At 38.0% G+C, this 72,089-nt stretch overlaps 3 protein-coding genes, 3 long non-coding RNA genes and 1 pseudogene across 10 annotated transcripts in view; 3 read left to right on the forward strand and 4 right to left on the reverse strand.

Annotated features, from left to right (window-relative positions):
* Positions 1-10,844: 10,844 nt before the first annotated feature.
* On the forward strand, positions 10,845-39,039 carry LOC143898848 (uncharacterized). 4 transcript variants are annotated; one of them, XM_077408631.1, is made up of 9 exons: positions 10,846-11,828; positions 13,170-13,317; positions 14,036-14,167; positions 15,185-15,268; positions 15,528-15,755; positions 16,835-17,038; positions 26,766-26,957; positions 32,322-33,724; positions 34,892-39,039. In XM_077408631.1, exons 2-9 carry the CDS (start codon positions 13,297-13,299, stop codon positions 35,553-35,555), a joined length of 2,928 nt encoding a protein of 975 aa, XP_077264757.1. In that variant the 5' UTR covers positions 10,846-11,828; positions 13,170-13,296; the 3' UTR covers positions 35,556-39,039. The 4 variants fall into 4 exon arrangements, with proteins under 4 accessions (XP_077264760.1, XP_077264757.1, XP_077264759.1 ...); XM_077408633.1 differs by having other exon boundaries at positions 34,910-39,039; XM_077408632.1 differs by having other exon boundaries at positions 14,039-14,167.
* LOC143898850 (uncharacterized) lies at positions 17,443-24,157 on the reverse strand (annotated as a pseudogene). The gene is made up of 5 exons (XR_013257310.1): positions 23,732-24,157; positions 22,303-22,444; positions 21,893-22,183; positions 20,916-21,166; positions 17,443-17,684 (listed from the first exon to the last, which is right to left on the reverse strand). The product of XR_013257310.1 is annotated as an uncharacterized LOC143898850 (transcript).
* LOC143898851 (uncharacterized) lies at positions 38,162-39,039 on the forward strand. The gene is made up of 2 exons (XM_077408636.1): positions 38,162-38,356; positions 38,436-39,039. Exons 1-2 carry the CDS (start codon positions 38,162-38,164, stop codon positions 38,556-38,558), a joined length of 318 nt encoding a protein of 105 aa, XP_077264762.1. The 3' UTR covers positions 38,559-39,039.
* A 9,385-nt stretch (positions 39,040-48,424) lies between these two features.
* LOC143898849 (Golgi resident protein GCP60) lies at positions 48,425-52,523 on the reverse strand. Its single transcript, XM_077408635.1, has 4 exons — positions 51,370-52,523; positions 49,554-50,653; positions 49,388-49,447; positions 48,425-49,283 (listed from the first exon to the last, which is right to left on the reverse strand). Exons 1-4 carry the CDS (start codon positions 51,569-51,571, stop codon positions 49,176-49,178), a joined length of 1,470 nt encoding a protein of 489 aa, XP_077264761.1. The 5' UTR covers positions 51,572-52,523; the 3' UTR covers positions 48,425-49,175.
* Positions 52,524-53,030: 507 nt separating this feature from the next.
* Positions 53,031-53,662, reverse strand: LOC143898852 (uncharacterized). The gene is made up of 2 exons (XR_013257311.1): positions 53,508-53,662; positions 53,031-53,440 (listed from the first exon to the last, which is right to left on the reverse strand). It is a non-coding gene; the product is annotated as an uncharacterized LOC143898852 (long non-coding RNA).
* An 85-nt stretch (positions 53,663-53,747) lies between these two features.
* Positions 53,748-56,410, forward strand: LOC143898853 (uncharacterized). The gene is made up of 3 exons (XR_013257312.1): positions 53,748-53,911; positions 55,196-55,440; positions 56,050-56,410. It is a non-coding gene; the product is annotated as an uncharacterized LOC143898853 (long non-coding RNA).
* A 14,505-nt stretch (positions 56,411-70,915) lies between these two features.
* LOC143898702 (uncharacterized) overlaps positions 70,916-72,089 on the reverse strand; it is a 1,349-nt gene continuing 175 nt past the window's right edge. The window contains exons 1-3 of the long non-coding RNA XR_013257276.1: positions 71,840-72,089; positions 71,403-71,681; positions 70,916-71,008 (exon numbers count right to left, since the gene is read on the reverse strand). The exon at positions 71,840-72,089 is cut by the window's right edge and continues 175 nt beyond it. This is a non-coding gene — a long non-coding RNA (uncharacterized LOC143898702). The remainder of the gene's footprint in view (positions 71,009-71,402; positions 71,682-71,839) is intronic.

Below are 72,089 nucleotides of genomic sequence, written 5' to 3' on the forward strand. Positions count from 1 at the left end.
TTTACTCCGCGTAAACGAGTAATATTACTACAGAAGTAACGCTCGCGTAAACGTAGTAACAGACAGCTTTAGGATCACTTTAAATCCTCAAACAATTTGGCGAAATTTCATTTCTGAACGGTTAAAAACTACGGCTTACGTGTACAATCCATCGCGCAATGTGAAATTAGAAGCGGGTGTACGCAAATGTCAAAATATTAACGGGTTTACACGATGGAACTGAACGCGGATATTCAGGATATTGATATCATTGAGACATCACGGGAATATATCAATAATGAAATTCTAATTTCTCTTGTGAGAGAAAGTTCAGTGCTATATATGAAAACACAAAAAGATAACAAGAATAAGGAACGGAAACTTGATATATGGAAAAGTATTGGGGAGACGCTTGGCTGCACAGGTTAGTTTTAAAAATAATAAATTAATTAATTTAAAAAATTAAAAATGATTAAAAATTAAAAAAAGCAAAGTAGTAGAAGTTGTTAATAGCAAACTTTTATTTTAAAATTGGTGACATTAGGTATAAGCAAGCAGAAGGGCGTTGGAATACTCTTCGCAATACATTCACCAAGAAGCTACGGAAAAAAAGACAGGTCAACCCAGTGGTTCAGGATCTAAAATGACAAAAATTTGGATTTACTTTAAGCAAATGTCTTTCCTGACACCGTACATTGCACATAGAATGCAAGTACATAGGTATCTTTGGAAAATACTTTATTGCTTTGATAAAATATCAATATTTTTGCTGCAATCAGATCGCGCAGCTCTATAGCAGATTCCCAGCAAGAAAAAAGTATGACATCACAAAATATTATGGGGTCGTCGCTAGTCACCAAAGACATTACAGTGAAGACAATGTCAAGTTCATCAAATAATGTATTGAGTTTAATGAATGTGCCGACATGCTCTGATGATAGCATTAGCAGTTCTTCATGTAATGAGTCCTTATCAGCAAATATTGCTACCTTAGACCAGCAATCTCCTGCTGTTACCTCGAAAGATTGTGTGGACAATGTAACTGATTTGAATAATAGAGTGCAAAAGGAGACAGCTGCTGACGTTATTGTTACTGAGGCCATGGACATTATTGCAATCCAGAAGAAGAAAGTGGTGCCAGCTCCAGATCAATTTGCAGCAAAAAAGCAAAAGACAACGGAAACAGTCGAGAATGTATTATGCCAGCCTTCTCATGCCTTTGATGTAATGGCAACGGCATATTTGCAGCGTTCTACTGCTCAGCAGCAGCAGCAGCCGTAGCAGCAGCAGCAGCATTCGTATATCACAGCAATAGCTGAAGCAATGAAACAAGTACCAGATGAAAAGCAATTGACTTGTTTCATGTCGATCATGCAAGTAATTTCAATTTGCTTACATGATAAGTAATTGCCAGGCAACTGAGATATCTCAGGTATTAATAAATTGTTTAATTGATAATTGATTAAATGTTTTATTTTTTATTTTTTATTTTATTTCATATAAGTGCTGTAAAACTCTTTTAGCTTTTGACTGATTAAATAACATGCCAAAGATTGTTAGATATACTTAACATTTATTTACGTTAAACACTGAAATGTATAAATATGTCTTGTACAATAAAATTAATGTGAGTAAAATTCAATTTATTTTACCGTAATGTAGTAAATGTAAAATTAAATTCTTTACACAAACTTAGCACAATACGATTTAACAATTAGGGAACATTTATTATGCGCCCCCGTTTACATTTTTTCATTACCAAGAAACTTGTCCTTGATTTGAGATGAGATATTCTTGTTGTTTCATTGCAATTGTGGCAGCACGATTATATCCCACTCGATAGTCTACGATAGTTTCGATAGTCCCAAATAGTCTACGTAACCAGGTGGACAGTATGATTGGAATCCAACACGATGTTCTTCTCTTTTCATGATAAAGTTGTGTAATAATAGACTATATCACTAATTATAGCCTCTACATTATCTGGATATAGAGCCAATAATGTGGTTCGTAGCACTCTCTATCTAATATAAAAATATCTGCCGTTACATACATTGATTTCATTACCCTGTACTCACAAAGTAATGATGGGTTACTAATGTTGATCGAGTTTTGCAATGCCTTTGGTTGTGGCAGAGATCTAATTCATCACGTTCCAGAGCTTGTCCAAATGCTGATGCACTGAGGATACTTGTGTCTAACAGTGATCCTGAAGTAAACATGATATATCATATTCATTGTGTATGCATATTTAAAAATTTGTTATTATTGATCTCAAATTGTACACAGTATTAAATGATAAGTCCTCATCATAATCTCCAATATCTACAAAGGTAAATGCATAATTTGCATCACATGTGGCTAGCAATACCATACTGTAATATCTTTTGTAGTTATAATATGCTGAACCGGAGTTGAGTTGACACTGCACACGGATGTGCTTTCCATCAAAAGCCCCGACACAGTTGGGGAAATTCCATCGATCACAAAAGTCTTGTTCAATATATTTCTACTTCTCTTGAGAAGAATGTTTTAAATATATTCTTCGAAGGCATTGCCAGATAACATTACACGTTTCTGTCACCACGTTATAAGATGTTGATCTGCCTATGCGCCAGAACCTGGCCATTGAGGCAAAACTGTCTCCTGATGCTAGAAAGCTGTGAAAAGTGCAAACATGCAATTTAATGTAAGATAGATAGAATGTATGTAAGTACTTGAAAGATACATCTAAACGTACCACACTGTAAATGCTAGAAATCTGCTTTTTGCCTCGCAGGGGGTCTGCTTATATACGCGGCTGGATGTATTTTAAATGCGAGAAAGATGCGCCACCTAGCGGCATTGTTAGAAGAACGTTTGCTGAACGGAAGAAAAACGCTTGTGTTACGGAGTCGGGAAAAGCGTTTCTTGGGTGTCTCCAAGCCGTTTGCGTTAACGCCTTACAAAACGTTCACTGCGCCTCTACAATTTGCCACATCGGAAAAGCATTTGCTGAACGGAGTGAAAACGCTTGTCTTAAGGCGTTGGGAAAACCGTTTGCTAAACGTTTGAAAAGTCTGACAGCAAACTCTCTGCACGAATGCGTTTCAGCGTCTACTGAGCGTTATCTGAAAAGCGTTGCCTCAGCATTCCAAAACTTTTATAAAACGTTATATACAGCGTTTTATAAGCGTTCTGGAAGCGTTCAAAACTCAACGGCGTTGTGTAAGCGTTCTTATAAAGTTTGAAAGCGTATAAACTCTCAAAAAACCTTCATTGAACGGTTGTCAACGCTTTATAAAGCTTCTTATTTTCACCAGGAAAACTTCCTCATAGAAGAGCTTTAATTGTGAGCGAAATAAAATAGGAGCAATGCCTTGGTAGCAATCTGTAATGATGAGGCAGCAATGTGCAAGTTTCTAATTTTTAATTCTATTCTGCAAAAGAATCACACCTCAACGATAACCATTCTATAGTCAAGGATATCAGATATCCGCTTAAAAAAAGTCATGTAAAATGAAAGAAAACGTCAAAAATATTTTGTAGTATTTTTGTGCAACATTATTTTTGTTAATAATACTTAGCAAAAAAAATGAAAAAAAATGTATTCAAAAAACGGAATAAAAAAAATCATATGTATGATGCCATAAAAAGAAGTAAAATTAAAATGTTATTCCAATGTATATTTATTAGAATAATATCTTGTAAAATATATTCCAATCCAAATAGTAGCTTTAATTCTTCTTAATAAAATTATAATATTACAAAGAATCATTTTAATTACAAAAAATTTAAGAGGTAACAGTACAAAAAATAAATATATTTAATTGAAATAAAATAAATAAATTTTTCTTTTAAAAAAACTTGGCGCTGTTTTTTTATTCTCATCGCATTCTTCCCTAAATTATTTTTGTTTTTTATTAAAAAATTTGAGTACTTTATTTCTAAAATAAAAATTTATTTATTTTATTTTAATTAAATATTTTTATTTTGTACTGTTACCTTTTAAATTCTTTGTGATTAAAATGATTCTTTGTAATATTATAATTTTGTTAAGGAGAATTAAAGCTACTACTTGGATTGGAATAGGAAGACCCTTGAATGGGAGCACAAAGATATGTACCACTTGGGTTTTATTTGTTAAAAGTAGTTGCATAAAAATTATTTCTCAAAGCCATATATATATTTTCTTTGCAATTGGGCCAATTGGCGCAATTTAAAGATTTCATATATTTTTTTGAAATAACATATCACTTTATTAGATTGAGTTAGGTAACGCAATTAATTTTGTTAAGGAGAAATAAAACTAGATATATATTACCACTAGGTTAGATTTTTGGATTTACAAAATACATTGCGTGTACTTGACGCCTTTTTTTATCTTTTTTAAAAAAGTAATTTTGTACTGATATCACGCATTTTGTAGTGTTAAGCAGGGAAACAAATTAAATTTTTATTAAATTAGCAAATTAGTAATTAGTTATAAAAAATTACTAATTACGTAAAACAATAACGAAATAACATAATAACGATTGTGTGTATAAAAAAATTACCTAAAACCTTTTTCGTAGAAAATTTTCTCATCTTTATTTTTCAAATAGACATTATATAGTCGTAAAATTAATAGGAACTTAGATATTAGCAAAAAAACCAATTTTTATAACACCTTTTACGCGCTGTAAAATGTGCGTACGATCAAATGCTGGAGGAGTTTTGATATGTTATTTATCAAGGGAACGGTCGGAAGTGTCCGTCACAGATTTGGATGGGCTTTGGATAATAAATTTATTTTGCCAGTGAATAAAATAACAATTAAAGTAATTTAAATCGACCGTAACTGGCAATATATAACGTCTTTTACCGATATGAACATTGAAAAACTGTGAGCCAACTTGGTTTGTCGGATTCACACAGCACATTTTCAGATCATCATCGAGACATTATTAATTTCGACCATAGGTTTTGGTCAGTTGATGTAATTTCTAAATTAAATAGTTTAAATTTTTATTGCAAAAAAAGCCGCAAAAAAATACGTGTCTAATATTTTTTGATGCTCAACAACATATCCAAAGCCCATCCAAATCGGTGACGGACACTTCCGACCGTTCTCTCGTAAGTGAAAGTGCGTGCAAAAATTCAGCTCACTTGGAATTTTTCCGAAGATTGGTCAAATTTTTGCCTAAAGTTACTGGACTATTATGGGTATATGTACTTCTAAGAATTCAAATGATAATCTCTATAAAAACCTCCCGCTTTGTTCGCTTTATTTGAAAACATCAAAGAACACAAAAGGATCTAACTCTCACCGTACGCATACGCCCTATCATTGTGATCCTCGTGATAAATATCCTCGTGATCAATTGGTATACTTACATTGATATACACATGCGCGCGTAGACGTATACACATATATATATAGGCATTGTGTATATATGTATATAGGTATGTGTATACGGCATTGAAGGGGGCGATCTATAGACAGAATGCGGGTCTGGCTAGATTCCAAAAAAATCATTCCTTAGGCAAAAGAGCATGTTAAAAAAGGACCGATTTTCGCCCAAAAAGGTGTAAGTAAAAAGAATAGTGTTTTTTGTAGATTTTGATCTCCTGAATACGATAAAGCTATTAAAAAGTTCGTAGCGCTTGGGGAACACCTTGAAAATTAAGCATAAAATGGCGTACAGAAATTCGAATGATAATGATGATATATATGCTACGTTATATCGCATGCTAGTCGTCGAAAAACTGACAAACAACTTCGATGATGCTTCGTTTTAGAGATCGGGGAAATAGTGTGGAGATCGGCAGTCACAGTCAGTCGAATCCGTCGAATCGAGTTACAGCGAGCACTTGCGACATAACGTATCATCACTCTTATTTGTACTGTACTAAATATACGTTTACAACATACGTATTCTACAATATATTAAACACATTTTACAAATTTTTTTATTTTTATAAACATAAATTCATCTTTTATGCGATATAACGTAGCATATATCATCCAAATTTCTGGTAAATATACCACGTTTATGCTCAATTTTCAAGGTGTTCTCCAAGCGCCACGAACTTTTTAATAGCTTTATCGTATTCAGGAGATAAAAATCTACAAAAACACTATTCTTTTTACTTAAACCTTTTTGGGCGAAAATCGGCCCTTTTTCTGTACCGTTCCTTTTCATAGTTACAATTACTTATTTTATTCACCTACATCTACAATAAAAATAGAACATTTTTTTGTGGAAGTTAAGAAAAAAAATTTGCGTATAAGCAAAATTCGCAGAATTATGCACTCGCATGTCTGACAAATATGTATATTGTTACGCCCGTGCTGGACACTGAGTAGAGAAGTCGCGGAAAGCTGTGAAGCGCGCTCCTTGACAACGGGAGTTTGTTGATGGATTTATTGATTTTCTGTCTGGCGGATTTTTGGAATCCGCACGCGTTCTGTTTTACGAGCTTGAAATAAACGCATTTCTTAAGTTCTTTTGAGTTCTCTTTCCTTTTGCGAGTTCCGCGAAATACGTGCGCGAGTGTGGAGTGCGCGATAGTGTTACGGCGGCGAGCTTACTCGACGAGCGTAACAATATATACTGTGTATATGTATATATATTTCATAGTAAATTTATTCAGACGATACTTTGTTGATCTTGCTTCTTATCGATCTGGCTAAGTATTTATTAGTAGAACCCTCGCCTATATTGATTGCCCTGAAAAAATAAGGTCAAATTGTTTAAAGGGTGTTAGAGCAGCTTCCTAGATCCCATGAGATTCTCATAAATAATATTAAAGAGGATCTGCTTGTTTAAACCGTACGTCATTATTTTTCACCATTAATAAAATCCTGCATGCAAGTCCATTGCAAGAGAATTTTGCAATCGGATAATGGAAGTAAAGATTTCCCTGTAAAATGTGTGAATAAATAAAAATATAATTTTAAAAAGTATTGTTTCTGCGAATATAAACATTTGACTTCCGGATTGATTAAGACTCTAATTTAATATTCTCAGAATATAACTTGTCGTTTATCTCTTTTCTTTCTATTCTTTCTCGATGTAGCAATTCGAGATGTCGCGCGATTAAACACTGAATGTAAAATAGAAAGAAAGGTATTTTGACACTCTGTCTTAGTTGCAAATAAACAATATGTTTTAGTTTTAATTCTTTAACTTTGTAGAGAATCAAACGTCAATAAAACAAAAACAGTTGTTTCAGGATTCTCATAAAGGCAGATAAGTAGAGAGATATACAAAATTTCTTTAATAAACATAATTCCTTCTTACACTTAATAAATAATATAATAATCAATACAAATATTAATAATTTTAATAAAATAATAATTAACGATTAGGTTAACATACATTCCGTTGCCAGTGAATTCAACTAGTTTCTGCGCCACATTCTTCCCTATTGTGTCCCTATTGTACTTTGAGATACATGCGCGTTTATTCTTTTGGCCTATATCATCTCAAATTGCAATCGATAGATATAGCCGTCGTCAAGATGACGCCAAAACGCGCGCTTTCATTCCGCGTAGCCATAGTTGGTAGCTGCCTTAGTAAAACAAAATGAAATAACTCGAGCAATATTAACGGTTTTAATGCCATATCATTTAACGAATTAGTAAGAACCCCAGCACGCGTAGCTCTCGTTCTCCGGAAAACTAGAGATCGAAACATATCTTTTTCAAATCGTTCACGACACGTTCCTGAAGTTTCGTAAATAAACTTTTGGTGAAATAGAATCGAAATGGAAGCAGCTTACCCCCCTCAAGATGATTAAAAACTTGAAAGTCTGCGAGCAAAAGTGTTGTAATTTTGATTGATTAATGATTGAATCTCTCTCGAGTTTCGGATATATGTGATTGTCATTGAATATTTGATTTTGTTAGAATTGATTAAAGATGATTTTACAGAGACATATATATTTCATAGAACTAAAACTTTTAATAATAATAAGAAATATTAATTAATTTAACATCATCGCACAATAACTCTCTCTAAGGAACTAAATTACAACACTCTGATAATTATTAAAAATTAATTATGTATATCTTTTAAAGTTGTCAGTCAAAGTAAGAATATTAAGGCGATATTATAAAATATCGCCTTAATGGAACATTAATGTAGTATTGTTGCATTTCTCTAAAATATGACGGATATGTGGATATAGATTAACGAAAAAGTAAATAAATTGTAATTATTAATATTATTTAAACGAGGTATTTACTTGGAAATAATACGAAAATTCATGTTTGAGTTAGCAAACGTGGCTGATCCCACTTCAGCAGTTTAATTTAAGCAAATGTATGCAATTTATTAATCTATATATGGATATAGATATTATAGCATCTACATGATTATATGAATGAATACAGTGTCACTAACAACGGTCGTGTCGCAAGCCTGGCCGTGACGGTTAATTTGTCTGATCGAATTATATTCAAGGAAAAATATTTCTCCTTAAAAAACCACTTGTTAACGAAATTTTTTGTCTGTATAAATTAAAGATACCAAAATAAAATTTAAAATTTACGATTTGAAACTATATACCATCATCATTACAGAAACATTATTATATGCTATGCACAAGCCGAATTTGACTTCTTATACTTTTGTGAAAATAGATTTAACAATTGCAACAAATTTTCTAAATCAATACCTGATGTTAAGGATTAAAAGTGCACCAAACATTATTTTTATTATCTTTATCAATAAAAATATAAAAAATTATAATAAGAAATTTTTAAACAGCATTATTTTTTTAAACATTTGGAAGAATTAAAATAAAAGGTTGGATGGAGTTCCGATTTCGATGAAACTTTGTGAAAAGCTTCGTTTTGGATTAAAATGAGAGCCCTTAAAAGGAATTTTAGCGACTCCTAAAACCTCGGTTCGCGTGGAAAGTTGAAAATCCGAACTATATACTATACACCCACCCCCGCCTGCGGGGGAGAATAAAAACATAAAATTATTCAATAAAAACAGTATATATTCAATTTATAACATCCTGTAGATTTATGAAGATCTCCCTATATTTTTATCATTTTCCTCCTCTTCTAAAAAGGGCATGTTGTAGGTATTGTTGTCACTTTTCGGCGATGCCGATTGGTTCTCTTGCTGCGCTTACTTCATTTGCAGCTGTCATTGTATATTTTGACAGTTGTGTGTATCAAGAGTTAATAGTGTAATAGTAATAGCATAATGTTAAAGCTAAATAGCGCGTCTGTAGTGTCTAGTATCTTAAAAAATGGCTTTGTCATAGGAGTCGCCAAAATTCCTTTTAAGGGCTTTTATTTTAACCCAAAACGAAGCATTTCACAAAGTTTCATCGAAATCGGAGGTGGGCCGTTTTCGGAACTTTATCCAAAAGGTTTTTTCAGCAATGTTTTAAAAATTATAAACATTAATTTGAGAAAAACAAAAGGGACAATAAAATTTTAAATGTAGTTTCTTTATATACATATTTTATAAAATAAATTTGTTTTTATTTCTAAAAAAAACCATTGATTATAATTTTAACATTTTATTATCATGTCAGTTTTGTGATTTTTTATTTATACATGTATTATATAATATATTAATGTAACATTTAATATATTTTATTTTATATATAAGAGATTACATTATATACAAGATAATTAACTCAAGTGTTTAACACACCTTATATTATCTCTTGAACCATTTAAAATATTGAGATACGGTTTTCATCGAGATAAACTAGAAAGATTAGTAATGTGCTGAATTGCAGTTTTTTATAGAATTCTTATTTGCAGGAATTCTGGCTGTCATTTTGATTTTTTAAATGGACCTATGTGTTTTTTTATGCAGTACATCAAAATTGGATGAAAGACAAATACAAAGATATAACAAGCGTTATATTTATTCAAATACAAAGATATAACGCTTGACGTCGCTTGTTATATTTTATAGCGTTTTTTCTTGGCTGCACTATCGCCCTGCACTGCCCTGCACTACCCAATAGCGTTGCACTAATGTTGCACTAGTGTTGCACTAGTGGGCAATAGTGCAGCCAAGAAAAAACGCTATAATTGTATTTGAATAAATATAATTGACTACATTTGAATAAATAATTGTTGCAAAAACAGCGTTGGTAAGTTTGGAATGTCACCACGTGCCTGCTGCCGCTCAGGGGGTCAAACGCGCCACAACCTGCTCGCGCAAATGGAAAGTCTCAGATCGTCAAGGTAAATTGCTTCGTCAATGTGTCTACATGTTTGCAAGCTCAATTATTTCCTTTGTAAGCACACAGGAATAAAACGCTGTTAGACCAAGTAAACTGTTAATATTAAAAGATAAAATTGAAATTAATATCAAAGATAAATAACATTGTTATTTTTAACTATCGCGTATATCAAAATTTATTATTTTAACACAGTATTATTTTAACTCCATTAGTTTAGTTAAATTAACATTGTTTTCATTAAATTAATGACATATTGAGTAGAAACAGTGATCTATAGGAATGGTTACAAATGACGCAAATTGAGTATAATTTGACACTACAAACAGTGTACGACCAAAATAAAAGAGTAAATATGATGAGCTGTACGTATGTTATACATACATATATCATAATTATAATTGTGCTTAATTAAATTGTGCTTAATTAAATGTTATAAAATGAAGAAATAGAATTCAAAGATTTAAATAGTTTGTTTTCATAATCAGATATGTTCTATATCTTCTTACTTCTTATTAACTTTTCAATTATTTAAATATCTTTTATATTATCTTGGTGGATTTTTAAATATTTTATTTTTAAAACGTTTATTATACTTTCTCTTTTTGTTTGGCGCAATTTTTTTTATTTCAACACTTTTTAAAAAAATATTAACATTTTTAAAATTATGAAATGTTAAACAATATTATTCACTTATCTAAACATTATTTTTACGCAAATCAACACTATTTATGTTGCAATGCATAATTATTTTATATTTTTAATTAGCATATAGTAATATATACGCAAGATAATTGGGTAACCATATCTCCAAAAGACAGAAAACTTAAAGTTGACGTCGCTTGCATAATTGTATAAGCTCCGTCCGGTCCGGAAGAATACCTCGGCATTCGATATTCCTCGTTCAGCGTTGTTATCGATGACCTTCCTAAACACTCTCATTAAATGTTATCGGGGTGAGAGTCGGCCACTCAAGGTTTATGGCGTCATTTGTTCATGCGCGCAGCACTGCCGATCACCAGCAAGCAAGGATCGCGATGAAGGGAGCAAACGACGCGCGGGCATTGAGGTGACGCATCGCGACGCCAGGCGGGCAGAGACAGCAGCCTCTGTCGACGCCACGCCGACGCCGACGCGGATGCGGACGCGGACGCGGACGTCGATGCCAACGCCGACGCCGAGGTCGAGCCGAGCGTCGACTACCCCCGTCCGTCAGTCGGAGCGCCGTCGCGGGGAATGCTCCATACGGTGGACGGAGCTGGCGGCAGTGATCGCACGCAGCACGTTCCTTGGGAGTAGATCCACACCCATGTCTCACGGTGACGCGCTGCTACGGAGTGTTGGGAGCGCATGATATAATGTGCGAGATGTATCGCCGTACTTTCCATTCTGCCATCACCGCTTTCTCGTTAATTCCATCGCGTCCGGCACGGGGGTTCCTCGCGTGAATTTCCTCCTTTTTCCCCAATGTATAGATAAATCCTGAATCCGCGAGCGTGCGACGACGGAATTGTGATCTTCGCGTGAATAAATCGCGTGAAACGCGACGCAAGGATGTAGCGGGTGTCGTTAGTGGTCGTTAGTGTCGTTCAGATGTCCACCAAAGTGGCGGTAAAGTACAATAATCACCTATGGAGGATGCATCTACAAAACAAGCAGGACTCGTATGCTAATTGCGTGACATATCCTTTTTCCTTTTTTTTTCTTTTGGTACAAGTATTTTTTTCTCAACTAATCTCAGCTTTATAAAATGAGACTTTTGAACTTTGCAAAATATTTATTATTATTTATTAAACGGTCGACAGATAGCTATGCGTTTGAAGTAAAAGTATTCGTTCGATAAGAATTTTGTTCGCCTAAGTATAAAGATCATTCACGAAGTTCAATATTCAACAACAATAGCTCAACCGCGAGCGATTCTTCCAGCAGTATCCTACCAGTTGTTTGATTTATTCAGAGAACAGCTAGAGAACTGCATCGAATGTCCGAACGTTTGTTTTTTTCCAGAAAGTGTGACGTTGCATGAGATTTTCGCGCGTTCGTATCGTTACATCGCTTCACAGAATCGCCACATTCGCGCGCATTAGAACGCGTCGTTGAGGGATGTTTTTCACGGAATACCGCGCGCGTGTCAAATAAACGCGTATATAGGCGTTTGACGAGGCTGGATTAATTTCGCACCAACATGTGTGTTCGCGTTATAGCTAAGCTCACACAGTCGAGCGATTGATTTTGCAATCTTTACATAAATTACGCAAATCGCGCGAGCACCGCGTGGCTGTCACATAATTATCGCTACATTTCCTGCCTAAAACGTCGATATGGTTTCTTCGACGTTACCACGGTCGCGTAGCTTACTCATTATATATTGTTTTCGAAATAATCATAAAAATATCATAAAAAAAAAATATATATATATATATGCAGGTCCCGAGGTATGTTCCGGGACTGTTTCCGTTTCTTGAGATGTACAGCCCTGTAATATAACGCTGATATATGTAATCAGATTCAAAAAACTGTTCCGAAAAATGCCGTAGGACATCAATTTTTTCCAGGACAGTCCTGGAAACTGCCAAATGTCCCGGAATATACCGATATCAAAAATAAAAGTCCCGGAACATACTTCCAGACCTACATATATATATATATATATATATATATTATATATACTTTAGAAATAAAGAATGCCTTAATTTACAGGAAAAGAAAGTAAGTTTAATAAAAATGCTTTTCTGATATGTAAAATAAAATATCTCTGGTAGAGACTAATAAATTTTGCGGTATAAATCTGCATCGCACGGAATTTCATTGAATACCAAAATACTGACATGATCGAATCATCTCCGAGCGGACAATTCGCGCATCGATATAGGAAGCTCACTTGTACATATGTGTTCATGATGCAATATCGCGATGTCCCGCGTGACGTAATCTCGACGTACTCTTCAAGCGTTTACAATGAGAAAGGAGAAAGGATTGATAGATTCATATTGTTGTCGTGATAGCTGCAGGATCGTAGGAGAAATCCCGCATTTCGGTGAGAAGCGAGCGGAAGGAGACGGCGCTGAAATGACGCAATTTGCTTCCTAACGCCAGATAATCGTCCAGTTTGAAGGTGGACCCGGAGGCGTCATGAATCGAGAAAACGAGGAAGTACGTGTTGGCAACCGCGAGAGCGTCTATTCACCCTCCGCGCTTCTGTCGTTTCTTTTCTTCTTTCTTCTTTCTTTTTGTTTTTTATGATCGATCCAGATTCGTCGTACGAAATTTATTGCAATCATGGAATATCTGAATGTAGAAATAATTAAGAATACTTTCAACAAAAATTTTTGCATTTAATTAAATTTAAAAGACAGTTTGTATCGTGGAATTCACTCTTATAATTATATATTTAAAAAAAAACATTGTTATTCGCGTTTTTTTAAATTTAATTTAAAAAAAACTATGCTTTTTAATGTAATAATTTATGATTCTGTGACAAAAAATACAAAGTCATAATTAACAATTACAGAAATTAATGTTTGGTGTGACGTGTAATAGATGTCAGAGGTCTATTTAAAAATTCAAAATTTGAAATTATCAGTTTTACTTAAGAAATTATCATCTCAAAAATAGGTATATATCTTGGTCATGCTATACGTTTATCTAGATGAAAAGGATCTACTTTTATTAATAAATAACGGAAAAATGCATAGGAGGTCAATAGCATTAATTTAATACGCCACAAAAACCATCCAAGACAAATTTGTTACTTTTATTAGATGTAACATTATTTCCGCCAAATATTAATTTTCGATAAGCGCGCTCTCACGTTTTCCGCTCTGCGCTCGCAAATAACTGACGACCTTGCGCATTAATCTTTCACTATCAGCAGCGACCGGTCCCTCAGACGCTGTGCGGCGCGCTGCAAAAGGAACCGAACTGCAAATGCTTGGTGCTGACGGTCCTTATATACGGCTGTCTCGCGGCAGTAACATGGTGCAGATGCGCTAACGTTACCAAGGTACGACCAATTATGTGTCGCACAACCGATTTCATCCCGTTAGTGATAGACAGACTGAAACATCGAATATATTGTTTTAAATCACGACAATTTTATTAGATTTTGAATAACCTCGCTTATTATCCAAAAATTTTTAAACTTTGAAAATTTTGAAATATTCTTCTACATTATTAAGAGGTCTTAAAAGTCTTTTAAATAATTAAAAATATATCTCCTTTTTCATATTATTATTTAAATTTGTTTTCTGTTTTATTACAGACAAAAATAATTATTTTATTTTTACGAGTTTTGAAACGTTTCAAACGTTTTAAGTTTTAATGCTTCTTAAAAAATGTTAAATGTGTGATTTTTTAGACATGCTTAAAACTTTTAAAATTTGTCAAGGTCTCGCTTAAATTTTCAGCTTCAAATAATTTTCAAAGATAATTTAAATAGTAATTTAAATATTTATACGATTGAATTGTTTAAATTGTTCATCTTTATATGTCATACGCTTAATAATCTTAATACATTTTGAAAATTATACAATTAAAAAATATAAAGATATCACGAAAATGATATAAATTGTTTCGAATATTATTTGGAACTAAACAATTCTGAAAGATATTAAACATCTTTAAAAATTTCTGTATAAAGTTTTGAATTTCTTTTTAACACTTTGGAAACATATTGTAACATTTTACGTTATTATTTAAATCCATCTCCTCTATTTTAAACATATAGACATGATCTTACAATTAGTTTAAAAAAAATGTTTGATATTCAAACGCTTATAAAGAAAAATTTTCTAGATACACAAGACGTTTAAGTATCTTACAATGTATAAAACTTTTAAGATTTTTCAAGACTAGAAAATTTTTGGTCTGGAACAATATTCAAAGCAATTTGAATCTTTATATGATTAAATTGTTAGAAAACTGTCGAAAGAAGGCTTCAACATCCATAATTACATGGCGCACATGTGGCGAATCTTCTTTTGTAATCCTACAAGCGAAAATTCTTTCTCTTATTTCTCAGATTATGGTCAACTACACCAAGTTCCCCATCAGAAGTACGAAGCACGTATCATCGCCCTGTGACGACGGCTATATATATATTCCGGTATGTATACAGAGGGGAGATATGGGGAAATGAAGGAAAAAATAAAAGGAAACGACTCTCCTGCCTCTTCTTTTTGTTACGAATCAACCCTCTATATTGTTCCTCTTTAAAAAAAAAATTACCCGACGAAGAGTAATATTGACTCCCCTCGCTTGGATCTTTTCACCGCTCTGCACGCACGCTTGGATGCACGTCGCGCTTTTTCCTCGGCTTTTCTATCACCATCATCTCGGCCTCTTTCTCTCTCTTTGTCGTACAGGTGGCATTTATGGGGATGCTGTATCTGGTTTATCTGGTGGAGTGCTACCATTCGCCAATCAGGATCGATCTATTACACGCAGAGAGCCAGGATAATGTGCTGTCCAAATTGGCACAGCTAAAGATGGCACAGCCGCGGATATGGTGGAAGGCAGTTTCCTATCACTACGTGCGCAGGAAACGGCAGATTACGCGTTACAGGAACGGGGATAATTATACTACTACGCAGGTGACGCGCCGCATTGCTTATTATCGGACATGCTTTCCTTTTTAATCCTTTTATGCTTTCAGGTGCAGCCCTTTTGAAATATTCGTAAAAATTGTTTAAAAAATAAAAAAAAGTGTTAGGCTGGGAGAAAGTAATCCGAATTTTTACGTAAAAAATATCTATTAATAAAAAAATGGTTACTTTTTTTCTTTTTATTAAACTAATTGCCGTTTGAATCTGTTACTTTCTGCCACCTTTCAGGCAGAAGTTAGATTCCGCGTCGATAAAAGGCCGACTCCTTGATCACGAAGAATTCTTTGATTTATTTCTTGACTTCGGCCTGCATTGATCGAAATAGATAATAATTTGAAAGCACAGCATCTGATGAGCAAGCAGGATGCGGAAGGATTTTCCAGTACAAGTCTGTTTTAAGGTGGTCACGGTAATTGCAGCTGTCTGAAATTGGGCGTTATCGCGCAGAAGACAAACCTAAGTCGGTTTGAAATATATAATGGTCGTTTTCCGAGCAATGTCGCGTCCAAACAGTCCAAACACTATAAGTTAATTGTTGATATAGATCTCAGTGGTGACTGTTTGACGTGGCGGCAAGAGTTTATAGTAAATGACACTTTATCTGACATTTTGTCAAATCGAAATAAACATACATATATGATAGACAGGAAAGCTTGTCTTGCAGTAATTTAAATGTAGGATAGGCAATCTATTGGAAAAAAAGGTTATTAACAAGAATTATTACAGTATGCTGTATCGCCATTTATCCGTGACCCGGATTACTTTTTCCCTAATAACCTAATTAAAGGTTTGGTACAAATTTTGACATATTGATATCTTTCCACATCCGCGTTGATAAAAGCTTATTGAAGCCTTATTGATCCGAATTATATGTAGATGCTAGATTTCTACTTTAAAACAGTAATTCGAGATACTAAAGTTTCAAAAGACCTCGGATAGTCTGATAAAAATCGTAAATGCAAATATTTCGTTGCCTATGCATCGCGAATACATAGCAATTGATGTTACGATAGCAGAAGGGTTAAGGACGCGCTTGATAAACCTCTTTTTACCCCCTCGCTCCACAGGTCTATTACGAGAGGGTGAACACACACTCGGCCACTTCCCACTACTATTACGACTATTGCGGAGTGAAGGACATCAGTAAGGAATTGATACTCGAAGCCAAGATACCGATCACGAAGATCACGCTTACCAAGGGCTTTGCGTTTTCGAACATAAGGTCCGCCACGGAATTCGAGGAGGCACGGTCACGATTTTTCGCTGAACAAGTATGGAAATATGTGTGTGCATGTGTATGTGTGCTGTCGGTTGTTGTTAACCGTCGTTATCATTGTTTCGTATTACACAAACTCGGGCTTGAATCTCTCATGGACGAGCAAAATTTAAATAAGGGAGCGGGGGGAGAGAGAAAGACGTTTTAGACTGCGTTTCGAAAACTTCACTCGCGGGTGCACACCAGCAACGATGCCAACTTGGAAAAAATATTGGAAAGGCGAAATGTGCACAAGAAATTGTTATTTCAAATAATAGCCTTTTTAGTAATCTTTACATTATCTGGGGGGGGGGGTGGGGTAAAGCATACAAAACTATGTAGATTATATCCTTACATGTAAAACAAAGTGTAGGATATTCGATAACGGCAACTGTATGCGTAGCGAGGTGGACAGGAAAACACAAGTATTTCTATAATGCTCTATATAATATATTTGCTCTTGGTACACGTCTGAATGCTATGACACCACAAGCTCTTCTGTTGTCACACACCGACCGCACGTAAGCGTGGCGCCCCGAGGCTCGCGCCACTCGGGAGCTGCCCTCTAGAAGGGCGGGAGCACGTCGCTCGTTCAAAGCCCAGCTTCTCATACTCCCTCCCTTTGTGCGAGCGATCCGTGTTCGTCTAATTTTCTTCTTTATCTGTAACATATCAAAAATTAGTTATCGAGTAAAATTGATCTCTAATTCTGTTCAAACTCTACATTCATTATATTGTCTCTTAGATATGCAAATGCTTCTAAAGGTAAAGGTTTTGTCATAATGTCTGCCAAGTTCTCTTTGGTCTCAATCCATTCGACTTTCACCTTCCCTTGATCAACACACTGCTTGATAAAGTCTCCATGAGTGTCAGCCATATGTTTTCTGTTTCCAGTTTCTTCTCTTTCTTTTAAGTTTTTCTTTATTTCTTCTAAGTTATCATCAAACATTTTAAGTTTGTGACTTCCATCCTTCTTAGTGCAGTTTCCTGATGCTCTGTTATCACACCAGATTGTTGCAGGCAAGAATGTTTTTCCAACAACATATCTGAGCGACTTGTCTAATGAGATTACTTCTTGACAGGCCTCACTCATTGCTAGATACTCTGCTTGACAGGTAGAGAGTGTGACATATGTCTGTTTATGACTTCTCCATGCTATCTCTCTCACATCTCCAAATATTTTGATTATATATCCTCCAGTGGATGCAGAATCAATGCAATCTCTGAAACTAGCGTCTGTCAGCGACTCTAACTCATCTGTTTTACCTTTAAACATCAATCCTCTATTTGCAGTTCCTCTAAGATATCTGAAGACTCTTTTTACATCTTGCCAGTCTTCTTCCGTGGGCTCTAATTGTCTTCTTGCTAAATAGTTTACTGCAAAGGCTATATCAGGTCGTGTAGCATTTGCCAGATACATTAAGCTTCCTATAGCTTCTCTATAAGGTACTCTTTTAGTTTCTTACACATTTTTGTCTTTACATCCTCTTATCACCAGTCTCGCTTTATATCTGGTTGATCCATCTGGTTCTAATTTCCTCTTAAATACCCATCTTAAATCTATTATATTAGGTCGTCTTCCATCTAATTTCTCTAATGGTCTATCGACAAGTTCCCACACTTGATTAGCATACATAGATTCAAATTCCTCTTTGACTGCAATTTTCCAATTATCTCTTTCGTTACTTGTTATAGCTTCTTCATAAGTAACAGGCTCTCTATTTAACGATGCCATAAAGCATTGATGTAGTTCATCTTCATTCTCTATATTCCGTTGAATATTTTTCACAATAATATAATTAGCAAAGCTAACATCTTCTATTTTTCTCCGCACATCAATGTCTCCATTATCTTCTAGTTTTCTTTTAGTTTTACTTCTAGTCATCGGAGCTTCACTTTATTTTCGTGCGTCCTTCTGCTTCTGTTCGTCTAGTTGTGTTGTTTGTTTTCTCGGTCTACCTCTTTTCCTTTTCTCAGGAATTTCTAGTTTTTGTTCTCCCTTTTCCTCATCCTCTACAAATTCTTTCATCCAATTTTTATCTAAGTCTTTTTCTTCTTCTATTTGATTGTTTTGATATACATTTTTATATGTTATCTTTTCATTAAATCTAATGTGTCGGGACTCTATAAATTTTCTTGTGCTTGGATGCCAGAGTATATATCCAGTGTCAGTATATCCTACCAACACACCTCTAATAGCTCTCTTGTCAAATTTCGACGTAGGCTTTGGTACTCTTGCATATCCAATGCATCCAAATCTCTTTATTTGCTCGAAATGACAACTTGTTTCTGATGAGAACTTCTTCAAGGGGATCTCATACTCTATAGTCTTATGTGGAGATCTGTTGTACGCATGTACAGCAGCGTCAACTGCCAACTCTCACATACTCTTTGGTAATCCCGAGTCGAACATATATGTTCTTATTTTCTCTTGCATTGTTCTGTTGAACTTTTCTGCAACTCCATTATGTTTCGGAGTGTACGGTGGTGCATATATGGCTTCTATAGTTTCTCTTTTTAACACTTCTTTAAAAGCACCTCCCGTAAATTCCTTGCCTTGATCTGACTTCACATAGCATAGCTTTTCTTCTTTTCCTAGTAGATTTTTGGCGGATATTAGGTATTTCTCTAGAGCCTCTCCCGATTCATCTTTCGTTTTCAAGGAGTAAGCTTTCGCTAATCTAGAATAATCGTCTATAAAGGTTATTATAAACCTCTTTCGTCCTGGATAAAATGTAAGTTTTATTGGACCCATGATATCCGTATGTATCACTTGTAGTGGTCTCTGTGCTCTATTTCTGTTTTTTTTAAACGGCAATTTTGCCATCTTTGTCATTATACAGACTTCACACTCTAATATGGAGTTATCAAACTTAACTGTCTCTAATCTCTTTTATACTTTTTGTAGCTGTCTTAAATAATTTAACGACGTATGACCTAATCTAACATGCCATAACATCGCCTCATTTATTTTCTCTAATTTCTTTACTTTTTCAATTACTGAGCTTTCACACATTTTTTCTATATTCTCTAATGTTTGTATATCTTCTAACTTAATGACTTGATCGAGTTCAGCATTATTGTGTTCTATATTTTTGTTCACATTTGTGAGCTCTCCTTCATTCTCCCTCCCAATCGCAGAGCCAACATTGTCTCTTTCGTCTAATTCTCCCTCCGAAATTGATAATTCACTGGTCTGAATGTTTGCTTGCGATTGTTCAGGAAACTCACAATGTGGAACAATTTCTGCTCTACATCTATACACAGCACATTCTATACTTTCATTGTCCTCTATATTATTGTTTTTAACCTCAAATTGCATAATTCAATTTGATTTCTCATAAATTCCTTTGAAAACAATTTTATTTGTTATTTTATTGTGAACTTTAAATACTTTATCATCTAAATAAATACTGAACCCTGCATCAGCCAGCTTTCTTAAAGATAGTAAATTTTCGGATACTTTCTTCGTTGCAATTACGTTTGTTAATTTAATTATTTTCTTTTCTTTCTTATTTGTTAACAACTAAAAGATCTCCTTTACCATCTATTGAAATGTCTGCAAGCTCATTTTTATTCGCGCATTTAATAACTCTATTATTACATTTTTCAAAGTTTGATAAAATTATATTCTTATCCACAATGTGATCTGTTGCACCCGAATCTACAATAAAATTGACTAATTCTTTTGAACTATCTCTATCTTCTATTACTTTAGCCATGCATAATTTACCTTCTTTTGATTTTCCTTCAATTGCTGTTTGCGATGGTATAGTTTTCTTGGCTGGTTGTATTTTGGTTACTTTCCCTTTATTATATCTACTTTTTTTGTTCCTCTTTGCGCAAATCTACCCTTTTTCTTTATATTTTTATTAACGGTTTTATTTGTATACCTTTTTCCTCTAAATCTGTTCGTCTGGGCTCCGGCATTAGGACAGCTATCACCCTTGTGTCCTCTAATCTCCTGGCAGTAATAACAGAACCAGGCCTCTGATCCCGCTAGTGGGCAGTCCTTCGCCATGTGACTCAATTTGTTGCATCGATAGCACTTTATTTCTTTGTGCTCTTCTGCGGTAGCCCTCTGCACTCTAACTTCTGGTTTCTCTAGCTTCTCTCTAACTTCACTCTTAGTCTCTGCCTCTAACTGCATCATGAAAGATTTTATTTCATCTACATTCATTTCTTTAAGATTAGTTTGTCTTCTAATTAAATCTACATTCCTCAGTTCCGGCACATTAATTGACACAGCTTGATACAATGCAGATCTCATTTCTTGTTCTGTGAGAGGTACCGCATCTTCGCATGATTCATATTCTCTAATTATTGAATCAAAGCGTTCGCAAAAATCACTTACTTTTTCGTCTTTTCTCATTTTAATTTGATAGAGTTTAGTTCGTACCGATGCATGAGTAACGTTTACTTCACTCTTTTTATAACCTCTTAATTTCTTCAAAATTTCTTTTGGATCTTTCTCATGTAAAATCCTTTTATGATAATTTTCATCTAAATGATTGATTATTATATCTCTAACTAGACTTTTTCTCTTAGCAACTTTTAATTCGGAAAAATTTTCTGGACTATCAAAGTTTGAATCTATTACATCTAATAAATCGTTATTCATTAATTCGGATTTTAAATAATCCATCCAAAGATCAAAGTTGGATTTTTGCGTTAGCTTATATTCTCTTCTAATATGCAACCTTTGACTGTTTAATTCTACCTCTAAAGCACTCTTAATTGTCTCTAAACTTCTATTTTTCTCGACTGAACAGACTGTTTCATCTAATTTTTTCTTTTTAGGCTCTACTTCTGATTCTTTAACCGTTTGTATACCGTTTTCTACTTTACTTTGCGTATTCTGTTTATTTACCTCTAAACGTCTAATCTTTAGTTTCTCTTTCTCTAAATTTACGTGGGCGACTTCTACCATATTTTCCATCATGGAGGTTGCTTGGGTCATAACCTTATCCAACATCTTTAATACCGAGTCCATTTTCTCAACCATCTTTGCTTGTTTCTCGTAAAGCATCTTTGTCCCTATAGGTAGTACAGGACGATTTTCAGCCCATTCTCTATTTACATCTGTTTTCTATTATTTTTGGTTTGCCGCGTTTCGGGATTGCACCCTTTGCTTCAGTCTCCTTCTTGTTCTCTTTTTCTTCTAAACAATTTTTTTTTTTTTTTTTTTTTTTTTTTTTTTTTTTTTTTAAATTACTCTATCTCTGAATACACAAGTATATTATCCTTCTTGATTGTTTTATTTAAAAAAAACTCTCTTACCTTCATCTTTACTCATCGTTTTATTGCTACCTCTTTCTTTCTCTACCACTGTGACCACGCTGCTGTCACTATCGTAGTCAACCAGTGAATCTTGGTTTTCTTCCTCATTCATCGGAAGATTTTTCGTCTTTTCTTCTTCCATCTAAATCGGGATTCAAATATCAATTGAACATTAGCATTCCTCTTTTGACAAGATAAACCAACATTCATATTGATCGATAATAATTTACAATTTCTATCACTAGATCTCTTTCAGCGATAAAAATTTAATGCTTATGAGGCTATATAGAACGCACTGCAATTCACAATAACCCCAAAGCGAGAAAACCACGCGCCTCTGCAGGGCTATCCGCACGCGCACACCACTGTCCGTTGCGATCTCCAGCACTGCTGAAAAGATCTATGGGAGCTCGGGTTGATCACGCACGCGCACGGGGCCCATACAAATTTACGCGGCCTCCCTGTACAGTAATCAAGCTACACCGCACAGCTAGTCATGCTCAATTACCGACCCGATACATGTCGATTTTGAAAATTTATTCCATACACATGCCTGTATATATATATATATATATATATATATATATATATATATACCTTTTTCCTCTAAATCTGTTCGTCTGGGCTCCGGCATTAGGACAGCTATCACCCTTGTGTCCTCTAATCTCCTGGCAGTAATAACAGAACCAGGCCTCTGATCCCGCTAGTGGGCAGTCCTTCGCCATGTGACTCAATTACACATATTACACATTACATATATATATATGTGTGTGTGTTATGGCGTCGCATCGATGCTATGTTTTCCAATCAATCATGCGTCAGCGCGTGCCCGGCAACGCGTCCCTCGCGCCAAAATAATGACTCACTTTTCACGATCGGATTTTCGCGCGCCAAAAAAATGACTCTCGCCGTTCACGATCGGACTTGCACAGGCACATCGCTTTTCCCGCCAGCTTGTTACCAACCGGCATATATCTATCTCTTTCTATCTCACACATCTATCTCTTTATACATCTATCTCTAAAGGTGCAAATTCATGGGACGCTCGTTTCAGCGTATCGCGAAATCACGTGATTTCGCGCTGACGCTAGCGTCAAGCAAAGAAAGCTGGATTTTCTCAGCTTTAGCGTCAAAGCCAAAGCAGCGCGAAGACGCCGAAATTTTGACGCTGTTTTCCTTTTCATGAATTTCAATTGACGCCGGCGTCACGTGTGGTCATGCGACCTTCTTTCCGCTGAAAATGAGCGTCGAGCGTCAGCATGAAAAGGCACCTTAATTCTCTTATTGTCACTGTTGCCTCTATTTCTATCTCTCAAAAAGAAGGCAAAAACATCAATCTCCTTCTAACAGCATTTATCGAACGAACGTTCTTATTTGCTGAGAATTCTCTCGTTTTGCTTGTCAGCAACGAGGAATATTATTTACTTACCCTCTAATCTTCTAGATTCTTCTAAATGCTTTTCGTCTTCTCGATGCCCTTCGCCGGCGTCTCACACACTTCACGTTACACGTTCGACTTTTGATGTTTTCGTGCTTCGTTCTTCACGCAGGGGAATCGTACCCTGGGCCCATAACCTGTAGGATATTCGATAACGGCAACTGTATGCGTAGCGAGGTGGACAGGAAAACACAAGTATTTCTATAATGCTCTATATAATATATTTGCTCTTGGTACACGTCTGAATGCTATGACACCACATTGTCACACACCGACCGCACGTAAGCGTGGCGCCCCGAGGCTCGCGCCACTCGGGAACTGCCCTCTAGAAGGGCGGGAGCACGTCGCTCGTTCAAAGCCCAGCTTCTCATACAAAGTATAGATACAAACACAGAATATTTAATGTACATACACAATTGGAAAGAAAACTTACACTTAAAATCGTAAAAAGATTGCATAACGAATTTTATTTTGACTAATAAACTTGTTAACAATAGCATTTAAATCTAACTTTATTGCCTCTTCCACATGTACGTAGATGTAAAATGCTTAAGGAATTCAACGAATTTTGTGTCGCAGTATTTATAACAATACAAAATTACCTTTTTCAAAAAAGGTAAAAAAATTGCGTGTACTTGGCGCCTTTTTTACCTTTTTTGAAAAAGGTAATTTTGTACTAATATCACGCATTTTGTAGTGTTAAGCAGAGATCGGCAAAAAATATATTAAAAATATAAACTGGTTTGTGTCTCCACAACTTCCAAAAACTTTGCTATTATAAATTTTATTCTAGTATATATATTGAGATTAAATATTAATAATCGTTTTAGAGTCTAATCTTTTTTGTGTGTGAGAAGAACATATTTAATTTAATTATTTTTTAAAATGTTAGAGATTGCTGAATACGAATATAAAATTTACCAAAATTTATTTTGTTGTTATTGCTTTCGTGAATAATAAATATTTCCAGACACTAAGATATAAAATCAACGTCTATCTCATAATATAACGGACTTGATTCAATTAACGATTCCTGTGACTATACGACGTATAGTATATACGTGTAGGGTATATACTGAGGCAAGTTGAAACATGGAGCAGGTTGAGACACCTCCCAGGTAGCACATACACGTTTCAGAAATGTTTTATAAGCGTTTTTCCGAAACGTTTTATAACCGATTTCTAGAAACGTTTCTCATGAGTAAAAATGTCCATCAGAAAAACGTTTGTGCGTGTGCGTGTGCGTGTGCGTGTGCGTGTGCGTGTGCGTGTGCGTGTGCGTGTGCGTGTGCGTGTGCGTGTGCGTGTGCGTGTGCGTGTGCGTGTGCGTGTGCGTGTGCGTGTGCGTGTGCGTGTGCGTGTGCGTGTGCGTGTGCGTGTGCGTGTGCGTGTGCGTGTGCGTGTGCGTGTGCGTGTGCGTGTGCGTGTGCGTGTGCGTGTGTGTGTGTGTGTGTGTGTGTGTGTGTGTGTGTGTGTGTGTGTGTGTGATGGAACGTTTCTTTTCCGATAAAATAACGTTTAAAAAACTATTATAGAAACGTTTTATATTAATAATAAAGACATTTTAGATAAAGACATTTAAAATTCCTATTTTTCACGTCTTTTGAACGTGTTTATGACGTCTTTGAGACATGCGTGAGAATGTTCTAGAAGCTTTATGCATATACCATCTATATGACGTCTATTCTTTTTCGAAGAAATTCCTGAACTGGTGCACATTCGTGCAATAAGTTAAAGTGAAACAATAGTTATTTGTGTAACAAGTGCGGTGAGAATTGGACACGAGTGCGGAGTGGACCCGCACGTGTTAAGCCCCTTGCACAATGCCAGGCAACAGGCAATAGGAACAGGAAATAACCAAAAAATTGTTAATTACAACCTAAAAAATTCGAGTGCTATGATTGGTTGGCAACAGGCAATAAGCACAGAATTTCCAACGTGACGGAAACTCTGTGTCTATTGCCTGTGTTATTATTTATTCTGCATTTATACATGATTTCTTATTTCTATTCCCTGTTCATATTGTCTGTTGCCTAGCATTGTGCAAGGGGCTTAACACACCCTATTTTACAAAGTGCGTGGAAAGTGGCCTATCGCGTGCGCGCCATCTGTGCGACGGATGGCCGATTCCGCACGCGCGAGAGATTTCTCACTCGAAGCCGTGCGAGAATGAGATATTCCCAAAAAACATATTATATATGAAACTAATATGTGCTACCTGGGCTATTGATATCCCGAAAAAGATGATCGCCAGCGGCCAGCGGGTCGACATTATAGTGCCGTTCAATAGGTGCCATTGTCCACAGAATATTTCATATTGACACTGACATTTGTGGCTGGGCACGACATATGACGGCGCAAAGAATCTTTCAATTTTGAGAACCTTCAAAAAAGGTGACTAAAATTTATGTTTTGAATGTCTGACGTCTTTAGTATTGATCATAATTCTTATCATTTCGATGAAAACTTAAATTTTATTCGGAAAACAGGATATTTCTGCATAGTTTAGGCCTTGGAGATCCATACTTGAGTTACAGGTTGTGGCGGTATTGAATAATTTTATAAAGCTTAACCCTCGGTTGTCACACCACTTTTTTAAACATTTTTTAAAGGATTTTTTTAACATGATGCCACTTAAAAAGTTAATTTTTTATCATGAGAATACATTCTACAATGTTTAAACTTAATTCTAGAATTTTTTACGATTTATTTAAACTGTTAGTTTTTGAACTAGCATAAAGTTATTGTTCCTGCTGTAGCAAACGAACTACATCATCAAAACTCTTGTCATTTCAAAATTATTGTGGGGGCGCCATCTCCACAATAAAATTATTAGGGGGGGGGGGAGTGTTCTGCCCCCACAAAGTTGGCTCCTATATATACACCAGAAGCGTTCTGTCCTTGTTCAATTTTTAGTAAGTAACAAAGATAGAAACGATGCGGTGTACACCTGAGTAAAGTTTTCGAACGCAGCCATAATCATTTTATGCAGGAATGTAGGTAACTAAAAACTACATTTGCGCAGGAACTCAGTGACGACTATATGGAGATGAGAGAAGGTCTTGATCTCGGATACAATGTCAACACGATGCTGGTTGCCGTTCTTGGTAACCCGTGGTTCACGAATCGCTACATTTACTGGTGTCTGAGCGCTCTGCTGCTTAGCTGGCCATTACGAGTAATCATTGAGTACAAAACGCAGTACGCTGATTATCAGGTAAAAACAATCTGGAAGTCAGGGACTTTTATTTCAACCGTTTCGCTTGAGATTTTATTATTATTATTATAAATTAATCGTTATATATAATTTCGTTTACTTATACTATTTCAAATAATTTTTTTTATTCGTTATCACGTCTTCATCCTTTATTTATTATAAAATTATTATTTAATCATTGATATTTTATGTTTATTAATATCTTGTAATGTCATCCCTGATTGCATACATGGGCACGTGCACGAAAGAGATAGAATACATTACGCTCGACACACACGAAGAAAGAAAGAGAGAGGTTGGATTAAGACATATAAAGTAACATAGAATATCTATATATAGAGCTTCAGAAAGTATGAGACAAATTGTAGGAAATGGTAGGTCTCACCAAAAATATTTTTTATTAAGAAATTTCTGTCTCTCCTTCGACGCATCTTTGAGAAGTTATGCATCCTTGTAAGATCACACACACACACACACACACACACACACACACACACACACACACACACACACACACACACACACACACACACACACACACACACACACACACACACACACACACACACACACACACACACACACACACACACACACACACACACACACACACACACACACACACACACACACACACACACACACACACACACACACACACACACACACACACACACACACACACACACACACACACACACACACACACACACACACACACACACATACCTACACACACACACACACACACACACACACACAAACACACACCACACACCCACACACACACACACACACCCCCTAACACACACACACACACACAAAAACACACACACACACACACACACAACACACACACACACACACACACACACACACACACACACACACACACACACACACACACACACACACACACACAACCACACACACACACACACACACACACACACACACACACACACACACACACACACACACACACACACACACACACACACACACACACACACACACACACACACACACACACACACACACACACACACACACACACACACACACACACACACACACACACACACACACACACACACACACACACACACACACACACACACACACACACACACACACACACACACACACACACACACACACACACACACACACACACACACACACACACACACACACACACACACACACACACACACACACACACACCCACACCCACACCCACACCCACACCCACACCCACACCCACCCACACACACACACACACACACACACACACACATCTGAATGGTATACATCACTTCAGTCGACAGTCGGAGGACACAGATTCCCTATAACATAAATCGATTCTTTTGATGAGATCTACCATTCTTTAAAAAAAAAAACCCCGCATTAATTATTAAGAAATGGGATCTCGGTAAAATCGGCTAATTTTTTTAATATGTTGTAGCTTATTTTTTAAGCTTATATATATACTGAACAAAAAATGTAATGGGCTCAAAGCTAAATAATGGACAGTTTTTTAGCTTTAGTTTAGCTACAGCCAATCAAACACGAAAAATTCGGGCTCTGCGAGTATTATATTCCTACTTTTGGCATAACCCAGGACGACCAAGATAACCTAGAACAACATGGACGTCACACATACACACACGCACACGCACCCACGTATAACAAAATGTCTGCAAAAAGACACTACAGTGGCTGTATTGTCCATAAAATCCATAAAATATGTGATCTGACGACATTTTGTCATTGGGAAAAGTTATTGTATTCACCTAGCACAATTCGGTACAATTGTAGAAAATTTAAAAATGTGAAATATTTTCTCACCACTATCCCCTTTATTTTTAACCCTTGCAACTTTCAATACTTTTCAGGCCGTTTTTCTAGTTGTGCTCGACTAGCACAATTCAGCACAAGTCGCAGAATTTTATTCCCTGTCACAATTCAAAAGTTGTAGTGGTCTAAAAATTTTAATTCCTAAAAATTGCTTTCTTTAGATGGTTGTGCTGCAAAAACTAGCGATTTGCGGTTGTTTTATCATTACAAAAAGTTATTGTGCTCGCCTAGCACAACTCAGCACAATTTTAGAAAATTAAAAAATGTGAAATTTTTTTTCTTATCTCCATCTGTTTTGACCCATTATTTTTAATCCCTGCAATTTTTTATACATCTCCGGCCGTTTTTTTTGTTATACTCTAGCGCAACTCAACGCTGCTTGCAGAAGTTCGATAAATGCGTTGTAAAAATAATTATTACACAAATTATCATTTATCTACCAAAAAAATTGGGTTTGTTTCGGCAATAGTGCGGAGCTGGTATAATTTTGTTTTTATTTATTTTCTTAATTGTTATTGAAGTTATCGATCTCGCGTTTGCGGCACAAGTCAGCACAAACATAATACAATATGGCACATTAAAGAAAAACTTAAAATTCGGAAAGTACGGGGCTATAAAAAAAATTTTTATTTTTAATTTTCTTGAGTACGCTTTGAGTTACAAAATTGCGGTTTGTGGCACAATACAGCACAAACGTATAGCACAATGCAGCACAATTAATAAAAATAGAGAATTCGAAAAGTGCGGGGCTAACTTTATACACGTATAAAATTGGGCTGATTGCTTGGTCGTTCTCTTCGTGAACGCAGTATACATATGAACTTTTTTGTTTATTTTGATGAGTAGAATACTCTCCTGAAATACCCTCTTTTATAGAACTGAATAAAAAAGGGGGTGTAAAAATCGCCATTTTTTGTTCTCAACGGGAACCTCAACGGGAACCTCTAAAACATGCTTTTTATGTTACCTTATTTGAGGTTGAAAGAAGAAGGAAATAATATAAATATCCCAGGTAGCACATATTAGTTTCATATACGTTTTTTGAACGTATACATAGTTTCATAACAGTAAAGAACCTATTTGTTAAATTTTTCCTTTCAAAATTATAATTTGCTTTATCTATATATATAATAGCTTTAATAGCCTTTTTTGAAACATTTAAGTTTATATTGCACTAATTATTACACAAAATAAATAATTTTATTCATGCACATATAGCCACTTATTTACTTAAATTAATTTTGTCCTACCGGTCTTAATCTATTTGTCATCGGACAAATCTGAGCTTAGAAAACTTCCAACAGTTGCAAAATAAACATTCTGCTGAATGTGGCCATTGAAAGAACATTTATATATATATATATATATATATATATATATATATATATACGTGTGTTCCGTTTTGAAGAACTTCCTGAACTGGTGCACATCAGTAATGCAATTAAGTTAGAGTGAAACAAATATATTTTGTTTCACTTTAACTTATTGCACGAATGTGCACCAGTTCAGGAATTTCTTCGAAAAAGAATAGACGTCATAGATGGTATATGCATAAAGCTTCTAGAATATTCTCACGCATGTCTCAAAGACGTCATAAACACGTTCAAAAGACGTGAAAAGTAGAAATTTTAAGTGTCTTTATCTAAAATGTCTTTATCATTAATAAATCAAAACGTTTCTATAATAGTTCTTTAAACGTTATTTTATCGGAAAAGAAACGTTCTAGCGAACGTTTTTCGAATGGACATTTTTACTCATGAGAAACGTTTCTAGAAATCGGTTATAAAACGTTTCGGAAAAACACTTATAAACCATCTCTGAAATGTGTATGTGCTACCTGGGATGTAATTAGACTCGTAAAAGTGTCAATAAATAATCAACGGCAAATGCGCGTCAGGCGCTGTACTTGGTACGCAAATATAGAAATTAATAATACACATATATAATATTCCAACTTAATAAACTGCGCGCCGATTTTTTATTGGACTTAAAACACAGTTATCATTGGAACATTAAAAACCTTTCCCTCCCCGGAATTAAATCAACGCGATTTAATTATCTAAAAACTGTAAAGAAATTATTGCGAAAAATATTACCTCAGCCAGGGAAATTCCAGGTTCGAATCTTGCAACATTTGTAAACACTGATTCTTACTATCCACGCACAAATGTATGCGTACACTCCTATCCCTACTCCCCCCACCCCCACACATATGCGCGCGCACATGCACGCACATACGAGGCACCAAGCTACGTCCTTATCTTACATATACGTAACATTTACTTTACACAAATGAACTTTATAACTCTCATTCAAAACTTTTCATCTCTTATTTTAAACCGCTCAAACACAGCTATTTTGAAACACGCTTCAAAGACATTCATTATCGCTTCTAAAATATTTCTCGCAGTTTCCTGATGAAAAGAGGGTAATTATGCAGTATAGGGGACCACCCTCTGATAACCTTGATCTTGATGACATATGTTGTTAAGGTCACCCTTCTGAATGACCTTTAGAAGGTTTTAGCCCTCGGTCAGTTTGTTAAAAGGTTATTAACAAAAAAATTTAACGAATAAAATGTAATATTCTGATAGCGTATATGATTATATGCTTTCATATTACATTCTTCACTATAAGCATGAGTTGTCCTTGATTACCTTTCCTACTATTGTTGACAACATAAAGTGTTTAGACATTGGACATATGCTATAATTTGAAAATTAAATTACAGCATGTTTCCAATGATCGCCATTTTTAAGTTTTATATTCATTTTACGAAAACGTGTCAAATGAGCATAATTATTTTATCAATATTGAAGGTGAGAAGCTTTATACATTACATTCTTTTATTTATATATACATTACATTTTTAAAGCGGTACATTGAATGGAATATTATTGAATGTCTTTTTTCATTCATAATTTTGGTCTTTTTATAGGGAAATAACAAAATTTATCATTGTACGGTTCGGGTTTTCAACTTTTCATGCAAACCAAGGTTTACCCCCACCCACCCCTGTCTGCGGAGGAGGGGCGGTAGCTATCGCCCTTTCTTCGTCTACATGTGTACTGTCTATACACATACCAGCAAATTACTTTCTTTAACACTGACACAAACTGGCAAATTTCTCAAACTTTTTAGTTAATAACTTTTTAACAAACAATAACCAAGGGCTAAAACTTTCTGAAGGTCACTCAGAAGGGTGACTTTGACAACATATGTTAAAGTCAAGGTCATCGGAGGATGGTCCCCTATACTACATAATTACCAAAATTTATTTTTAATTTTTATTTATTAACATGCTATGTCTGTTAAAATTTTAATAATTTTGTCTATAAATTAAATCAAAACAGCTGGAACATTAGAGAGTGTCCAGAACATTTTTATCCAAAATTTGATTAAACACTTTAAGGAATTTAAAAGTTTAACAGATTACTTTTTTCTATATATAAGATGATGTACGATGAAATCTACGAAAATAATGCAAGGCGGGTCTTCTGTCAGGTTACCAAGCTGTTTGGCGTAAATTATGATACACCAACCTCCGGTGAACCCATCCACGCATCTATGAGCCAGCTAAGCCAGCCAGGCTCTTACATGCTGGCGCCCAGTTACAGCGAGGCATTACTGATGGAACCAGCAACGCCTCGCAACAAAGAGCCGGAACAAAGGCAAACGGATGTCGCAACCGACATGGTGCCCAGCTACTCCGAGGCGCTTCTCTACGAGCGTGCCGAACAGCACGATCGTCGCAATAATGCGATCGTGAATAATGCTGGATGCGCGAGCAATGTAGAGGCGTCTTGCAACGTAGACGATCCTAAACGAATGCTATCCCCGATGCCATGCGAGTGCCACTGCCCTTGTCCTTGTCACGAGAATGTAAACGACTACGACCTCAGGACGATGAACGAGCGCAGCTACATCGAGATCGCGACCAACAGAGAACACTTACCAATGAGCACCGAAGTTAGCGATACCTTCGAGAGTGAATTAGCGACGCTACGGACAACGGCTGATGGGCGATTGCATCCTCCCGCACACTTGGCTCCCTGTTCCATGGACGATCTCCAAGTCAAAGCGTCTCCAAGCAGATGCAGCAGCTGTGGCAGAATTTCCGTCAGCACGCAAACGATTAACACTGACATTCCACATCCTCCCCATGTTGTCACTAAAAACAAATCTAACGAAGGTTCTCAGACTTCGTCGGCGGATTTTATTTCCGGCATGACGTCTGAAAGAGAGTACCGGGCTATACCCCGTGACATTTCCGAACCTAATTTAAGATCACGATCGGAACTAGCGGAACTCCCGAAGGACAAGGTCAGAAGCCTGGAGAACATATTAGAGAACGAAGAGAAACTATTAGGAATTGGCAAAGCTGGCTTTGCCAACGTACAAACAAATCTTCCGTACGAAAGGCCGCATCCTCCCGAACGCTACAGGAGATTCCCGGCCTCCCTTCCGCCCTCTTTGACTCATCATCGTTCCCTCTCCCTTGACGAGACAAGCGTTTCCCCGAGAAACATGGGTGCTATTCCGAAAACCGAACCGCGTAGCAAGATTATGGTGAATCCTATGTCAAACGAGGCCTGCTGGAAGCTGCCCAACTCGAAGACGTATTTTTGCTTGAAGTCGATCTTGAAGCACAACAGGCGCAGCTATACGTTAGTGACCGCGGACGAATTTCAAAATCTCGCCGAACAGGATGCTAACCGTGGTCTTAGATACCTCGACAGTTTCGACAGAAGCGAAAAGAGCGATCGCGATATTCAAGTTGATAAATTGGCCGATCATTCGCGCTCGAGGGAAAGATTGAATCCTAGGAGGAGGATGCCGTCCTTCGAAGAATTTATGTCGGCAAAAGACAAAATGTATATTAATGATCAGAAACAGGAAAGCACTAGGTAAGTCTCATCATCACCCTGCTTTTGTTGTATTGTATTAATTTTGAATGATGAGCAATCTTTCTCTACGCATATTTTTTGCGATAATTCCAAGCAAGTTTTATCGATTATTATTGCTGATATTATTTACTGCTTATTAATAATTATACTGTGCTTTGTTTCTGCTTACTCACCACGTAATGGCGAATTATGGCTGTATTCCGGTATATTATGGCTGTATTGTTATTAATTGGTAATCATTTCATAATCATTGTTAACTTTCAACTTGGCGATGTATACCTTACAAATATATTCTCCTGTATATTTTATTCAGGTTTACAATCTCTTACTCGCGATTAAACAAATTCTCAAAAATTTTCCGAAAACTATTTAAGTTAAATTTATACTCTTCTTGATTTATTTTTTTAATTATTTTTATTTTATAAAATCAAAATACTGTTTAAAGAAAGAGATTTTTTATATCTTGTGTTTTTCTTCGTATCTTTTATTACAGGATAATTTTTAATTCTGCCATTAATGTCCGCCAAATTGAGAATTAACGTTTACAATCTATGACTCAAAGTTAAGGCAATTACCGCTTATTGGGATTGACGGTCGTGACGTCACAAGGCAAAATGGCCGGAGAGAGTAGGTCACTTGTCACTCTACAATATGACGTATGTGCTTATTCCCTGAACCAAATTTTTACCAAAATTATATGAAATAGGGGTAAAATTTTCCGGGGAGTGCCACTATGTATATAGTTTTTTGTTACCGATTTTCTGGAAACCGGTTTTTCCAATTCTTTTAATTAAAAAATTGGAAAAATTAAAAAAATCGGTTTCCAGAAAATAGATAACAAAAAACTATACACTCTGTAGCACTCCCCGGAAAATTCTACCCCTATTTTATATGTTTTTAATACAAGTGTACGGTCCAATAGTTTTTAAATCGATTTATTTATGTGGCAGCCGGCGACCTACTCTTTTTAGTTCTGTTTTCGCCACCAGATAGCGTATCGCAGTTTAGCCAGTCCCAATAGATTAGAAAGAGGAATGTCGCATAATGTCCGAATGCAATATTCACTTAGTTCCATTTCTAACATAAGTTGCGAAATAACTATAAATTGCTATAACTGCAGAATACGGTATACTCGAGCGAGTGGAACAATCGATATTGTCTTTGTAGAACGCTCATTTTCGCCAGTCCGATACAAGAAGTCTTCCCTGGTGATCCCTTCGGCGGCAAGGATATCGTGCCACTGAGAAATTTGAGGGAACGTAGTACCAGAGAGGGCGATCCCGTGAACAATCCAGCCATGCTCACTCGGCCAAGTCGATCTTTGACCGTTCAAGACGCAAAATGCTTTTCTACCAATTATACCAGGAATCCATTCCGACCCGACAGCACCACGTATCCGTTACCACATGTCACGCATCCGCACTGGCATGAAAGAGAACTCCAGTATCTTTTACACAACAGACACCCACTCGAGCCAATGGGCACTTCTACTAGAGCGCAGGAAGAGACACCGCGAGCGTATCGAAGCGTCGACATCTCGTTTGCTTCCTATGACGGGATGCTCTCCGAACGCGCAAATAGATGGTCGACGAGCTCGAACGAATATGATGATAGATCTCGCGAGGGTCATACGGCTAAGCCCAAGTACTTATCGAATAGGAGACGCCAGACAGCCGGTTTGACCAGATCGCTCACCGAGAGGCGTCCGAAGGTCGCTCGTCTCGACAAGAACTTCCGGAGAAGCTTCACAGGCAGAGTGGAAGATTATAGAATGGATTATAGAATGGAAAATGCCAGACGGACAAATTTCAGCATCGAAACGTCGTTGTAACAAGCGTTGATTTTCGGGTGCTAATTGCATCGGTCTCGGTTAGACATGACTGCGGTTATAATTCCTCTGCTGTGTAGAATGTTTCTCTAAATTGCCATGAAAAACTCACAATATCGGATGTTTCATTGCGATAATTAAATATCGAGTAAAAGAATATCTTTACATCCTATCATATAGTTCCAAAGTTTACAGAAACGGTACATACAATATACATATAACAATATAACATCGGAAAGTATTGATATCTGGATAATTCTATAAAACAAAACAATCTCGGCTTTGCATCATAGAGTTTACAATATGATTTCAAAAATATCTTGATAAATGGGCATATGATCTAAAAAGGAACAGCAGATTAACTTGGAAGTTAATTAATCCAGATCGTTGCATTGGTGCAATTCACTCCTAAATAAGATTACTAGTTTTTCTCCCCTGCCTACAATATTATAAATGGGACTATAATCTAATTAGGGCAGGGAGTCACTGAGGATTTTGCTGACTTGAACTGTCGGCATGACTCATTGTCAGCCTTAAATTGTTACTTCTTTGTTCCACGCTACTTGTATCGTAAGTATCCGTCCTACTACTTTACGAATTAACCATATACGCGAACGGGTCATGCCATTTTTCAAAAGACATTCCAATGCGGGCTATTGCCCTTAGCGCCTTCACTTAAAGGCACTCTCGAAAGAGGACCATAATGTTACGCGCATTTTGGAAATTTGACAATCGGCTATCGGAGAAGCTCGGAAAATTATCCCGTATGTACATACTTGTGCATTCAGCGTTAAATACCAACTATCATCGTTTCAGAATTTTAAGCTCACTTTAATTTATCTATGATTCGTATCAGAATTCAGGATAGAATTTTATACATAATTTTGCTATTTTATGTGTGTAATACAAAAACTATTTAAAGAATTAGAATACATACACATATTAATATACATTAATAAATTATGTACATATATGTATATTATATATACATATTATACAGGGTGTCCCATGACTCGAGGTCCATGCATTAAGGGTGTGTTATTGAAGTCATTTAGAGTTGAAATTGTTTAATAAACATATATCCGTAAATGTTCCTGACAGAACCACAACTATTGAAAGTTAATATGAATATTTGAAACATTTTCAAATAAATATCCTTGGACTACTTTCTTTGGGGGCATATGAAGTCAGTAGTTTATGCAGAACAATCTCGCAACAGAGATAAAGTTGTGAACAGAATTATGATGGATGCAGCAACGCAAATAAGAAATTCTCCTGGCATGGTGGAGCGAGCTATTAGATCACTTTTACCGAAGACAAGACTTTGCATTGAATCTGCAGGAGATAATTTTGAACAGAATTTGTAAATAAACAAGTTAAATTAAATGTATTTTTTCTTTTTTTTTTTTTAAATATTCACATCAACTTTCAATGGTTGTAGTTCTGTTAGGAAGCATTATTTACGGACATTAAACAATTTCAACTCTAAATGACTTCAATAACATTACCTTAACGTATAGACCTCGAGTCATGGGACACCCTGTATATGCATGTATACATATAAAGACCAGTCAAATGAAAGTGAGTCAAGAAAACTCTTACTTTTATTTAAAAAAAGTTTTTGAAAATAATCTTTGAAAATAGTTCCACAGCTCTTCAGAGCTTGATAAAATTAGACTGGGCGCATAGTATCAACTTACATCGACTAAACTGTTTAATAGATGTCGAGCAGCAACAACGATTTCTTATCAACTAAACAATTTAATCGAGGACTATATTATTACAGAATGAGTGTATCCAGTTTTAACGAGCTTCTCGTGTTAATTCCCAGGTAGCAGGATGACGTCTGAAGACGTCTTAATGATGTTTTATTTTATTGATGTTAAAGATGTCACTAAGCGTAATTAATACGTCATTTGACGTTACTCGCTGCTACTTGGGTTAACCTATGTATTAGAAAGTACAATATTTTTGTCGATAATATATACAACTTCATACTCTGGCGTGGTAACACGATCGATGATAGTCGATCGACACTTTCATCAAAAAGTTATCAAACTGTCTTTTGACTTTTTAGTCGAGTCGATATCAAGTTGATAAGTAAGCGCGTTTTCATAATAACTCTAAGCTTTTTAATGATCTACTAAACTGTAAATCGACGCAAATAGTCGATAGTATGCGCCTATAGTCTTATTCAGGAGCCATGGCTCCTCAATTAATGCTAATATTGCCTATATCACAGCCATGCATCCGGCTAGAATTGCCAAGTTCTACTTACTACATCTTAATCAGCGCTCTTGCTATGATACAAGTTGTTTTAAGCCCGTATCAGACGGATTGGGATTGAGATTGGATAGAAATTTAATCAATCAGAATAGAGAAAACTTACCTCAAGTTTAGTGAACTTTGCTGATTGGTTTGACTTTACAGCACCGGGATGGTAAGACCTGTCCTCTTTCAAACAGTTTCTATATTTGTAACACCAGACGTTACATATATATCATCTCCGCGTTCTTTATCGAGCAACTTTACAGTTACTCAACCTAAGCAGCAGAAGGGCTTGAAACAGTTTTTCAGGGCTTCCAGAAGCCGCTGATCAAGGCAGCGACATGGACGCACTTGACATCCCTGCTTTCACTCTCCCTTACGACGACTTGGCTACCAGACCTGTGTTTTGTCTGTTGAAGAAAGATAATAGTCTCCTCAACCGACAAATCAGGTTCTTCCACATGTACCAATGGTGTTTGGGTGTTAGCTCATCGGCTGGCAATGCATCGAAAGGAATATCCCTCATTTTGATCTCGGTGAATAGGCTTTTTAGCTAATCCGCTAATTGTTCATTGGCGCATTTATATAAAAATGATTACGCTATTTTTTTCTCAGGAATTTCTCATGAAGGTGAGAACTAGCGCACTTTCGAAGTTCAAGGATCTGCTGATCAGCTTTCTGATCACACCCACTTCACCGACATCCTTGATCAGTGACCTTGGGCTTCTGCCTGGGTGACTGTCCGACAGATTGGAAATATTGTGACATAAAAAAAAAAGACACGCTTTTACGTGTCAGATGTTGACCATATCTTTCTCTCTTTATCTTTTGTATCCGAAGAGTAGGACTTTGGGCTTTTTCAGCCTGTCCTTCTCTTTGCAGCTGCTTTTTATAACGCTGCTATAGCAAACTCGAGTTTTAGTTAGACCCGATTCCGCAACTGGGGACTCCTCCAGTCGTTCGCTCCCTAGGAATACCATATCTTGGAGGACTTTGTTTGAATTATTTGAATTGTTAAGGTCTCCGCACAATGAAAAATACAGGCAACAGAAACAATGAATAACACAGGCAATAGATTTTATCAAAAGCCGTGTATTAATGTTACACCAGCTTTATTCCTGATTTCTTATTTCTAATCGTTAATATCTGTTCTTTGTTCCTTATATTTTTCATTGTGCGGGGGCCTTTATTGTTATTTCTGGAACAAAATGGAACTAAATTTTATTTTTCGTTCCACAAATACCGCGATCGCACAATTTTATCCGGATAGAGTCGCGAATGCCCGGAATTTGATTCGTATTCCCGAAGGGCACACGGTATCCGGGAGGCACCGTTTGCGACATAACTCCCCTTGCGCCACACAGCAATAATCGGTATAGTAAATCACTATAGCTTATACCTTGTGTGGGAGATTTCTCTTCGTAGATTGTACTCATTGTCAGTTACACCTCCGAGTGCGACCTTATATGCCTTTCCATCATTCCAAGATGAGATAAATCCATTCGGAGGGGGGAACAGCACTTTTATTACTTTTATAAAGTGATAAAAAGGATTTTGTCATAATATCTTATGCAAATTATAGAATGTTTAAAACTTACTTTAAACGATATATAATTCGCGTCAGATCTCTATTCTAAATAAATTAAATAGGGTAACTCCGATATTTACGCCACGCGGGGATTTATGTCACATCAGAAGTTAAAAAAATAGAAGCAAAAAAAGGAAGGTATTTGCTCGCGATCATTCTGTTATTATGTGCCTTTATGCCATGTTAGTGTTGTGTTGTCATTTCAGTTCTTTACTACATATTAATATTAACGAAATCGTCATGAGTTGAATTGATTTCTCAATGTAGTAAATAGCGCGATCATATTATGACCTACGTAAAATGATTACTGTGGGGGTTATTTCATGATACATAAGTGTAGAGGGATATAGTAATAGGTGGAATATACCAAAAATACAAGTGCATAGCTCCTGTATTCTTTATTTAGCTTGATATTTTGTATATCCCACATCTGTTCGCGATATACGGCATTTTTAGCGTGCGGGATTTATGCTATATATAGTAGACACTCTGCAAAAATTGAAATCTCTTATGTGTTCTTTTTTCTTCTTTTTTTGAATCGTATAACAATAACCTTTAATGCATCTATCGTTCGACTATTTTCTTAATTCTTAAAATTTTATAGTTTTTTAATTTGTTTATCATTCTTATACCTCAATAAACTTTTTACACACATTTTATAATTTATTATATTTTATTGCCTTATTTATAAACATTATTTGTAATTTTTTATAAAGTGTATATTCCATCTATGAATATCCCATTCTTATGGGATATATGACAAAAATACAAGTGTTTCTAAAAGTTCTTTTTTTGTTAAATACAAAGAATAAATATTTCATATTTCTAATTTTTTTATAATGTTAGACAATATAAAGTTTTTATTGGTATAATTCATTTGCCTTAAATATAGTAAATAGTACTTGATAAATTAAGATTTTCTTAGGTGCGGTGTATATATCGGAGTTACCCTATGCAGAGAGATAGGGAGCTTCTCCCGATTTCAATAATTTTGAAATATATCGCTTTGCAGAAAAAATGTCGTATTTGTTGGCACAAAAAGGATATACATATATACTTAAAAATAAATATTATAAAGAAAGTCAATAATTTAGTTGATTACATAGCATAGTGATATATATTTTTAAAATAATGACTGTCTATAAACTTTCATAATAATTGAAGCACTTCTGAAAACTATTAAATATTTTTATCTAATATTGATGACTATAACTGTGTCTAACTTCTTTCATAGAAATGGCCAATCATGCTGAGATCTTCTGATATATTACTGAGTCATACAACTCTTGGCTAAATTTTTGGCATTTTATTATGTTTATTTGTACAAGTTTATATATATATATATATATTCTTTTATACTACCTGCTAATAAACATGACTGATTTTTTTCTACGGAGTATAGTTTCTAATTCATTTTATTTTGTCTACTTATTATAAAATTACAGTTATTTAGTTTCAACAACTTCCCGATTATCTGTCACTCGATCTATTGTGTATATTCTAATTTCTCAATTGCTTCTTGCATTATATGGTATATATAAAATTACAAATAAAATGCTATTCTGAATCTTGGTACAAACAATCGTTTTAAGTGATATAAATCGTTTAAAGTGAGCCTTAAAAGGTATTTATAAGAAATTCTAGATACTAATATTATGGTAAAGTTATTGCGATTTATGATTTGACAAAAAGAATCTAAAAGAAAAAATAATTATTTCTTTTAGCTCTTTTTATACTTGATACAATTAGATCTCAAAAATGCTCGATTTGTAGAAATGTCAAGTTAAATTTGTAAAAAAAAGACATTTTCTTAAATTAATTTATCAAATATTAACTCTTAATTTATTTATTTATTAAATACACTATAATGTAAAAAATTCCATTTAAAATCAACTATATAGTTAAAATTATTTTTAAAAATTCGTAAATTAAGATTAACAAGATTTTTATAATTATACTAAATTTACATTATAATCACTATCAGAAAGATGGAAAATTAAGGCTTTAAGAACAACTTATCCATTATATGGCTTACAATTTTAATATTAAAATTTATATATTCGCTAATCTAAAAAACTTTTATATTACAAGTTTGAGCAAAAATCCAAAAATTTTAAATTTATATATACTCTATATTGATTTCGTCATTTTTTTAATTTATTAGTTTTGATGTTTTTGTTTTCAATTATTTGAAAAATCCTTTGAATAAGCAATTAAAAAATGTAAAAACTACCTGTGATTTAATTTATACTTATTTTCGGAATATAGATAACAAATGCAATATATTTAATCACAAAATCCGTTTTAGGGTTAAAAGTTTTGATGACATGAACACAGTTATTAAAATCAGAGTTATAAATATCTGAATAATATGTATGTATTGTTTCTCTTAGGATTATATAATTATATTATATACATTCTTACAACTAGCTTTTAATTTAAACTTATCCTATTTTAAATTTAAATTCAATTCGCTCTTATATTATATCTCTACCATAATATCAGTTTTTCTGTCTTCCGGATGAATTAAGAGAGTTCCATCTCTCTCTCTCTCTCTCTCTCTCTCTCTCTCTCTCTCTCTCTCTCTCTCTCTCTCTCTCTCTCTCTCTCTCTCTCTCTCTCTCTCTCCCTCTCCCTCTCCCTCTCCCTCTCCCCCTCTCCCTCTCCCTCTCTCTCTCTCCCCCCTCTCCTTTCCTTCCTCCCTCTCTCCCTCTCCCCCTTCCGCCTCTTCTTCTCCCCCTCTAACCCCTCTCTTCCTCTCCCAATTTTGCTCATCTTTTTTTTCCTTATCCCCTCATTCCCTTCTTTCTCTCTCCCTTCTGTCTTCGTTCTCTCAACTTTAAAATTTAATTTTTTTATTGAACTACATTATTAGATATAACTACATTTAACGTTAAATGCACTTACAAAAACAAATATAGAGCGTAGTATATATCAAAACAAATAGAAACCAGATTGCTGGACAGAGCGCGCCAAACGAAACTACGATCGCGCTTCGGAAGTGAGTCCATGTACTTACAATTAATTTTTCGAGACAATGTGCCTCGCTATTTTAGCCAAGCCAATTTGAAAGTTAACGCGCAATTTTTACAATTAGGCGTATACGCTATTACAAAACGTCGAGAGTCAATTACGTATGCAAGCCGTCGAGGTGTTATCGTAAGCAAATGTTTCCTTAGGTTATCATTTATCGAACATTTAATGGATCCTTAGGTTTAAGTTTATATATTGCCTACATTTCGCGAATATTACAAGATTTGCTAGTATTTTGTACATTTTGATTGAATACGGCCGATTTATTCGCATTAAATATATTCCGTAAAAGATTCCGATGTTCTATTACATACCTACTCTTTTAAATCGTCATCTTTTATTAATTAATTATAACAATTTATTAGAAATACTTATAAAAATTATAAAGAAATTTATATTATAAATGAAATTAGTTAATAATATTATTATCTCTCTTAATATTATTGTCTCTGAGAGAATTATATTTGCTCGTTTATATTTGCCTTCGCAAATAAATTGAAATGCTGGCAATTAAGGTAGTCCTTTCGTGAGAACAAGTATTAGATAAGTACCTAAATTTGATATATGTTAAATATACAGTAATAAGGGACATGTGTACAAAAAATCAAGTGAGGTTACCGACGCTTTACAAGAAATAAGTCATTCTAAATGTGCGTTGTGTCGTACATACCTTAAAAATATAAGGGCTTGCCGAATGTTTTGCTCTGATATATGAGGTTAAATAAGTAGTGGATCCAATCGCATATTGCTTTACTCGTACTGTCATGCCTGACCTAACCTAAATTGAGTCCAACCGCACTACTATTGTGATATTTTTTTAATTAGTAAATAATTAAATACGATTAAATCGTGCGTGTAAAATCATGTTGTATTATTATAATTATTGGAATGCTATGTGTAATGTTTGTTTTCAATTACCTCATGACGGACTGTTACTTGACTAGCTGGGTTCGCGAAAGGACCACCTTAATATAAGAATGTATCGGATGCATAGCGATGATATTCGCATTTTCGGTTTTCTCATATGTCATAATTGTCACGTTTAAATATAAACGATGATTCGAAGATTCCACTTGTTACCAATTGTACGTACCACTTTGTTACGAATTGTATTTAAATTCGCGTACACGCCATGCCACGAACAGCTCTACGGAAAATATATAGAGGAAACGATAAAGATTTACGAAAATTCGTTCTAGGAATTGAAATTTATTCTTTTTTTTTTTAATTTGATAAACAAGAATTAAAAAAGGATGAAATCCAAATTATTTTTTTTACAAAATCCTTATTTAGCAATATTGCACGTAGAAGCTACAATACAATAATACGAAGAAAAAAAGAATTTTTTTGTTATTTAAAAGTCCGAGCAGCTCAAGATAAGAAGCTTGATGTCGTAGAACGAATTTTATTGGCGATTTCTTTCGAGTATGTCTATCTTTCTCATGTGCGCGCGGTTTTTCGATCATCATATACGGAACTGTTTTATGCATAGATCCGTCGAGCGATACTTATAAGTTGCGCATTTTCCTACGGAGGATAAAGCGAAGTAAATCTGAACTAATTAAGTAATCTGTTAAGCGATAGCTTAAATAATTAACACTGCACGCAGTTATTATTGTCAAATGCGAGCGTACGAGCAATGACCAGAAAGACGCGCCGAGATTTTGATAAACTTCATTTTCAATCACAAAAAATCGGCGCGTAGCGGTGCACGCGCTCAACATACATATATATACACGCACACGTTTTACCAACATATGCCTTCATCGTGTTTATACGTATAATACTTTGGATTCGTAATCTTAAGGCTGAAAAGAAGAGCAGCATTGCGCAGGAATTAACGCGAGTCCAAAGTTTAAAGACTTTGACTAAACTTGGATTAACTTAATCGGCGATTAATCCAACCGATGGAATTGACTCCGGAAAAATTTCCATTATAAATATTCTCTGCAAATCGTTTATTTCTCATCTTTTTTCCCTACGTATGAACAAAAAATTGTCAATTTTATGTTACTGCAGGCATTACTGAATACGATAATTTTACCGATTAAATTAATCAGAGTCTCAAAGTCGCCCTTAAGTCGCTGCTTCGAAGCTGTTTCGTAGATACACGGAATGTCCTTACGCGCATTTTTTTATTTACATGGATTCTTCGATCGATTTGAAAGAAACTTAGGACACTGTATATAGACATTGTCCGTGTTGAAAACTCGAACGGTGCGTCACGAATAGTGTGTGATAACTTATTCTTGGTCAAAGATTTTTCATACAAAAATATACATAAATATGTACATATATATATGTATATATATATATATATATATATATATATATATATATATATATATTACCCCTAATTGTAAAATTCGTAATTTATTGCATATCCCCGCAGGGTTCGCAATCTACTACCAATAACTACCCTTCTCCTCTCACTTTAACCCTTTGGACCAACGGCTTAACGTCTCTTTCCGAAAGACGGAGCCCAGTTTTCTCCGCACAAGAGCCTATCTTGCACGGAGGAACGCAGCTATCGGAAAAACATTCCATGCTTCATGGCTCTAGTGGACTCGAACCTGGTTCCTCAGATTACGAGTCTGGTGCTCTACCACTAGACCACACTGCCGCCCATATTAACCCTAATATATATATATATATATATATATTATAATATTATAATATATTATAATATTATATATTATAATATATATATATATATATTAGGGTGTATATATACCATATATATTAGGGTGTCATTTTGGAGCAACTTTTTTTTTCATTTCACGAATAGCATATATACTTGCAGGAAGGTAAAATAAGATACCTATTAAAATTTTAGCCCTTAATATTAATATTAACAGGTCGCTCATCGCGATTTTTTATTTTTTATTTTTTATTTTTCATAAATATATAACCATTTAGACGATATTAAGATTTATACTTTGAACTTTAAATCTTAATATCGTCTAAATGGTTATATTTATGAAAAAAAAGAGACCTTTTTTGTAGATTGTTAAATTTTCTACAAAAATGTGTAGATTATTTCATAACTTTTGATAGTCGATATGATACAAAATTCATAAGAAGCAAAAACAAGTTTTATAAAATTTTTCAAACTTTAACTTTGAATATCTTTTGAACGGTTGAATTTATGAAAAAATGATAAGAAATCTTTTTTGTAGAGCGGTAAATTTACTACAGAAAATCTATGTGGCGCAATGCTATATTACTGTTTGTTAGATAGTTATAAAATTTTTTCTATCTTATTAAATGAAAAATAAAAAATCGCGATGAGCGACCTGTTAATATTAATATTAAGGGCTAAAATTTTAACAGGTATCTTATTTTACCTTCCTGCAAGTATATATGCTATTCGTGAGGGTATCATTTTGGAGCAACTTTTGTTTTTTTTATTTTTATTATATATATATATATATATATATATATATATATATATATATATATGTATATATATAATTGTATACATAAATATGTATATAATTATATATAAGATATTTTTTCTTTTTTTCGGATAATTTCGAATAATTTTTATAGAAAAAGTAATAAAAAAAAAAAGAATAATTGAAAAATAATTCGAAAAATAACTTTTGCATTGTGTTTTTTAAAGATATGTAAAGGCCAATATTTTTATAGTCAGATCTTATATTTCAGATCGTCTTAATAAGTTTATCTTCAGATGTTGTACGACTCGTTTTATTGGCTACGGTGCAGCTAAAGATGAACCATAGACATAATAGACTGAACATTGCCATTGGAGAGCTCCCGGCAAGAGATCTGAAGAACAGAAGATATGCTTGCGGCTTGCGGAGACGCTTTTATTTCTAATTGTCACAATTATGAGGTGAACTAAGACGATCTTATAATATAATAATAAAAATCTGACTATGAATATTGGCTAAAATGGCGAAATATTAAAATATAATGTTCTATATACATATAATATCACACTTCACATACGATTATTACATTTATATGTCGTCAATGAATAAACAATACCGTCTATATGTAACAATTAGTAAAGTTTTCAGGAGAGGCAAAAAACTGTGCCCAAAGTGAATTAAATATACAACAACTATTATGTAATGAACATCCTTGAATGAATATTGAACATTGAACTCATCTGTAAATAATATGTATAATCATTTACGATCTTACCTGTAGAATGATAATACGGAACAATCAAAGCCAAAAAGTGCATTTGAAAAAAATGTTATATACATCATATATGCGGTATTGTTTATTCATAGACGATATAATTATATATATATATATATATATATATATATATATATAGGAAAACTGTTCTCATTTCCTCAAAAACTTCACTTTTTATAAAAATGCAATGCAAAAATTACCCTTTTAATTATTTTTAATTCTTTCCTGTATAATATATAAACAGAGAAAATATGCCCATATAATGTCTATCATACCTATATTCTCGTTTTATATATCGTCTATATATGTTTTGTTTTCATTATACAAGAAAAAGAAATCATATATAGACTATTATATATATAATTTATATATATTTATATGAGAAATTTTTTACCGGATCGTTTCAGCCCGAAATGCTAATTATAGAAGCACGCCGACGATCAAATGTGATATATAAAAACGATTTTAAAAAAGTAGAAAGTATCAAGACTTTTGATTAAAATTTACACTCGGTGCTCTAAACACATGTCTAAAAAGGATAGATCGGTACGTATGTACCTACCTGTAAATTTTCTAGAAATGTTCTAAAGTGGTTTCTACAATCACGTTTTATACGTCCGATCGTCGGGGCTGAAACAATAAGTGGAGAGCTCATAACACGCCAGATGGCCACTGCTGCCACGAGAATCTCAGTGACGAGTCTGACGAGGAAATATAGCGAATTAATTTTCGGCGTAGCGAGTATTGCGAATATCCAAAGATCGTAATTTTTATTATCGCGTTTAGATTGAACGGCGGACGAGCCTTTCCATTCGATCTTCAGGCGGCGATGGCAGACGCTAATAAAAGCGGGAGCTTTGCATCGTTTAAAATTTTCAGCGAGAATTGAGGAAGGCGAACGCATCGTCGTTAGAGGTAGAACTTCGCGATTCGTTGACTGCCATATCACAGTTACGCAGTAGTGATTGCGATGAAGTACATGCGAGCAAGCTGCATGATGTTTTGTCGAATGCGCTACACTGCGACGACACTTTCGATCCTATATAGGATCGAATCTACATTCAGATGAGCAAGATCCATCCGCGTATTCGAGCAAAACACGCTCTAGAAGAACAGGAGAGACGTCGAATAGCTTTCTTACTGAAAATGTTCGTACAACGAAGCCGTATTTTTTTAGGCGAAGTACTTGGTACTTGACGCTTAGGGAGTAGAGAAAGTATATGCTTGTTGAGTAGGCTGTTTACATGAGTATGTAATGTATGTATACATACGTATATAGCTATCGCGCTACGACCCAAATATAACGAGCCAATGGGGCAACACCGTCGTTTAATCGGCGTTTAAATCACTCGCGGACAATCCACGTGTACTTTTAAGGCGCGCATAACGGAATCGATTTCGCTCTGTCTTCGAACAAATTAACGATACAAAACATATGCCGTCTCAAAAAAGTGCTCTTCTAATTAAATGTCATTATAGGTCGAAGCAGAGAGAAACACGTGATAAAGTGGAAATGCGATATATAAGAGCGGAATCACGCACGCATACCCGTTAGTGTAAGTCGTCTGTAGTTGGATGTGTTACAGGATATACATATACTACATATTCTCATCATCATTATTATTAATTATTATTATTATTATTATTATTATTGTCACTACCATTACCATTAACAATATCATGCGGATAATATAAATCGCACGATATTGTATGTATAAAAACAATATGGCTACGTAGTATAATAAACGTTACTAGAAAACGGAAGAAAAGGGGGTGAGCTTTGTCGCTATAATGCGAATAAAACAAGAAATGCGCATTCTGCTGCTGTATTTAAAGAAAAATAAGATAATTTTAATAAAAGCTATGACAGTGAACTAAGCTAGGTGATAAAGTTTGTATAACATCGAGTCGCAAAAAACATTCCACAAGCCAGTATTCACATAGATAATACAGATATACAACGTGCGTGTACACGCAGTGTTCCGTTACTCACTGCCAGTACTAAAAATATATAGTGTATGTGACGTAAACTATAGATTTTTAGTACTGGCGGTGAATATCGGAACGCAGCCAATCCTTCATTTTAAAACAGAGACTATCATGTATATATAAAGATTAGCGCGCCGATACAAACATTTGAAAATTTCGTCAAAAATCGCGAAGAGATGACACCACCTGCGTCGAGGAATGGTGTACGCAAAAATCGCCGCAGGTACGCAATATTATGCACGTAGAAGAGTCGATTGCCAATTTACATATGACACATACGCCTCATAGAAATTCTCGTCTCTCGAGGATAGTCTAGAATCCGTTTTCTCCTCGCGCACACACTTTTGCCACTTTACAGAACATATCGTGTGTGTGTTCTTACTTAATTATATAATAAATATATTTTTTCTTTGTATGTGAACAGTTTTGTTGCTTTCGCGCGAACTAAACAAATAGGACAGATGGGATTCTTTATTCAGTTGGACTAGCGTTATCAGTAGACAATTATGCCAAGGCTAATGCTCAACAACATATACTCGTTATACATCTCGTCTCGATATGCAACGTAAAGACTAATTATTATTCTTCGTGAAACCCTGCCGCGTATAGTACACTCGGTAGTAAAGCGTTTTACTTCGCCAAAGCGAATATGAATTGTCGAACTTCAGAAGATATACTCCCTGCAAGCAGAACAGTAACGATGATAAATAATTAATTATCTTCGGCGAAACACGTATGTATACACGTGCGATTAAATAATAAACCAATTTTCTTATGCTTTTACCTCGCCTGGATATTGATGACTTCCAGCGTAAATCTCCTCTTGCGAGTCTCTCCTATATATCTTTAAATAGTACACAAAATAATATATTAGTACAAACCTTTGTAACTTAAATTGGAATTATGCAATTTTATCTGCAAACGAATACAAATGGTATTTGAGTGCTTACGGGTACTATAACGCTTATAGGTGGGGTAGTTGTTCTACGTTCAGGTCGGGCATTACCATTCACCGACCCGCTCTCTAGATCTTCCCGCGGTTCGTACTCCTCCTCGTCCTCGTCTTCCTCCGACTCGCTTATGTATACGGACACCTGATTCGTCTCTGGTTTCGACCATTCGAAATAAACCCCGAAACCAATATCGTAACCGTCTGTTGCAAACTCCCAGAACAGACACGTACCGTCTTCGTGCGTCGGTACTCGCACCGTGACGGTTTCCCCATGGCCGACCTTGATGACCGCGTCGCCCGTTTCCCTTTTGATAGTCTGCTTAAATTCCTCCACGCCCTTTCTCGTCCACATCTCTGCGGGAGTTATGGGCGGCCAGTCCTCCACCTCATCTGAATCTTCATCATTCACATTTTCGTTTGTGACATCCTTGTTGTTGACGTCATCGTCGTTATCGTCATTTTTGCACATCACATTTTCCGATTGGACGCTCTTTTTCTTCGTCTTCTCTTTTTCCTCTTCTTCCTCCTCATTTTGGTCCTCAATAACTAACTGGTTCTGGTGAAGTTGCTGCATGTACTGATGATAATGCTGTTCCTGTAATTGCCTAATCAAAACGCCCTGCTGCTCTGGATTGCCAGGATACTGTTGCTCAGCGTATAGTTTGAACTGATAATACGTTTGTTGATTCAAAGCATCTTGAATCTGCCTCCTTTGAGTTTCCTCCTTCAATCTCTCTTCCTCTTGCTTCTTCCTCTTCTCTTCTAGCTCCTTAAGTTTCTTGTCCTCTTGCAGCTTTTTGGCCTCCTCTTCTCTCTTAAGCCGTTGCTTCTCTTCAAAGTCTCTTTTTTGCGCTTCAACTACAGTTCTGAATAAAGGACAAAGTTTGTCCAGCAATACTATAAATCCTTCCATCGCCTGCTCCTTCGATATATCTCCCAGATTTTGCCATGCCAAGCGCCTGTCTCTTCCGATCATGTCCAGGACACCTAATGGTGGTGCATTTTCAGCTGTACATTTTCCATGCGTCACTTGTTGCGTGAACGCCACCAGTTTCAGTTTATCCTCGTAAGAGAGATGGACAGCTTTGCCTTCTTTCTCTAAATAAAATAAATTTTTTGGTAATAGTTTTGTCAAAAATTCTGATACTTATTTACTTGATACATCTCAAATTTACAATATCGAATATTTACATATTCTTTTAACACTTATTACATCTTAAACATATATTTAAGTACATTTGTCAACATTCATATTTATGTTACATCAAAATCTTATAATTTCATTTTTCATGATAAAACAAGATAATTGTTGTCGACAATTGATGATCATTGCACACATATATTACAAACTTATATATTGAATACAAAAGAACTCTAATCTTATTTTATATAAAAACTTTTACAAGTGTATTTTATAAGTCTGAAAGTGCTCACAAAAATAATTTATATAGATATATACATTATCTATACTTGACAATTCTTATTACAAAATATACCATTTAAAATTAGCAACTATTTGACAAAGAAAATAGAAACTGTTGTACGTATCTTTCAGTTGTATTATTATCTTTAATACATTAGAATAAATTCTTTATCAGAATTCATTCATTTTTCTTTGCTATAAAAATCAGCACGGCAATAGAAAAGTATGAAAATATATATATAAAATAAATTTTTGCATAGAGGAACATGAAAGATTTTTAACGCAGTAGTTTAATGTTTAATTGAATGTCTGATTTAAATAAATGTGGTCGCGTTGTATCGCGACGAGGTGGCACAGGTACCACGCGAGTAGGTAACTGTTAAGCGCTCACCTTTATAGAAATTGATCGCGAGCTTGTAAAGCTCTCGCGTCTCGAAGCCCCAGAGCCGCGGCTCGCAACTCCTCGTCGTAACGTCCACGTCATTGCCGTCGGTCCTGGCCGCCGTCGTCTCGTCGCCTTCCGTCGCGGAAATGCTCAGCTCGTCGATCCGCTCGCCGAGTGTGGACACATCCTCTTCGGCAGCGGCCGCCATTTGCGTTCGTGTTTGACACGTCGATCGAAGATTGATATAAATCGCGCGTACCTAACCTCGTCGCTTTCGCTCTCGTCCTCGTCCAACGTCGGAACACGGTCGCCGAGCAGCAGCCCAGCAGCCTGCCCAGTAGTGCCCAGCATTATCTCGTGAGCGACATGACGAAGATCTGTAGACGCGCGCGCGCGCCTACACGTTCGCGCACGCGATAAAGACGCAATAAAATGCGCAACGAAATCACCAATGATCACGAAATCACGACACGACACCGGACGCTGCTGCGGGCTGCGGGTGGCTGTGTCTGGACTGTCTGGCTTATTGTTAGTTTACACCGACCGTTTAGTACGCGTACCAAGTACTATAATCGGACTAAATCCATTGGTACGATCGATGCACATAAACGTAAACGACGGCGTATCAGAATAAGTAGTATGATACTCGAGATTCTCGAGAACACAGTGTTCTGGCTGATCTGCTGGACACGGAGCAAAAACTGCCGAGAAAGACGGCGCAACCAACGCGAACGTGGACTCGACGCGGCCGGTGGCGTACTGTCACGGTATATAGTATATACTTGTGGTACTGTATGTTATGTATGTATGTGTACATACATACATAACATACGCCCGTGTTGCGGTGTTTCACGACGGGTCGAGGTCGTGGCGAGTAGATACGTGCACCTTGGTGTTCTTGTAGTACGCCTGACCGGCCTGACCCTCGGCCGCTTGGCCCCGGCCCCCCGCAGATGCATATTTATGTCTTTACATGTATGTACCCATACACATACGTCTAGCGACCCCCGGCGATTCGCGTGGTTTTTCTCTCTTGGTAACGCGCACGGTTCGATACGAGACGGAATAAATAGAAAAGTTATGGAAGAACAGAAACTCTCGCTGGGGTATTAAGGAGTATTCAACTGCGATACGTTAGTTAGATAATCCGTTTGAAATGTTTGAGTTTATCGTTTTCTTGTTCACCGTCGATCCGCGATGTCGATGACATCAATAAGATCGTTCTATAAATAAAAATTGATCGATCTCGATACCATTGACATCGCGGATCGCCGGTGAACAAGGAAACGATAAATTCAAACGACGATTTTAAGAAAATAACTTGCATCTTTGCATCAGAGTCGTCACTCTTGCGCTTTCGGCACATATATCTTTTCTCTTCAAGACTGTCGTCTGTCAGCAAACTGCCTGCAGTATGACAACAGGTTGACAGCAAATTTGCTCAGATATCACAACGGAACATATCTGTATCCGAATTAAACTCTTGTTTTGCCGGCGGAGCCTGTTGATGCAATTTGACAGCAGATTATCGGCAGAAACCGAGCATCAGAATCTATCTCATTTCGTAAACATCTAAATAAATAAAATACTTTATTCTATATATAATAGAATACTATTATTTTTAAACTGTAAGAATAAAGGCCAACAATCGAGCACAGACGTGGATGTCAAATTAAAGTTCGTTTATTAACATAAGTATGTGTAGAATGGGACGTTTCGACCGCACAGGGTCTTCTTCAGCCGATACAAATTAAAAAATTACATAAAGTCGCGCAATATAATCAGTAAACCCGTAAACAGTAAAAAGAAACAAATTCGATGGAAATAACAAAGTCATCCGGAGTCACATCTTACATGAGAGCATTCTAATGGTAAAATATAAAATTGTATATATGTATATAGATTTCTGTAGAGTCAATTGTACAATGTAAAATTGTATATATGTAAGTTTGCAAGTCAGTAGTCCGAGGTAAATCCATGATTATTCTTCGTTGATTGGCGAGAACGAACCAAGTCAGTTGTTAAAAGGCGTTTAATCTTAAGTCCGACAACGGTGTGGTCAAGTTTAAACTACGTTCTGAAATTTGATGTCTCGATAATGGGAAGACGCATATGTGGTTTAAAAATTCTCCATATGGACTTACAAATTGCAGAATTATGTCGTGGCCCGATGTTTCGCGCTCTCACGGTCGATGTTTTCTCCTTTCTGTATCAAATACTAATGACAAGCACGCTCCATAGGTTAACAACAAGATTAGTCTTTGAAATAATAAATAGTTAGATGTCGGTGAGTTCGCTGAGAATACTGTAATATGACTCATCCAGATTCTTAAGAAAGGCATTAATTTGAACAAGGACACAGAGTATCTGGATGAGTCATATTACAGTATTCTCAGCGAACTCACCGACATCTAACTATTTATTATTTCAAAGACTAATCTTGTTGTTAACCTATGGAGCGTGCTTGCCATTAGTATTTGATACAGAAAGGAGAAAACATCGACCGTGAGAGCGCGAAACATCGGGTCACGACATAATTCTGCAATTTGTAAGTCCATATGGAGAATTTTTAAACCACATAAGCGTCTTCCCATTATCGAGACATCAAATTTCAGAACGTAGTTTAAACTTGACCACACCGTTGTCGGACTTAAGATTAAACGCCTTTTAACAACTGACTTGGTTCGTTCTCGCCAATCAACGAAGAATAATCATGGATTTACCTCGGACTACTGACTTGCGAACTTACATATATACAATTTTACATTGCACAATTGACTACAGAAATCTATATACATATATATTATACAATTTTATATTTTACCATTAGAATGCTCTCATGTAAGATGTGACTCCGGATGACTTTGTTATTTCCATCGAATTTGTTTCTTTTTACTGTTTACGGGTTTACTGATTATATTGCGCGACTTTATGTAATTTTTTAATTTGTATCGGCTGAAGAAGACCCTGTGCGGTCGAAACGTCCCATTCTACACATACTTATGTTAATAAACGAGCTTTAATTTGATATCCACGTCTGTGCTCGATTGTTGGCCTTTATTCTTACAGTTTATTTTGACACACAAGCGTTTACTTTATTTTAACTCTTATTTAAATTGTTACGAAACGACAGATTTTGCTCGGTTTCTATAGTCGATCTTTCATATTCTGTTAAAAGATTCTGTTATATTTATTCTGTTGACATTCTGTCGCGACAAACGTTGCTGTACACACTTTCAAATTTCGGTTTTCGACAGATTTGGCTAAGTATTCGGGTTGTTCTCCTTGTCATTTAATTCGTAAAGAAACGTGAGAATGAGTAAAACAAAAACATTTCTAGTTTTTTTTTATCTCCAACGCTTGATCATCTCATTTCGAATGCAGGATATGTAACGTGATCATAATGGCCACCAAGAACAGATATACATAGCGCTACTTTCTTCGACCAGGTAGTATCACAATCTTCATTGAATATTTTATAGGTATCATCTTGAAAGTTATAGTAAGTGTAGTAAAGTCGGAACTCGCTTGCGGCCAGCAGTAGTTAAGGCTAAGACAAGATATAGGTTTAATTAATAATATTGTATTATATTTTTGAAATATATAAAACGTAAAAAGAATAAGAGACATAATAAAATTGCAAATGTGCAATAAGATAACAATAACAAGAAACGAATAACAATTTAATTATAAATTATGTATAAATTATTAAAATTATCTCCCTTGTTCCCTCCCCCCCTCTCTCTCTTCTCACACACACACACACACACACACACACACATTTCAGTATTTTATGATTATTTATATCAATATTTTTAAAATAATTTTCTAGGAGGACAATAGGCCAGTCATATTAGACATCGAACCTTCTTCCCAAGTTGCAACCACCATGAATCGTTTTAATTTGGAGTGCTATAAATGAGATTTATTTTGCTTCGCAAAATTAATGAGGGATAAAAAGTTATTAACAATATTATTTAAAAAACGCGACTTTTTTTGTTTATATTGTAATATTGTTAAAACTATTTAATCCTCGTTAATTTTTTCTCAAATATCTCTAAAACTAAGCAAAATAAGGTAACAAACTATACTTTTTTTGTAGAGCGTAAAATTATCTGCAATAATGATCCGAACAACATTTATCGTCAAGTCAGTCGTTTAGCTTGCACGCGCCATCAAACTCCGAAACTCCGATCCCAAAAACCCTCGATTTCGTTGTGCTTTTTATGTTGCGCCAGTGATTTTTTTTCTTCATTTAAAATGAAATTCAAAATTCAAAAAAAAATCACACATCTAACAATGAGAACTATAAAGAATACTTTTTATGGTATAACCATAGTATAAGTAAGAACAGTAGGTTCACTCCGTGTCGGAGCCTTTGTTCTTCGTGGCAAACGTCCGATATTGATTGTGCGAGCGTGTTTTATTTGAAAACTGCTTAAGAAATATATTAATTAAATATTTGAAGCAAAAATCTTACAACACATGTGCACATAAGTAAAAAATACATGCGCATTTTATTTGAATAATAGAAACCGCTTGTGATAATTATATAAGAAATGAAAAAGAAAAAAAAAGAAATATATTAAATAAATATTCGAAGCAAAAAGTCACGACACATTTTATTCATGTACTTATATTTTATTCATTTTATTTATGTATTTATGTATTAATTTTTTTATGTAGGGAAGACCGGGGCGAAGTCATCACTATTTCTTCGGTGCCGATTTTTAACAACAAAACAAATAATTTTAGTAAAATGTGGTATTCCGTTATAAAGAGTGAATCCTTGGCTACAAAATTTATACGGACATTTTTTATCTACGTCGCTTTATTCAACTGGTATGGAGTGAAAACGACAAAGGTGCAAAAATTGAAATGTCAAAATTGCCGGGGCGGAGTCGTAACTCCATTCTCAGACGGAATTTTAAATGAAAATTCATAATTCCGATCATGAAAAATGATAGGATACTTTTTATTAATTATTTTTTAATAGAAAAATGGAAACTAATTAAAAACACGATGGCGGAAAATAATTACAAGAAAAGCGCCTACACTTATGTGCCCTACGCTCGCACATTTTTTTCGTCAGCTCTATTCTGTCATCTCTGAGCCAGAGATGGGCGGCAGTAAATACTATTGTCTCCAAATTACACATTCAATTACATACCATTTTTACCATTTGTAATTGAAATCCATTTAATTATCCATTGCTTTCAGCATTTGTAATTAAGTTCCATTTAATTACTCATTATTTTGAGCATTTGTAATTGATGCTAACAGTAATTGGTGCTCAAAGTAATTAAATTACACTCATGTAATGTAATTACATTCATATAACTTAATTATATTTATGTAATTTAATTACATTTATGTAATTTAATTACTTATTTATAATTAAATTAACTATTCTCGAAGATCAGCTCGTTCCAACAATTTTAAGAGTAATTTCAGACATTTCGCGGTGAAGTGATCGATTTTCACCTGTGTGAAGTTAGCATTTAAAATTTTGAAATTCTAAAAGTTGTTCCGGGTTGTTCTAGACTTGTTCTAAATTGTTCCAGAAAATCAAATTTTTTAAATAAAAATGTTTGTGGAAAATTATTATATTAACGATTTTCTGACCTGGCACCCCAGTTTTCGAAAATCGAACTTTTCAAGGTTGTTCCAGGTTGTTCTAGTTGTTCTAAACATTGTTCCAAAATATTAGTTTGATTGGTCAAAAACTTTAAGAGATATTGAAAATAAAAAAATTTTGGAAATAACAGTTTTTGGCCATTTATTTGTAAACAAAATGACTTACAAAACTGTTGATTTAAAACATATTTATAACCGCGTAGAATAACTGAGAACAAAATTTTTAACACCAGAACAAGAATAACCTAATAAAGGGCACTTTATTCTTTATCGAAAAAATTTATTTTTTGAATTTCTTGGTTAAAAATTTTGTTCTAAGCTTCCCGTGGTAAAACTCTCGTGTTTTTCACTAAAACAACTAAAAAAATTTTTTAAGACCAGAACAAAAATCTAAATGGTACTTTACTTTTCATCAAAAATATTATTTTTTTTATTTTTTTAATTAAAAATCTTGTTCCAAGTTTTCCGCGTTAAAACTATCGTGTTCTCCACTGGACCACTGGAACAACTCAAGGACGGTACATGGACGACGGCGCAAAGGAAGGTCTTCTCACGGGCGCCATTTTGGGTCCACGAAGTATGTGTGAGTGTGTGTCGTACGAGAGCGGCAGTCTGTATTGGTCTGTCAGGTTTGTATTCTATACAATATGAAATCGAACACTATTATCGAGCATTATTAATTACATTTACAGTCACGGTGACACTACGAGAAAAGCGACTGTGTAAAATAAGAGGTAGTGTAAAATTTGTGGAAGGAAGAAAATATTTAGTTCGAAATGGAAATTTATTAATAATGCCAGCTTGTTGTGCAAAGAATTGTCGTAATCGTGCGGAACAAGGATTTCGTTTATTTAGATTTTCTCGCGATAAACAGCGTAAAGAAATTTGGAGCAAGCAATGTAATACATATCCGAAAGAGATCGAATTCGAGGTTTGTGAGGTATTGATAATATTATTTGATGTAAATAATAATCGCTCCGCGTGTACTTGGCGCGAGACACTACCGTGTTTCTTGATTGTATACTATGATGTTCGATATCGTGGAGTCGCAATAGGGATCAGGGCGGTGGCGGTGAGTCATCGAGACAAGATTTGATAACAAAACAATATATTATGTGTCTAAATCACATACATTATGTTTGCGTTGTCTTGGGAGGCGCCTTGAAGGCGCCTAATCAAAATATAAGTGCTGACGCACGGTTTCAAAATTTAATTTGGCGGATGGCCTTCTTTGCAAGGGGCTTAGAGGGGACCGAGTTATTGTTCGGTCGAGTTTAGAGCCCGGAGTGAGAGGTGGCTTGTCCGTCGGTTGATCCGGTGGGTCCACTGGCGATGAAGGAGCCAGGAAAGCTCGCGTGAGCACTGTCTGACACGCCGTGTTTCGCGTCTCCTTGACGCGGATCAGGTGGAGGGTCGGTGGTCAAGAAATGCGGCAATCTCGCTTCCGGAGGGTCAGTCCCGCGGGCCTGGTGCAACGCACCTCCGGGAGCTCCAGTGGAACGAGCTTCCACGGACGTATCGCCTGTCCCTTGTCAAACTCCCTTCTCGTCACCTGCCGCTCCTGCGGCACTGGCTGGATAAGCGAGGTTTCGCAAGGGCTGGTGTCTCCTGGTGCCGCTCCTGCGACACCGGTTTAGCGGGCTCCGCCCCCTTTGCGTGCCGCTCCTGAGGTGCTGGCGGGTAGGAGAGACGCTTTCTTTCGTCTCTGGCTCCGCGTCCTGGTTCGGCACCTCTTCCTCCTGGTCGCTGTTGAAGTGGGGCCACTCCGCGCCTCCTCTTCCACAGTGCCGGGCCCGGAAAGGGCGTTCGGCTTTGAGGGGGCCGCGGCCTCCACGATGGCTCCACAGGAGTGCAATGAGCGGAGGAGAAGTCTCTCTACGCTCGACTGCTACTGCGCGGAGGAGAGGGAATCTCACTCGACGCGACAAAAGAATTATGTTTCGACTCTCTCAACGCTTCCTCGATACGAGATCGTAGAGTATAGCGGTAGGATTCGCGCGCGCGATAACTGGTCTATGCGCAGCTCGCCTTAAATTGCTACTCGAGCGTACTTTAAGGGGATGCTAAAGCTAAGGCCGAATTTCCTCGACGTCGGTAATGTCAACTCTGTCAACTAAAAGCAAATGCCGAACTGATATTGGAGACCTCGCGTGGTGACAACGCGAAACTCCGGTTTCAGTGTTACCAACTAATTTCAGGTTCTATGAAGTGGTGTATGTCCGTACACGTACACACACCAATGAATTGCTCACACGGACGCACGGTAGAGAGACATATGCTATAGACGCGGCCACGCCGCGCGGCGTTGCCGCGTCTTGGATTCTTTAGCAATACGGCCTGAACCTGAAAATGCTTTCTGGCCGTCCGCGTAGCAGAAGGCAGTAACGTATCAAGGCTGATAAGCACCCGCTTTTTATAAATTACATATATTAATTCTTATAAACACATGTGCGTATATGTATATAATATCTATCTAATTATTATGTGTATGTTTATAATTGTCTGATGACAAATAATAACAGTAGCACAATTGAGAATGTGAATTAGTATACATAGTATATATTGACGCGGGTACTTTTTTTTCTTTTCGTGAAATATATTTTGGCAACTATGCCGTCTATAGAAAGAAATCTGTCGGACCTGTGCTAACTTGGACCACGTGCGTTTCTGACGTTTAGATATTAGTGAAATTCGGTTAGAGAGAGTGATTGAATTCTCTTAGAAAACAAAAAAATGACCTGTCTCGTTTTTTGATAGAAATTCGATAGAGATGCTAAATATTAATTTATTAGGTGCGTTCGGGAAGACGCTATTAGTGCTATTTGCTTATTTTATCCTTGTTTTACACCTAATAATGAGCGATAAAGATAGAATGATGCAATAGCGCTAATAGCGCGCTTCCCGAACACAGCCATTGTGTTATAAATTCGACGTTCGCTTTTCGCGTGAGACTGGCATCGGCTTCCAATCTCGCTAAACGGGCCTTTTTCAGTCGGATACGTTTCTTTCATTATAATATAGGGAGGAGAAGAAGCTATAGGGATAGGTACACATATATTTTGTACGACAATATCGGGGGTCTATCGTTTGTATAATACGATTATTTTTTCTCTGGGCCCGGAGCCTCGTCCACGATGACGATATCGCGGACACGGGATGTCTCCAGGATCGTACTCCGATTACTTTGTACTAAGAATAATTTTGCATAAATTTCTTTTGTGCTTTTTATATCACACGTATTTTTCAAGCAAATAAGTTCATTTGTAGAATTTACGCGATGGAAGATATATATAGGGCGTACCGCGCCAAATCGGACACCATTTGGGTTTTGCATCTCCGATTTTTTTGAAAATGTATTATGTTATAGTATTAGTTAAAAGAGGCCTCCATGATTTCTTTCAAATTCTTTTGTCGAACCGTTTTTAAAATATCGATTTTTGAAAAATCACGTTACTTTTTTTTTAAACGCCCATAATTTTACGAAAAATGGGCCAAAAAGATTAGACGTTTTTTTTCAAATTTTTTTTTAAACACACTTTTGATAAAAAATATCAAAACATTTTTTCAAACCGTGTTTCTATAAGATTTTTAAAGGACCCCGCACAAAAACCTATGGAAATGGGTTCTCGGCGAATTTGTCTGAAACTTTGGGAAAATGATCATGTCATCCTGATCAAAAGTTCTTATGGCAACAACTCTCTTCAAAGCAGTATTTTAGCTCCAGGAGACCTCAAAGATGGATATTTTATCACGCGATCACAGATGATTTTACCCATTCAGCTTTCAGAATAATGATTGTGTGTGTTTGTGTTTGTATTGCATAACCCATAAAACCTAATAACGTGGTGGAAATCTTCAACTACTGGAATCCCTCGGATCCGCGAAGGCAACCAGTCACAGGAGCAACCAGTCACAAGGACAACCAGTCACGGAGGCCAAAGCCTCCGATCGGGGAGTGCTCCTGATCGGGGAGCGCCTTCGCTTCACCTCGGTTGGAAGCACCAGTAGCCCCTCTGAGGAGGGGAAGACACCCTGCCCCCGGGGTGGGACAGGGTAGTGCCGGATTCCGCGGAGAGCAGAGACCCGAAAGTCCCGCCATTTTTTTTCTCCGCGGCCTACCGGCTAAAACCACCACGAGTGACCCTTACTGTACCGTACTGGGGAGGCCCCGGGAAACGCACTAATCCTTCCGTGGGCCCCCCCCGTACGTCGCCCTTCTAGGCGATCAAGTCTAATTTGTGACGGATGGGTGCCACCACGCCCATCCGCCACCCCCCCTTCCGGAGTTGCTCAAAATCTGAGCAGCGGCCGAGTGGATATCCCCGTCCACCCGACCGCCCCCCGGGTGAGGGAAGGAGGAGGCAACGAAAGACAACAGGGGCAATTTCGCCCCTTCTACGCGAAGTGCCTTCCTCCTCCCCTCAATTCCCCTGATTGCGCGGTTGTGGGCCGCCGCCCCGGGAGTGCCATAAACTCTCCTCGTGACGGACGACCCCCCCGCCCCCGCGGACCGGGGGGAGCACTAGTGACGGGAACCCCGAAGGGGATCCCGCCCGAGCCCCCGCCGGCCCGCCCCTTCTTCCTCCACCCACCTGCTTGGCACCAAAATGGGTGGTAGGGAGGCAGACCCAGCGGTCTGCCCCCGTTCCACCCCCTCCTCGGCATAACGCCCAACGCCAACACCAACCCCCCGAAAAAACGAACAAAGTGGGTGCCCGGGCACTGTGTGGGCAGGAGTTACGGAGCGCCCCTCGTCGGAGAGAGCGCCTCCCCCACCCGTGTCCAGTTGTTGTTAGTCGCTCCCATCGTCGCCGGAGCCGGAGCCGGAGCTCTCACTTTCCGACGACGTGGGAGGAGAAACCTCTCCCCTCCTAATTCTCTCGTCCGCCTCTTTCCGCGACATAACAGCGTCGCAGAAGGAGACGAACTTTTTCCACCTCTCCCTCCCGATATCCCCTGGCTCTGCCACAGCGGCTAACACCGCCGGGAGAGAGAGGTCCTGACCTATCGCTCCCCCGAAGACACGGCGCTCCTCGTCCCACGCTGGGCACACCTCTAGGGTGTGCTGCGCCGTGTCCACCGCCTCGGGGCAGTAGTGGCAACGTGTGGTGCGCTCCTTCCCGATGCGGTGCAGGTAGTCGCCAAAACATCCATGGCCTGTTACCACCTGCACCGCGTGGAAGGCAGCAAACCTCTTTTTGCTGCCCTCCACCCACTCCTCGAGTATTGGCTGGACCGCTTCGAGGACCCTCCTCCCATAGACCCTTTGCGGCCGTTGCGTCTGCAGCAGGTCCGCAAGGTACGCCTTCCAGTCCTGGAGGAGGGCCTCCCTGGTTTGGAGCCTCAGCGCCTGTTTGGCCCTCGGCAGGATCACCCCGTGTACCCTCCTTATCTCACTGTCATACATTTTGGTGTATGATTTGGCCAGGAGCTTTATAGGGGGGATTCCCGCGAGGGCTGTCGCCCCCATGTGGAAGACCGTCCTGTACGCCCTGGCGGCCCTAAGCGCGATTATCCGCTGTGCGGCCGCCATCTTGGCGTTTAGGTGGATGCTACCACCCACCTTCTCCCACCATATCGGTGCTCCATAGAGCAGCACCGAATGGACGGTCGCCACATAGAGGCGACGCACGCGACCGCTCGCCCCGCCGATGTTTGGCAAGATCCTAGCCAAACTATTGGCCATCCTCTTGGCCTTAGGGGCGACGCGGTTCACGTGCTCGCTAAAGCTCCTACGTTCGTCCAGCCAAACCCCCAGATATTTAAAGTGAGGAGTGGTCGGGACTCGTACTCCCTCCACACGGAGACTGAGTCGCTCAGGAGGAGGGCCCCGCGTTCGACGATTCCAGAAGACCGTCGCCTGAGTCTTCTGCGGGGCCACCTCCAAGCCCAGCCTCCGTATTGAGCGCACCACACATTTCGCTGCTGTATTGGCCAGCCCAAACAGCTCCTGCCATTCTTCCCCGCTGACTCCCAGGTACACGTCGTCCGCGTAACCTGAGAGCCAGCAATTTAGGGGGAGGGGGGTCCTGAAGACCCGGTCGTAGCCGATGATCCAGAGCAGGGGCCCTAACACTGACCCCTGCGGAACACCGCACTCGACGAGCCTAAACATCAGGACCCCATCCCGGTCCGTGTATATCAATCCGCGATCTTTGCAGTAATCTCGGACGACCTCGATGAGGTAATCGGGGACCCCGAACTCTTTCAGGGCCTCCCCGATCACCGGCCAGGGGAGGGAGTTGAAGGCGTTACTGACGTCGTAAGAAACGCCCGACACTACCCTCCCCGCCTCTATTTCGGCCTCCGTCCGGGAGAGGACGCGCTTAATAGCGTCGATCGTTGATCTCCCGGCACGGAAGCCATACTGGTCATCCGAGATACCACCCTCTGCCCTGTTGGACAGATGCTGGACGAGGCGTTCGGCGATGATTCGCTCGAAGATCTTACCCGCCTCGTCCAGCAAACACACGGGCCGGTAGGCTGAGGGCAAGTCCGGAGACTTGCCCGCCTTCAGCAGGAGCACCAGGCTGGCCTCCTTCCATCTTGTGGGAAACCGTCCGGCCTTCAGGCATTCAGTGAATGTCTTTCGCATTCTGCCGGACAGTTCCCCTGCGGCCAAGGTCTAAGCTCTCCCGGGTATCCCATCAGGGCCAGGAGCCTTGTTCCTCCTGACCCTTTTGAGAGCCCTCGACAGCTCTTTCTCGCTGACTCCCCACTCCTTCTTCCATTCCGGAATTGCCGTCGGCGGGAATCTCACCTCTCCCCCATCTTTTCTGGGGAAGAGTTTATCGACTACCACGCCGACGAACTGGGGAGCCAGCGTCTCCGTGAGCGGGGGCGTCCAGGCTTTAAGCTTGTCTAATACGAGCTTGTAAGGACGCCCCCACGGATCCTTCTCTACGCTGTCGAGGAGCTCCCTCCAGGAGAGCTTCTTGGCCGCAAATATGGCTGTGGAGAGAGCCTGGCGGGCGGTACGCCAGGCCTCCCCCGCCTTTTCCTCATCCAGAAGATCACCTCTACCTGCGCGGATTCTCTGCCATCTCCTTTTGGCAATGACGGAGGAGCGGCGTAACGCAGCCAACTCTTCCGTCCACCAATACGCGGCTTTACGGGGGGGGGAGCGACCGGACCCGGGGCATCGCGACGCCGCAGGCCTTGGCCATCAACCGCGCCAGACCCCCGGCCATCCGATCCACGTCCACGTCCTCCCCATCAGCCGCCTCCTCCTCTCCGCCCCATGTAAAGGCGGCTATGGCCGCGTGAAAAAGGTCGTCCACGTCCATCTTCTTGAGGGCCCACTTCCGCTTGTCCCTGTTGACAAGCCGGCGGCGGGCGAGTACCTCCCTGGGGGTGGTGCGGACCGTCATCATAATATATTGGTGATCGGAGAGTGTCTCCAGGTCCGCAGCCACCCGCCAGTCGCGTATATCGCGGGCGGCAAGGGGGGTGGACCAAGTCAGGTCCACCACCGACTCCCCCCACCGCCGCACGCACGTACTCGCTCGGCCTGTGTTTATCAACGCCCACTCTTCGGTGGCGTCGCCCCTCCGATCCTGCCGCAGGGAACCCCAAACGCGTGACTTCGCATTGAAATCCCCCGCGACAATAACCCGGCCAGACGAGCATCCACGGGCACAGTCCTCGACTTCCGTCAAAAACTGCTCGTACTCGGCCAGGCTCCAACTCGGAGGGGCGTATATCCCGATTACCGAGATGGGCCCCCAATCCACGCGGACGTACCCTCGCCCCGACTTCTTCGGGACGCCCTGAGGGGATCCCGGCAAATTCCTCCACGTTATCGCGACCGAGCCCCCCCCCCCCCGACCCCTGCCCAATAAGGGTGATTCCTTGGGACGTTGTAGGGCTCGGCCGCGATTCCCAGACCACACCCGCGTTCCGCCATTGTCTGGCAGAAAACCGGCCAGGCCATTACATACGGCCCACCGAGGAGTCCTCCAGCTCATCCCACCCAGTTGAGTCCTCGTTTACCGGCTCCCATTCCGCGTCCATGTTCTGCGAAGGAGTCTCCTCCGCTTCCTTCCCTGTTTCCACGACAGGTTGGGGGAGTACCGCCTCCTCTGCTGCTACCTCCACTTCCATCATTTGGTGTAGCCATCTTCTCCCCAGTCGATTTTGGGGGCGGCTTCATCCTCTTCTCCTTCAGGAGTAAGTTGCCAAGACCGGCAATAAACTTCCCATCATGGGAAACGGTGATTCCGGAGACCACCAGATTCTCCACGATCTTCGGCTTTTGCCCGGACCCCGCCTTGGCCTTTGTTGCCTTTGGCGTAGTCGCGGGCCCTTTGCCGCTCGGTCCCTTTCCCTTAGCGCTCTTGCACCCTGTGCATAGCGATCCTCCTATTCGGTGGTCGTGAGGCAGACCCTTGCTCTCACACACCACACAGTTAATGGGTGCGTTACACCCCTTCACCGTGTGCCCCTCAACCCCGCACCTGTAGCAGGCACCTAATCTGTCCTGCTCACTGGGACATTTCGCTCTGGTGTGCCCCATTTCCAGGCACTTGTAGCACTGGAGTGGCCTCTTGTCCAGCAGGTCGACCCTAGCGTTCGACCACCCCAGTGCTACCCTCCTTTCCCTAGCTAGGGCATTCGCCGTCGCCAGTGGGCATTTAGCCACGACTGTGCAAAGTCCGTTGCCCATTCGCCTAACGGGCCCGACCGACACAGTTTCCAGGCCTGTCTTCCCCCTCGTGGCGAGGATCTCCCTGATCTCCTCTCCCTTCACCGAGTCTTCAAACCCGCTTAACCGGATGTCCGCCGTCATGGTGGGGCGGCTCACCCGGACTCCCTCTTTACCTGCCAGGACCTCGGACATTTTGGCCGCCAGGGTATCTGCCTTTTGGGCATTCCCCTGGCCCGAGATCTCCAGGCTTAACACGCCAGTAGCCGTTCGCCTGACGTTTAGGGCTTTGGCGATCCCTGCCTCTTCCAGGGCTATCTTGTTTCTCACTAGACCCATACACTCGGAGTACTCTCCTTCTGGGCATGTGAGGATGACGGCCGCTGTTCTGGGAACCCGCCTCTTCCTTGTTTTCTTCCCTTTCTGGGCGGAAGGCTGAGAGAGCAACTTCCTTTCCGGCTTAGCCTTCTTAGTCCCTTCTTTCTTCTTTTTTCTCCCTATCACCTTAGCCCACGTGTCTCCCGCGGGCTCTTCCTCCTTGGCTGTGTCCTTGCCCCCCAGTACCTGGGACCGCGTTTCCTTCGCGGCCCCCGTGGGAACCGGGGCGGGGGTAGCCTTCTTCCCCCCTTGTACCTGCGGCTGCGTTTGCTTTTTGGCAGTCGCAGCCGACATGGGAACGGGAGCGGGAACAAGAGCCTTCTTCGATTTCTTCGCAGCCGGTGTGGGAACAGGCGCCGGCTTTGTCTTCTCCTTCCCTTTCTTCCTTCCCTTGCCCTTACCTTCTGTCCCTGTCCGCTTGACAAGCGGTACCTTCTCAACCTCCGTCGTTGGTTGTGACTGGGGTTGCGATTGAGACTGCGGTTAGGACTGAGACAAGTTGAAGGCAAGAATCTCATTCACCCTGCTCTTCAGGTACTCCATTTCTCTGTCCCTTTCGTCCCATTTGTCCTGACTCGGGTCCTTTGCAGGCAACGCCGGATCCAGGATCTTTTTTCTGCCTAACAGCACAGGCCTCACAGCTGCCGGCATGCCATCCTTCTCCACTTGAGCCAGAACTCTCTCCCTTGAGCTCTCCTCCGCAACCACCTCCATTTCCATTTCCTCGACCGGTCCCCTCACCTCGTTGGGCGGGTCCTCGTCCGAGGAAGAGGAGGAGGTCGACAGGTCTCGTAGCTTTTTTCTCTTCGCTATGATTCCCTTCCTTCTCTCGCGTAAATCAAAAGTTTCCTCCTTTCTTTCCATCTGAGACTTCAGTCTCTCCAAGTCTTCCTTGAGTGCCTCCATCTCCCTTTGCTGCTGCGCCTTACTTTCGTGGAGGGCTACCAGCTCCTTTTCTTGTTGCACGACTCTCTCGCGCAGCTCCTCCATCTCATCGTCCCTTTGAGAATCTCCGATCCTTTCAGCCAATAAGGTTATCGCGGCCTTTATTCTTGCAACCGATTTGTTTAGTTGGCTTCTCATTGGACCCTGCAGCGCTGAGGATTTCTCCATGACTTTATCCACGCCGTTCACTGCTTCTATAATAATAGACGACAGTGCACTGCTCGGCTCGTCACGGAACTTCTCCATCGCTGTCTTCTCCTCCTTCTTTCTCCTGGCCGAGAGAGTGGCTGCCACGCTCTCGTCATGAAGTTCCTTAAGATTCTTTACTTGGTCGATTATCTGTCTCTGCGCCTCGCGCAACATCTTAAGATAACGGACTCCCGTAGTAGGCTTTCGGCCTCTTCCTCCCTCTTTCCCCACCTCCTCCAGAAATGGGGCTTTAATATCTCCCAAAGTCTTGGCCATAATCTCCTTGGTCTCTCTGACCACGGACCTGGCTTCCATAACTGTTTCTATGGGGAGATCTTTGCTCTCCTCGTCCTTCTTTTCTTCGCTCGAAATATGGATGACTCCTTCCGCTGGTTCCTCGTCCATTGGCTCGTCACCCATCGGCTCATCCTCCACTGAGTCATACTCTGACTCTTTATCGGAGTCAGTATCGGCATCCTTCTTCTTGTCTCCCCTTTTCCTCGACCTCGAACGGACGTCCGAGTCCGAGTCGGAGTGTAAATCTTTCGCCCTGCTACGAAGATTCCTCCTCTCGTCCTGGCCCCGGTCCTCCATGCCTTTCTTTGCACACGCTGGTGCAGAAGAGCAGCCCGGCTTGACCGTACGCTCCACGCGCTCCTTGCTGTTCCTCCTCGAGGAACTCGGACTCATCTGAGCGATAGCCGATTTCTCGGCTGAGCTCGCCCGCAACTCAGCCTGTAGAGCTTCTGCGGCTTCGTTCCTTCCCTCTTCCTCGGTGTTGCTTTCGCTACACTCAGAGGAACCCCGGTTAATCTTTTTTAATCGAGCGTTCATCGGGCCCTAGACTTGCCCTTACTACCACCCTTGGGCATGGGAGTAACGAAATCTCCCGTGACTCCCAACTCCGCTTTACCACCGGCGGTAGCTTGTTCCGCTCCAGCCGTCAATCCTAGAGTTGGTCTATTATTAGTCAGCCCGTCGTTGGATAACGACGGAGAGAGACCGGGACGGTATCCCTCTTCCGCCGGGCCCTGGGGGTCCGAATCCCCTGAGCCGGTAATCGGTATTTTCGTAAAGGACATTTTCCATGAAGTTTACGGTGGTTTATTTTCGGGGTGTCCTTCCCCTAGGCTGGTTGGCATCGCCCGCCTCACGAGCCCAGCCTGCCCGAGCCCTCGGGTATCCCCGGGTTCGCCCTTAGAACATATAGAAATGGAAGCGGAATAGCAGACTGAAATGTGTCCGGAGGAAGTGAGAAAGAAAATCGTAGTTGCCTCTCTCTTGTGAGTGACTGCTCGAAAGTGCGCATGCGCGCCATTTACTGACGCATACAAGCACATTGTGTGTGTGCGTGTACATATATATACCTCACAATCAATCATGTTAAGACAGTTAAGGGTTTTTTTAAATGAATAAATAAGTAAATAATTCATTAAAAAAATCAGAGAATAAATAAATAAGTAAATGATGAAATGCATAAGTCAAAAAATGAATAAAAGTAAATAAACGATTAAATTAATAAACGATAAAATGAACGAATCGGAATGAATAATCGGTGAATGAATCAATTAATGAATTAAGTATCATAAGAGAAATCCATAAATAAATGAAATAAATAAATAAGTGAATAAATAAAAGATAAATTAATCAATATAATGGGGTTAAATAATTGATGCATAAATAAATATATTATAATGAATGATCATAAAATAAATAATAATGAATGAATCAGTGTTGAGGAGATCAATAAGTATAGTTTATATAATATGGTAAATTTATTTTATATTACACTGTATTACAATTTTATTGGTTTTTAAATAAAATTAGTTTTGAATATTTTTGTCGAATATATTCGTTTTTTCCAATGTCTGTTGCGCGTTTTCCTTCATGAAATAAACGTAGAATTACATATGTTTTAATAATAGCTTTGATCAATTGAGTTTTATGGTTATCAAGAATTCCTTGATTCTTAACATGTTCTGTCATGATATTGTCGTTAAATACTACATGGTTGATACTAACTGCCTCAAACGTTTTTGTTATTAAAAATTCTTTGATATCTTTTTGTGTAAAAAGAATGGAATCATTTGCGCGTATAATACTCTCAGTTGTTCTAGCTATTGCAATAAAGTCACGTGAAGGGTACATCAACCTTCCCCGTGTTTTCATTTCAATCAATGTACATTTCGACATATCTTGGCTACTGGCTGTCAGAAATGGTGCACATGTGTCGCACATACTTTTATTTTTTAATAGCTTCCTAAATATAAATCCGCTGATGTACGTTACTACTTCATCAATATATGGACTAAGATTTCGCAATGTCGATACGTAGTCGTGATCAAATAACACATCAATCGATGACGTTATTTGCATATTCTTTTCCTCTGTGAAAAGTGTGTCTTCTTTGTTTGCAGACGACACAAACAAAATCTGAATATCATTAATCATACAGTTTCCCGTTTCAGCAGCTTTCACCTCATGTCGAACTAATAATCTTTTGTAACTGGATTCAAAGTGTTTGGCCGATGGATTATTGTTGAATCCACCTCGACTTCTTATCGCACTAAAAAATGTTTCCAAGTGATCCTGATTAAGTTTATAAGTTAGTAAATATTCCAATCCCTTTTTTTTTAGAATTGGAAACAATTCAAAAATATTTTGTAAGCATATGATAAAACCTAAGAAACCAGTTTTTCTATTGCTTTTTAAAATAGATCGGTGTTCACAATCTTCAATGCTTTTAATATATTCAATTATATTCTCAGCGTATTGTTTTAATTCAATAAAGGTACTGTCAGAAAGAGGCATATTACATTTTTTCGGTTGTGGAAATTTCGATCTAACATTAAGAATGTCAAAGGCATCGTTAAAGATAGAGCAGAACTTAGCAGTTTCTTGAGGTGACTGTAAATATCCAGGAAAACACTTTTCAACAAATTTTAGAGCAATGCTAACGCTTTCGCTGAGGGTTTGAGCCGCTAACTTTACATTCATCTTATTATTATGAAAATAAATGTGTTTTTTAGTTAGCTTTGTGCTAGCCTTCAATCCTTCTTCATCCTGCAATTTCAGCAAACGCTTAATGTCGTCAAACAATATTTCTTTTCCGTTATTCCACAATTTTAAGTAGTGTCCTAACGTATTTCTAACTAATTTCAACATATGACAAGGGTCAAAAAAACAAAACACTTTTTCTTTTGTCGCAGGATTAGTAAAAAAAGGTTTAAAGTTCTTTCCCAATTCAAAGTTTGCACCTAACTCCTTACACATAGACACATTAACGCTGGCACCATCGAAAGTCAACGAATGTACGTGTACATCAATTTTCGCAAGTAATTCTAAACAGTTTCTAAGAACGCTCGCTCTTTCTTTTCCACTTAGTGAATTGATCAAAAAGTAACCTATCGGGACCTTCCAATGCGCGTTTAAAGCTACAAGCATGAAAACCAAAGCACTTCTAGTTTGCAATGGCTGATCTGAATTTGTACAGTTATTGAAATTTAAATTTTCATAACCATAATACCGATTTCCATCGTATTCGACCTGCTGACGGATGCTAATTTCATCTATAACTAAGTTGCAAATTATTTGTTTATCGGTATTCTGAACTTTACATCGTAGAGCTTGCAAAACTTCGTCAGTAAATCCAGGTCGTCCATTGATTGACCTATACCATTTGCGAATTGTTGAAGATTCCGGTAGGTTTTTGAACGTTTTTCGTACGTATTCGTAGGCTTTGTTTGAATCAAAATTCAAAGTCAAAGCAAAGGCTCGTAATTCAGCGGAGTACTTACTCTTCATTTTTCCTTTCCGCTTCAGAACTTCATGCATGATTTCTGGGATTTCACCCTAAATACAATAATCAATCCTTCCTATATGAAACTTATTTACATGTTTAATTCAATTTTTATATTCTCCAGAGAGCATAATTCCAGATAATATATTTATGTACAATTGTAACCGAGGTAAATTTGAACTCCATCCGATTGTAGATATATAACCGATTATAGTTTTTAATAAAATACAAATTACTGAAGTTATCGTCATGATCCGAGTCAAGGAAAAGAAAAAAAGACAAGTTGACATTGTGACAAACGGCGCTATCTTCATCAGAACTCGTCACTGAAGTTATTGTGTAATATGGAATATGGAATTATGTCTAACACTTTTATTCGAAGTCTTCGATGAATGCATTGGCTTTATTTGGAACTTTCATCGATCGATAAATGTTATTCAAACATACCATTAAATTGTCAGCAGCAATTTCAGAAATGTAGTTTCTTTTCTTCAAATCAGAGACCAGATCCTTTAGCGAAGAAATACGTTGCTTACATCTACCAAATTTTTTTTGCAATGTTTCAATTTTCTTTCGTTGCTGCATAATGGTACGTCGCGCTAAATTCATGGCTCTCATAGCTCGTCTTGGTATTGCCAGATGAGGTGACCGGATATCACCAACATAACGTGGATCTGGTATCATCGGTGGAGCAGAATCACAAATGGCTGATGTAATGGCAGGGACCTGATAGATTGTGTAAAACTTATATTATTATATATATTTACTATATTCTCAATATAAAAAACAGGGGATTTTTATTATTTTTAATTTTTAGATCATAAAAAATAAAATAAATTAATGGATATATTAGGATTAAATATATGTAACGAAGTAATACTTACTGGTAATTCATGAATAGCAATCGTTGAATCAATACTATCATTAAAATCTAAGCGTTTTTTTTGCTGCTGCAATGAGCATCTTTCCGCCGTTTCAAGGGAGTTAGGCAGTTGTTCAGAAAAATTTCACAATTGCCTATTTCAGTACAATGAGCAGGATCGACATCCATACTACTCATATCCTCTTTAGCAAAATCCTGAGATTTCTTGCGTGTACCACAAAAGCTTGTGATTCGATTGGAAGGAGTGTGTG

Source organism: Temnothorax americanus, unplaced genomic scaffold (assembly GCF_048541705.1).
Source record: "Temnothorax americanus isolate GAGA-0224 unplaced genomic scaffold, ASM4854170v1 Scaffold24, whole genome shotgun sequence".
Taxonomy (NCBI): domain Eukaryota; kingdom Metazoa; phylum Arthropoda; class Insecta; order Hymenoptera; family Formicidae; genus Temnothorax; species Temnothorax americanus.

What these genes read in the sequence shown, in the direction of transcription:
- LOC143898849 (XM_077408635.1), bottom strand. Translation starts at nt 51,571, where the DNA reads ATGGCGGCCGCTGCCGAAGAGGATGTGTCCACACTCGGCGAGCGGATC. An exon ending in CGCGATCAATTTCTATAAAG is followed by an intron (nt 50,654 to 51,369) that starts GTGAGCGCTTAA and finishes TATTTTATTTAG; the next exon opens with AGAAAGAAGGCAAAGCTGTC. An exon ending in CTATAAGCGTTATAGTACCC is followed by an intron (nt 49,448 to 49,553) that starts GTAAGCACTCAA and finishes TACTATTTAAAG; the next exon opens with ATATATAGGAGAGACTCGCA.
- LOC143898848 (XM_077408631.1), top strand. Translation starts at nt 13,297, where the DNA reads ATGAATCGAGAAAACGAGGAA. An exon ending in GATGCGCTAACGTTACCAAG is followed by an intron (nt 14,168 to 15,184) that starts GTACGACCAATT and finishes CTTATTTCTCAG; the next exon opens with ATTATGGTCAACTACACCAA. An exon ending in CAGAAACAGGAAAGCACTAG is followed by an intron (nt 33,725 to 34,891) that starts GTAAGTCTCATC and finishes TTGTCTTTGTAG; the next exon opens with AACGCTCATTTTCGCCAGTC.
- LOC143898851 (XM_077408636.1), top strand. Translation starts at nt 38,162, where the DNA reads ATGGACGCACTTGACATCCCTGCTTTCACTCTCCCTTACGACGACTTG. An exon ending in TATCCCTCATTTTGATCTCG is followed by an intron (nt 38,357 to 38,435) that starts GTGAATAGGCTT and finishes TTTTTTTCTCAG; the next exon opens with GAATTTCTCATGAAGGTGAG.